This window comes from Epinephelus lanceolatus, chromosome 1 (assembly GCF_041903045.1).
Source record: "Epinephelus lanceolatus isolate andai-2023 chromosome 1, ASM4190304v1, whole genome shotgun sequence".
NCBI lineage: Eukaryota > Metazoa > Chordata > Actinopteri > Perciformes > Serranidae > Epinephelus > Epinephelus lanceolatus.
Window position 1 is genome coordinate 14,910,570 of NC_135734.1, and position 70,436 is coordinate 14,981,005.

The window sequence follows — 70,436 nt, forward strand, 5'->3', positions numbered from 1 at the left end:
ACTGTAGTAGGCTACATTTATTGATCGGTTAAAATTCCCAAACGGATTAAATTAGATTACCACATGACAATTGGCACATGTGAACTTCGCGGCTATTGTGGCCTTTTGTGTTGTTTTTTATGTATATAGATACTGTTTATACTTTTTTCTACATTTTTGTATGTGTATATACCAGTCAAATATTTATGTTTACCTTGCTTGGCTTTGTTGTCCTTGCTTTAGCTGCAGCTGGCTCTAATTCTCATGTAAAGACACTCAGGGTCTTTTAATGTAATGCAGCCATAAATAGTAATATTAGAAATTAGATATAATCCCAGTAACCAGTGTTGATCGATAGATGATTCTTCTCTAAGGCAACACTGAAGCACAGCTCATTATAAAATGTAAAACTCGTCTGACCTAATTATTTTTGGGCGGGTGATAAACTTGCCTCTCCTGTTCTGCTGACAGAGACAACGCTACATTGACTAGTGGCCTTGAACGCCACTCGGTTGGTGTTTGTGTAACGTTTCGGGACTGCCTGTGCAACGCAGAGAGTTACCGGTGCGGAGTATCTGAAGACAGGCAGCTAACTGACACAGCAGAAGTGAGTAGTTTGGTTTTGTTAACATGAACATTAAGACGCTAACATTAACGCTTTCATGTGTGTATGAATGTACCTGAATGAGTGGGCATAGTCGGACACGCTGGCTACCGGCGGTGAGCTCGCTGACTGTTAGCTAAGTTAGCCATGAGGATGATGAGGATGGTGGGGATGATACAGTGTCAGGTTTAAACGGTGCTAGCTAACTTTACATTTTAACTTTCGTTATTCGTTATGTAAGGTCGTCAGTTTGAATGTGTTTACCCGGCGCTGCCCTCACTGTGAGCTTAGCTATCATGGAGTGTGTCAGTGACAATTAATTATGAACCTACAGGGCTCCTACCCTTAGAGCACAGCGCTAAGTAGAAAATTTAAATCCTGTAACGTTACATTATATATGTGGCAGATTTTGCCATAGTATTTCCCAAAACATTACAATATAATATTAAAGGCGATATTTCTGACGTTAAAGCTGTGATAAAGGCAAGATGTTAATTGCTTTTCGACTCTTAATTTGTCTCAAATACATTCAACATGCATGTCAGGGAAAGTATGAGGTGGCAATGAAGTTGCAGTTTAGGGAGAGTCTGTAAATTTTCAGTGCCTGGAAATGTGTAGAAAAGTTTTTAACTTCACATTGAGTACATTACAGACGAGTGTTGTAACCATAGAAATTGTGTTTTCATTTTTATGGTTGTAACTATATGTGCACCAGAAACCACAGACTGTACATCGCATATTTATAAAATTCCTGATTGAATTAATTAAACAAAATTAGGGTAAATGTTACAGCATGAGTCAGATAAGGGCAGGGGTAGGCAACCTGTGGCTCTGGAACCAGATGTGGCCCTTTAGCCCCCATCCAGTGGCTCCATGTGGCTTTGACCAAAAAAAAAAAAAAAAAAAAGAAGTGGAAATGACTAACTTTTTTTTTTTTTTTTTTTTTTTTTTAACATTTTGATTTTCATTTGTCAATGTTGTGGGCCTAAAGAAATTCTTACACTCTCCAATTATAAAAATGTAAAGCCCATACACCCCCTATTAAATGTCTATGATGTAGAGTAAAAAATGTTTAAACAATTCAACAACTAAAATGTGCATAATGCATCTACTGCTTGGCACCTATTCCCTGAAATTGTGCAGAATCTCAATAGCTGTGGCTAGTCTTCAGTCTCCCTAGCTGGTTAGCTATGGCTGCCAAATCAAAAAAGTAAATGTCGTGGAATAAAAATGAGAATTTAGTTGTGCATGGACAGATTTTGAAATAAACCTGTTATCTATAGAATTAAAACTAGTCGTAGCCTATGAATGTATATTAAAAAATGCATTTTTTTCCGCAGTCAATAATCTGTTCACGTGTAACATTGATTACAGTTATGATTCACTCTATCTGGTATTTACACATTTTAAAGCCTCAAATGTAACTTTATTTCACTGTGACTTCTTTAGTAACATGTCGGTTATAGCTGCATTGTTTTGTAAGGCACATCGAGCAGCATCAGCTGTTTCTCTGACTGAAAATGTAGTTAAACCCTATGAAAACTAGGAAAACCCTTTCATGCTCTAAATTCTTGGAGCTTCAGTAGTAGTTTGCAAAGCCAAGAAGAGATAACCCCCTGTAATCTTAATGACCACCATGGACAGTGATAAGACAAGTGTAATTGATTGATAAAGCAGAGCTCCACCACATGCTATCTGTCATTTCTTGTGTGACCTAATGCTTTTGTGTTTCACCAAAAGGGTTGAGCATAAGCACCAACCAACAGCCAAATGCTGGTAATATATGATAGTGGCTGCTAGATTTGCTTGACTCACCAGCCATAAAACAATGGTAATCTGCTGAGTGGCTGGTAGATTTTGGAATCCAGCGGTCACAGTGGCAGGTAGACAAAAAAGTGAATTTCCAACCCTAATTTTTTTAAAATTATTCACTAATTTCTTTTCCAAGGAAAGTGTGTGCTTCTGTTTTTGGTCAGATGCTCCAGTGATCTGTCCATCATAGCTCCAGTTAGTCAGTCATACACTTTTACTTTCAAACAGCCCAACCCAATGATGTTTTACAAAGTATAGAGGCATTTGGTCACAGTCCATGATTCAGACTGGAGTCATTACTTTCTTCCTTTATTGTCAGAGTGTCAAGACATGGTCCTGCTGGATAAACTGTTTGTGTTTACACATCTACGTGGAGTTACACATCTACTAACATTTTGTGGTTAGAAAAAAAGGTGAACTGAAGCTCAGCCCTCCTCTCCTACTCTGTTCACTCCCCCTTAGCTGGTTGGCTCCGTTTGTATGTTGAAGTAACTGCTGGTTGGTCAGTTCAGTAGGAGGTAAAGGGTTTACAGACTCCGGTCATTTTAATAGGAACACATGTTGACTGTAAAGAAAGAGCAGGTTTGGTGAGCAGGTTTGGTGTTCTATGCTAAAAAAAACCTATCAGACTGTATTTAGCCTCAGGGAAATCATCCGACATACAACAGCATGTTTGTTTTTACCAGCTATCCAGCTATGTTACACTCACTGTGTCCTAACACTGAAGTGACAGAGCCTGTGTTCAGTAGACTGTTTCAGGTCTTTGCAAGCAGATTTACTGTATGCATTTAACACATTGGAAAGACCCACTGTCATAAGCATATGAAGCTGCTGAAAGCTGTAACAGTTATGTGCAGTAATCTGGGTGCGAAAACAAACATTAGCTGCTATCAAATGCTAGTAGATGTTTTTGCTGTGGAGGTTGGGTTTGTCTGCTCTACACCAGCACATTCCCAACATACAGTAGGGGTATGTACCCCCGAAGGGTTTAAAGATAAATCTCAGGGGCCACAAGATGTTTGACTGGTACACTAAGTGATATTTACACTAAGTGATATTTACTTAAGTAGGAGTGTGATGTAATGAAAAAAAAACATGATAACGCCAATATTCCAACTTGATGACATAATGACATCATGCCGTTATGCACAGCTCAACAAGCATGGCTGAAAGTGAAATTGCTACCAGCTGAGTTGATGTCAATATAAAATGGAGGAAGATCCCGGAGCATGTCTATCATCTGGAGGTTGTACAGTTTCAGGGGGGCAGCAACAGGAACAGACTATCCTCTGCACAAAACGATTGCTGTTTGTACCACAAATCTGCTCTGTCACTTAAAGGGGAATACCCCCTAATTTAAGAATTCCAAAATGTTATTTCCATGGACAAGGCAAGTTCAATCGATATTTGTGAGCATGAGTTACTCTTGGACAGCCGTGACTCAGAGATAGAGCAGGTTGTCCACTAATCGGAAGATCGACGCTTCAAGGCTCCTCAGTCTGTATGTTGAAGTTTCCCTGATACTGAACCTCAGATAGCTCCCAATGTTCAACCGGTGTGTGAGTGCGTGTGAATGGTTTCTGAGTAGCAGGTGGCACCATGTACGGTAGCCTTGGCCACCAGCGTGTGAATGGGTGAATGTGACATGTAGTGTAAAAGTTCTTTGAGCTGTCAAAAGACTAGAAAAGTGCTATATATGCAGTTTACCATTTACTCTCTGTCAAAGCCAGAAACCAAGGAAGTAAGTCTTAAACTTGTGATGTCATAGGTAGGGATAGACCGATATGGATTTTTTAGGGCCGATGCCGATACCGATTTTTTTTCCATCACCCTTAGCCGATGACCGATTATGGACTGCCAATTTTCTTGAGCCGATATTTGGGGCCGATACTGCTTTTGCTCCCTCAATTTACATAAAAAAAATGACACAATGATAACAAATATTACAGGTCTCAAGTTTAAAATAAGAAAAATTTATTGAACAGTAAAAAATACTAAAACAAGATGGAAAGTTGAGGTAGAACAGGTAGAATATTATTATTATTATTATTATTATTATTATTATTATTATACACTCAAATAAAAAAAAGAGTTCAGTGCTCTTAAATCTTCCAGTAATGTCTTTATAAAATAAACAAATATTTAAGCTGAAGCATAAATAAAACAGCAACTATTGTACACAGTAGGATTCGCTGCATGTGCGCTGCAGGGTCTTCCGGCAACACAGAGCTGCCCGTGGATGCCTGTCTGTAAATCATGCCAGGGAAAAATAAATCCGCGAACCCACGCGCGTATCGGCCAATGCCGATACAAGTAAAAAACTCAAATATCGGCCCGATATATCGGCTGGCCAATGTATCGGTCTATCCTTAGTCATAGGGTATAAAGTCTGGAGCTGCTCCATAGACAATGGATCAGAGTCTGATTTTGAGGACCAACAGAATGTTTGTTTTCTTTTTATATGAGTTTTATTCTGTTGTAGTGGTAAGTTGTGAGACAGAAAACAAACCCATATACTCAGAACATTCCCCTGGGTGCTCTCAGTGTCATCTGTAACATCTTTTACCATTCATTATCTGTGAAGCAGCTCCAGACTTTATACCCTATGACATCACAAGTTTGAGTTTCAGCTCTCTAGTTTTTGGATTTGGGAGTGAGTTATCCATGTTTTGTAATATTATTGGACTGTCTTAGACCAGAGGAATAACATGTATGAATTTTGAAAATGGGTGTATTTCCCCTTTAATATGGGATAAAAGGCCGACCATCCTCAGGTTGCAGCAGCTAAAAGATTAAATAGCTCCCTATGATTAGTCTGCGATCCAACCTGAGTTTAAAGGCTCTGTATGCAGCTTTCAGAGCATTAGTAAAGCAGCAAACCAGTTTGCTATGTAAATATATAGTAGAGTAATAAGCACTCTGAGCACAGAATGAAGTCACACTTACAAATTCAATTATGCCCACACTAATTCTGAATGCACATTTGCAGATTCCCGTACAAGTTCACAAATTTCGGTACGCATTTAGAGATTATTACACATCTATAAATCTGATTAGGCACACAGAGTTTACAGTTTACAGAGATACAGTTACACAACTTTCCACACAAAGTTGCAAATAGATGTGCTACAATAATGGCCTCATAAAAGCACAACACAAATATGCCGCACTTGGGATTGTCACATCTTTGACACGGGTTAATTGACGCCCATAGTACACACTGAAGCTGTCACAGACAGATATAGTACTCAAGGTGCGGTAGCTGGCATGTGCCAATCTGTGGAGATTATGAAATAAAGAGTTGATGAATGACAGTGCTGGGAAATATATATCCTGCAGCCAAGGAGCTGCCAGTATGAGAGCTTACATAGACATCAGTGGTGTTCTGAAGGGTGTTATGTGCTGCTGGTGTGTGTTGCCTTTAACTTTCCAAAGAATTATGTAAATTCACAGTCTGCTTGGCAAAAGAAAAAAAAATGAACCTCACATTGTTGTATTTCACTGTTTTGTGAGTAACTAGTTCATCGAAATTCTTTGCATGATACTCTCTGTTTGATTGACTGTGGAAGTAACTTTTTTTCTCGTCTCAATTTCTTCCCAGAACATCAGTGCAATGCTGCTTCTCAGACGCTGCCACAGCCTGACTCGATTTTGCCCTCTCAACACTCACAGGTACAGCACTGTAACAAAAAGGTGTTATACTGGGCATTTACCTGGCCTGCACTGACGGAGCAGTTTGGTCTGATCTGAGCTCTGCCCAGTCAAAGGTCTCAGTTTAATGAGGGATACTAAAACACACAACTCAAAGCAAATTGGTTTGATTTTCCAAATTTTTGTTTTTCATTTTTCGTGCACATCACAAGTGGTTTTCATTCCCTTTTTAGCCTTTTTTTTTACATTTTGTGAGTACACCAGAGTTGTATAGTTATTCTTGAACTTACAGTTTACTCAAGACCTGATGAGCTCAGCTTGATCTGCATACATTTTTTTTTCGTTTCATAGGCATCAAGTGGCACCTGCTGTGGCACCGTGTGTAGCTCGTCTTTGGAGCAGCAGCAGCAGTGAGGACCAAAGATCGTACCAGCGTGTCCACCGCCCCAGCTGGAGACATGCCCTGGCAGGACTGCTGGCTGGTACTGGGGCCGTCATGGCTTATGGCCTCCATCATCACAAGGTGAGGATGAGATAAGATCTGTAAAGACAGTCAATGTTTAATTTGCTTTTGTGGAGCCAAGGTTGAATTATCCCTATTAAACATGTTTTTTTAACTGTTGTCCTACTAAGCAATACTATGAGGACATGACTTTGATTGTGACAAGTTGTGATAAGCATTTGACTTTGTGTTTTACATCTTCTAGACTAAACAAGTAAGAAAACGATAATCAATAGATTAATTTAGATTAGAGTTGCAGTCTGCTCGACAGGTGGCTGAACTTCTTCACCAGATGATTTGTGTGAAAGGTCTGTTTCTCAAAATGCAGCACAGTGTAAATGTGCAGTGTTTTGTCAAAGCACTATTTGGTAAATTTAAACACTTCAATAACATGAAATAAACTTTTCAGTCACACTTTATGGTGTTACTCTGTTCACAGTGAGGGCAGTAACCTGTCTCATCTGTTGATTCACTATGTCAGCTAATTTGTCATTTTTACCCCCACATTTTACGTGATTAAACATGTTTACACATGTTGGGCTCAGTGGCAGATTTCTTTATCTCCTCAGAGCAAAGAAAAGGGTTCAGACTAGAGGAGATGATGACATCTACTCCACCAAACTACAGACTTCAGATGCAGAAATGTCTTTTTTTTTCTTTTTTGTTGTGTATTATAAACTTAAATACATAACTTTCACTGTGGAGTTAAATTTAAAAATGTTCTTCATCCACTCAAACAGTGACAGGAATGAGTTATGTTCCAGATCCATCCTGTTCTCACATGTACAGTGAGAAAACATTAACCACTCCCAGCAGCAGTGCAGCTCTCCTGTATAAGTTGAGTTGATAATTAACACAGGGGTGCTGCAAAATGTCTGTTTCAAGACTTTGTAGCTGCTTTTATAAGCAGTTGTAGTACAGAATCAGTAGTGGTAATACTAGCTGTACATTTCAATCATAAATCAATGTATATGCTTTAGTCAGGAGCTCTTACTTTCTGTTCTACTGTGATCTGTCTCAGTGCGCCACAAGTAATGGGAAATTCAAAGAATTTAAACAGCTCAGGAACTTGTTGCTGCTGCTGCTGCTTCTTGACAAACAAAAGCCACATGGTTGACCAACATGTGTTGTTTGCACAATTAAGACTAAGGCCTGACGCAGCAGTCTGGTATAACAGTATGGGCGGAAAGGCTGGAACTTTTATTTTAAATGGAGAGGGTTTTTTGTGTTATATTTTTCTACCTAAAAGCATCAGGGAATGTGTTGTATAACAGGACTTCATTAAAAATGTAGGCAGTATGAAGGCTATCAATGAGCTTACTTTAAATAAACACCTCTATAGTAACAGTTGCCTTTATATACCTTCTGAATTAATCCACATTTATCTTAATTTTAATTTAAATTCTGCTCCGTTGTAGCTGCTCAACAGTGAGTTTGTTATATTGTTCTCTTTCATGCTGTGTGTCCTATCCAGAGGCTGTTCAAAAAAAGGGGAGAACCATGAAAGATATTTAAAGCATTTCCATATCAGGGTCAGCACTCCAAGCCCAGTGCTGTCAGCATGTGCAAACAAGAGAATACACACTGCCACTGCTTTTACAGCCACTGTACCACTAAAACCTGAGGCCTGATAATGACAAATACTTGCAGTTACAAAGTGATCACAGAAGAACACAAGTGACTTGTCAGTCACAGCTGTACAAAAAATGTAAAATGCAAAATGTATTCTTTAAATGTATTTTTGGAACATACTATTTTCAAGGTAAATAATTGTCCTCCAGACTGGATTCCTGGTTTCCCGGTCCTCCGTCTTCTAAATGTCTTTGTTGATGGAGCACAGAGCTGATGTGTCCTCTCTTGTCTCCGGTGCAGGCTGAGCAGGAAGACACCAGTAGAGCGCAGACCATAGAGAAGACCTCAGCTTTTCCAATCTTCAGCCAGGAAGAGGTCACCAGTCACCGCTCCCTGGAAGATGGCGTGTGGGTCACTTACAAAGGCAGCGTGTATGACATCACTGACTTTGTGGCCATGCATCCTGGTGGGGATAAAATCTTGCTGGCAGCAGGTGGAGCCCTTGAACCCTTCTGGGCGCTGTATGCTGTACACAACCAGGAACATGTGCTGGAAATGCTCTCAGAGTATAAGGTGGGCTGATTCATAGTTAACTAACACTCTAAAATCATGGGTAAGATTAAACAAATAAATAAATAAAATGTCTAGTTACTTTAAGTAGAAGACAGATTATTTACTGTGAAATCAGTGAACTATAGGTGGAATAATAACAATAGAGTACCTCAGGGGAAAAGTGGTTTCAGCAGATTTTTTTCCAGGTGGAACAAGTTTCATCAAGCAGGGCGTTTAACACAAAGCAGAGACAAGACTTGGCCTTCAGCAGCAAACACTGTAGCAAATAAGTCGGCCTATGTGAAGACAGTTGTAGCTAAAATATACTGCAGACCTTTAAGGATAAAGTCAGTATTTTTCAACCTGGACTCTATTTCCCCACACTTGTGTGTCTAAGTGACTAATGGGGTGCAACAATTTTTTGAATTGGTCCAGTATTGAGCAAGAGTGCTGCAGCCAGCAGCCACAATACAGGCTGCAGCGTAAAAGCTTGGGGCCAGTGTTGGGTGAATTACATACATTTTAGTACATATTACTAGTTACCTTCATTTGAAAGTAATAAGTTACCGTACAATATTACACCACTTTTGTGTTACTTTCACCAAAATGATCTTAGACGGATATTATAAATGGGTGAGGCTCATGTTTCACAGCAGGTGATCAAAGCACAGAAGCTTCAGTTTATTTATTACAGACAAATGTTGAGGTTAGCACAACAAATGGTTTGGTGATTGTGATTTCGGGGCTATTTCTGGTTAAAAAGAAAAAGATCTTACTCTGTAAAGAGTAACTGAACCCAAGATTTTTTGGTCAGATGCCAGTACCCAGGAAATTCAAAAATATGCTTCTGTGTGAAAAAATTTCAAGAAAGTGTCATCATGGGCAGGGCTGGGAGGGGGAGCTGAGACATGCTTACTCACTCCTTCCTGCTGCCTGGTGGCAAGGACACAGAGGTTGAAAAGAACAGAGGTCGTGGCACCATATTGCCTCATATCGCTTGGGTACATCAAATGCACAGTAAAACCTGGTCTGCACTTTCCAAAAGGTTCTATAGCTGGTGCACCAATACAGAACATGAGGATGACTGATTTGTTTCACTAAGGCGCCCGAAATTCGAAATATATTTAGAAAAAGATATAGGTGAGAATTACAAGTCTGCAATTATTGAAAAGATCCTTAATAAAAGACCAAAAACAGATCTTCTGCTGCATATTGGCTGCTATTCATTGGAGGGTATCCTAAAAGTGCTGTCTGGTAGAGTTCGCCCATAGGAAGCAAAAAAATAGTGCACTAAAAGAGCACCTGAACCGACTCCATCACTTTATTTCTAGCGCCATCTCCTGTAACCCTTTCAACATTGCAGCTTCAGGTACACTGCGCATGTATCATACCCCATATCTCGCATGGGGTCAGAGAGTCTGTCCCAGCCTCTTTTCAATAGCCGTGGACATGGAGTGGGTAGGAGGAGCGGCTGAATGCAATGAAAAGCTGTCACCAAGTCAGCCAATAGGAAAATTCAAATGCAGGAGCTGGGTTTCAACCAGTAGGTGGCAGTCGCTATGCATATTTAAAACAGAATATAGTTTCAAATACTTTGCACTATGATGTCAAGATTTGGACTGGAACCTATCAGTGACATTACTAAATACCCATGGACATTAGGTGAGCTGAAAATAATTGGTCTTGGGGTTTAGTTACACTGTAGCAAAAAGGTCTCTGTAGGGATCTTCTTCATAATGTTGTCTGACGCTTAGAGTAACAATCTGAGCCTGTCAGTGGCAAAAACTTTGATTGGACAAGGGTGCTCGTGCCTAGAGTGGTTACATTGCAGCCAGTAATGTGGCTGCCAGCTGCAGCCTTCTTGCTCATTACTGGACCAGTTTCAGATACTGTTGAGCCTGTTAGTCACTTAAAACATAAAACATGGGAAGATAGGTTCCAGGTTTAAAAATACCAAAGTTACACTTTAAGTTAAAGTGTCAACCATCCCCTACTTCAATTTGAATTTTATCACTGTAACATTTCAATGTGCAGCTCCACCCTGCAAAGCTCTGAAGCTTTGAGTTACACCTCTGGCTGGAAAATAGAACAGAAATAATAGATCTGAAAACCTCTTAACTTAATTGCAATAGAAAAAAAGCTGAATTGTAAAATGATTGCCCAGTCAGTCGCTTGTTAACATCCATCACAGTTTATAGACAGAGTTTCTGGCTCAAGTTTGATCTACCATATTTGCTGCAGCGCTTTAACACAAGTGCTTAACACAAGTGCTTTCAGTGCAGTTCAGTCACAATACACTTTACAACAACATCCCCTTAAGTCTATCTATTCAGTGTAGAAGTCCATTAAAAATGTTGCTCTATCTTTGAGAAACTGAATAATGTCAGAATGTCAGTTCAATTTCTCCTTAAATGAACTTGTCATTTATTATGTCTGTCTTGCACTTCATCTCTGAAGACAAATGTGAAAAGGTCTGGTGCGTACTGTACACTAAGGAGCAGCTGTAGGCTAAATACTGGCACTCCCTCAAGTGGTCAGTGAGAAAAACACTTTGCTGATGTTTCTCCTGTTGAGTTAGGTTGTAAGTCTTTTCTGCCTTTGATTTGCATTTTAGGCTGTTTGAGATTAACAGAGAAGTTAAGCTGAAAATATGTGATAGCTTGTAACATTGAGTCCCGTGTTGTCTAATAAAACATGTGCTTGTGTTAAATACAAGATTGGTGAGCTGAGCGCAGAAGACCGGAAGAAGCAGCAGACTGTTGAGTCATCTGACCCCTACTCCTCTGACCCCGAGCGTCACCCGGTCCTGCGTATCAACAACCTCAAGCCCTTCAATGCTGAGCCACCTCCTGAAATCCTCACTGACAGCTACATCACCCCGTCTGCTATCTTCTTCAAAAGAAACCACCTGCCAGTTCCTCAGGTGGACCCGGCTACGTATCAGCTGCATGTGGAGGGACTGCCTGGAGGAGTGCTGACGCTCTCCTTAGAGGAGTTAAAGACTCGATTCCCCAAACACACAGTCACCGCCACCCTGCAGTGTGCCGGCAACCGCCGCTCTGAGATGAATAAGGTCAAGCAGGTGAAAGGTCTGAACTGGGGCATTGCTGCAATCAGTAACGCTACGTGGAGCGGTGCAAGGCTCAGGGATGTGCTGCTAGCCGCTGGTTATGGGCCAGATGTTGCCAAGCAGGCTCGCCATGTTCAGTTTGAAGGGCTGGACAAAGACGTGACTGGGACTACCTACGGTGCTTCCATCCCTCTAAACAAGGCAGTTAGCGAGGAAGGTGATGTGCTGCTGGCTTATGAAATGAATGGCGAGGATCTCCCTGCCGACCATGGCTACCCCGTCCGTGTTGTGGTACCAGGCATAGTGGGCGCACGAAATGTTAAATGGCTGGGGAAGATCGTAGTGAGTGCAGAGGAAAGCAGCAGCCACTGGCAGCAGAACGACTACAAGGGCTTCTCCCCAGCGACAGACTGGGACACGGTGGACTTCAAGTCTGCTCCCGCCATCCAAGAGCTGCCCATTCAGTCAGCCATCACCACACCGGCAGAAGGTGCTGTGGTCGATCGCAGTATGGAAGAGGTGACGGTGAAAGGTTACGCCTGGAGTGGTGGGGGCAGAGAGGTGGTGCGTGTAGATGTTTCTCTGGATGGAGGGAAGACCTGGCAGGTGGCCCAGCTGAGGAGCAGCGACAAGGAAAAACCACCCGAACCCTCGCCCCCACTGGGACGAGCCTGGGCCTGGAAGCTGTGGGAAGTAACGGCTCCTCTTCCTCCAGAGGTTCAGGAGCTGGAGATAGTTTGCAAGGCGGTTGACAACAGTTACAACATGCAGCCGGACACAGTTCCTCCCATCTGGAACCTGAGGGGCGTGCTGAGTAACGCCTGGCACAGAGTGAAGGTGAAGATCAGACAGGATGAGAGCGAGGAATAGACTCAGTGGTTTGATCCACATTCAAAATCCAAAAGGTTTTATGCTTGAAAGAGTCATCAGAGAGTTGCCATTGTTTTTAATCTGTCACTAAGACTGCAAAAAAAACTGTTTCATAGAAAATACACCAGGATTCTTTGACGCACAGCTTTGAAGTATTTATGCCAATATGTTGCCTGTGAGATTTGAAGGATTTTCAGCACAGCATACTCAGAACAAAACTAAAGACTGGAAATGACCAAAACACTTACACTTTGGTCTTAAGTGAATATGTGATTCTATTAATTTTGAGTCTGGTTTGTAGAAAAGATTTATTTTTGTAATAAGTACTGACACGCACATATACGCACAGTAAAAGGGTTGAATTAATTGTGTGATTAACATGCATCATAATGTAAAACCCTGATTTAAAATAATATTCTTAAACCTAATTTAATGTAGAGGAGTTTTCAGTATATTGTCTTTACTTTACATGAAGGGTTTACTACAGTTGCATTGAGTGTTCACTTTACTTTAGAGAGAACAAATGCAGTTGACCGAGACTTTAATTAACTTTTAAGTGTTATCTGTTTATCTGCAGCTCTGACATTGCTCATTAATAATCTTTTAAAGTTTGAAAATGTTTAACTTTTATTGGAAAAGTTTGAGCAGCTTTAAGGTCCAGTGGGAAAGATTTAGGGGGATTTAGTGGCATCTACTGGTGAGGAGTGCGGATTGCAACCACCTTAAACCTCTCCCTGCTAGAATTCCTTCAGTGTCACATTATCCACAGAGGTCTGTTCCTTTACAAAATAAACAGACTAGGTGATTAACCGGTAAAAACACTGAATACAGCACTTTTACTTTACAAATCAGTCTCTCAGATGCTGCTCAGCACGTTGGAAATGAGCAGCTCACTCAGGGCCTGCTAATGTGTTTCACCTTATTTCTGATCCAGATGTTCAAGAGGTGTTAAAGGGAGCCAAATTATCTGCAGAGGTCTTTTCCTCTCCAGAACAGACAGACCGAGTGATTTAAACCGTTAAAAACACTGAATAAAGCAGTTTCACGTTAAAAAAAAAAAATCAGTATTTTTCCAATGCTCTCATCGTAGAGGGGTTGCTATGTCGATGTAAACGGCTCATTCTGGAAATGAAAATTATTCCTTTTTACCAGTCATTATAAACTAAGAAAATATACTTGTTTTTCATGTTCCTTTTCTGCCAGTCTATTCCTCTACATCCTACACACTGGACCTTTAAATGATAATGACCAGGAGCACCTTTCAGTGGCTTAGCTCATCAATGCTTGGTTTGAGTCTGCATATCAGAGGTACACTGTGACCCTTTGTCTGCCGTTCAGTTTGTGGAGCTGCCTTCCACTGTTTCAAAGTTGCTATGAAGAACCTAGCTAAAGTACAGCTGTGTTTAAACCACAACACTGCAGCACCCTGCAGATGGTAGGGCAATTCATCACTACTGTTTGGACGATACTGCAGATACTGTGTTTTGCGTAATATGTACATTATTGTTGAGGATGACAAATAAAGAGCTCTAATTTTACACTGACTTACTTCTGCTGAGTCTGCTTAGTGCTAAAAAAAAAGTCTCAGTACCCAACTTTTTAGATTAGAGGAAATGAAAAGTAAATTCTATTTTTATATTCAAAGACATTTGCTAAAAATAATATCACATGAGATGTGTTACTCAACAGTGCGTACATTTTCCCACTCACTGTGATTAAATATTTCAGTTTCAACCACAGTTTTTATATTTAACAAAGGATAATTTCCATGCATTTTGATTAGGAAAAAAATAGTTGAAGGATATTTCTAATTGTGAAAATTCAATGTATTTCAATTTCAGTAGTATTTTCTACAGTTGCATCAATGACTATACAAAAGTAAAGCCAAAATATCCTGGATACAGCCATATTGCGCTGGTGACGTCATTGGCAGCCAGAGCCTGTGCAGTAGAGAGCCCCTCTGTATTGAGTTTCTGCCATCTAACCCAATCACGACTAGAACTATTATTGCCGAGCACACCAATTGGTAATCAATTATGACGTCAAACCCCCCTTTTGCAGCATAAAATAATTACACAGTAGTTATAATAATCAGTTAAAACAATACGTATCCTCTTGAACATACGGGGGGGGGGGGGGGGGGGGGGGGGGGGGGATGCTATCATGTCGTCCATCTTTATCAAACAGTCTATGGTATGCACACATTGAGGGAGCTGCTTAAGATTGTTTCCTAATTTTTCGTCTTCAGTGTTTGTTGTTTGCTCACTGTGAACTCTAGAAAGTGTCACTTAAAGTAATACGTAATCCCTCAAATAACTGTATCCATATCTTACTTACTCATTTCATATTATGTTGAACTCATGAAGAAAAGTTTGTTTCTCCCACGTGCCTCTGCAGTGTCCGAAGAATCCAAAAAAAAGAAAAAATAGTTCTTAATGAATTGAAGTAATAGGATAGCAACAGCAAAACTGTATCAAAATACCTAGCAGTAGTAGTAGCTCGCCTGGGTAAGCACGTGCACTTAGACTGCTCAGTGGAATGCTGTTTTAAAAGTCAAGAGCCGTCAAAATCAGGATGCATTTATTTACTGAGGAAAACTCTAAATCTCAGTTTGATGCAAAATAAAACATTTTCCATTATACTTGATTATTTTTGCTGAAATGAAGTTGTTGTACATGTTGGTAACAGAATCATGTGTCCTCTCCTGGACTTTTGTTGTTTTGGCTTCAACACCAAAGTTAATGCAAAGCTGTAAAACTTGTCTGTATGTTTCCGTATATCTTCTCCTGCTGCTTTTAGTGAATCAGTGAATCCTAAATGTGGTAACAGAGGAAACAGGATATGAAGTGACTCAGAAAAGTTTTCTGAAAAATGATATTGCAGCTGGCAGGAAGGTGAACAGGAGGAAGGAAGGAAGGGGGGACAAGTCAGTGTAAAAGATGAGGTGTCGTGTCAGGACCATCGACGACTGTGTCCAAAACTACATGTAATTATCATGTATGCAAGTCACAGTCATAAGTTTGTGGGGTTTTGAAGTGAACATATGAACTAGGAGTCATTATAATGTCACGGTGATGAGTGTTGTGGCCTTTTGTGCTGAATAGGATTAAGCGGATGAAGATGTTTTCCTACACGTTGTTTTCTCTGACTGTAACAGACCTGATTTTATGTGACAAAACCGGGAGTTTTCCATTCATGATAAAAGCCGTGAGACTCATTTGTTTATTAGTATCCCAGGGCTATTGACCCAGTGGGGGACTTGTTTGGAAATCATGTTTGTTATAAACTTTTAATTCTGATCTGTCTCTGAGTCATAAATGACTAAAATTGCGGTGCGCAGAATTCATAGAACAGATAAAGAAAACACATTTATATGATTGTGCAGCCGGCCCAGACTGAACTGATGCACTCTGTTGGCTTCAGACTCTTTGATACTGCTATGAGTGTGTGTGCGGAGGAATGCAACTGTGCAGTACTCACAAAGTCTGAGTCAAAGAAGTGACAGGAAAAAAAGTCAGCCAAAAAAAAGACAAACATCCACCCACTTCAGTAGAGGACTATTTGGACTCTTGCTTCTTCCTTTTTTCTGTTCCTTTATTTTCGCTGTCCGTAATCAGGATTATGTCACAGCAATGTCATATACTGTAGATAGGAAACAGGTGTAGCTGACTCTTAGTTTTATTCCTCTCTAGGTCAGCAAATACAGAGACTTCTGTCACATTAGTGGTAAATGCTAACCGGAGCACTAAAGTGTTGTGTGGTATGTTGTGATACAGTGAGGAATGTGAAGCTTGTAGAATGTGAAAACTATCAAAGGAATATACAAGAATAACCCAAACTTAATTGTCTGTATGAGTTATTCTTAGTGTAATGCAACTTAATAGGGCCTAATAACATCTACTGTAATGTGGAATTGATCTACAGCCCGTCAGGAGCTGGGTTCATGTATTATAGACAGAATATGTAATGTTATTTCTCTTCTCTGTTGGAAAGTTTTGATTAAGGTTCTGCTGTAAGCACACAGAGACAGACCCTTGGTGTTTCCTTCAGGTTCAAGTCTGAGGCCATGCGATGCCAGCCGTCCACATGCACTCACATCTTGACACCAGCTGCTTTGTCGGCTCTGTAACATTTATACTACTTCACACACGACAGTCTGCTGTCGTCCTATGCCAAGTTTGTAAAGATGTCGTACAAATGTCACAGTAAAGTTTCAAGTCTTCAAGTGGGGGAATTTCATAGGACAATATCGACCTTCAGTCATCCACAACTTTATAGTTATATATTCTGCAGGCATTAACAGTGCTTTGGGTTTTAAGCAAGGTTTTTATAAAATCTACACAACTGCCAACTGATCAGAATTTATCAGACATATGACACTGCTACAAGCAGGAATTAATCACTGAATCGACCACAACAGAAATAGCAACAAAATTTCCTCAAAAATTTGTCATGACTAAAGTTCCTCATAAGGTAACTGGCTTACTTCCTCTGTGACTTCATTATTTTAAATAAAAGCTGATAAAAAACACGGACACCCAAATTAAAAGCATGGACCCATTAGCATCGGCGCTGCATTAACCAATATAGATTAACAATGTCGCACATCACTATGTGTAATAATAAAAAATGTCACAGGAAACTAACAGAGAATCATAACCCAGCTCTTTGGCCTCTTTTAGCTCATTGTTTTGGTTTCAACAGTCAACAAACCCACTATAGATTCAGCTAACAATTATGTTTCCAGCTCCCAACTAGCACTAGCACTCCTAAATAATGTTGGGGAGTAACTACTGAGATTTAACGGAGTTGTGATTAAATTACAAAATAAATTTACCTGTAATCAGTTACAGTTAATGAGGAAAAAAATGTGTTAGTAAATTACAATTGCTAATTAAAATGTTGGTGATTACAAAGGGGTTACATATAAAGATATTATTTTCGTTAATGTTTGTTTATGTGTAGAATATAACATTCATTCTGTTGCTTTTCATCTTTTCACTGTACAGGAATGTGTTCTTTTGGTTCAGGGTCAGCAGAGCTGTTGGGACAAATTTGAGTGCAACATTTAAGCAGTTGCACATTTAGGACTATTTAGCCTTATTGCCCAGTTTAGACTATTGTTAGAGAAATAATTGAAAAGTAATCAAATGAAATAAGTTGCATTACTTGCTGCCCAGCACCAGTCAAACAACTGGCTTGTGAAAGTCAAGTGTCTGGTGAGCAAAACACACAGATATTTTTCTTAGGACTTGATTAAGACCAGAAGTGAGTGAATATGGGACATAAATTTGTCAGGTAGTCAGAAACACAACGCCAGTGCGAAGGTAATGCTCTTTGTCTGAATGGCATCAGTGTTTGTCAGCTAGTTGCCCCCTAGTGACCAAAACTTCTCAAATAGAGCTTTAAAGTGAAAATGGGCAACTCCCCCTGCCAGTGTTTCCAGTTGGTGTTATTGTTGGTAATGCTGTTGCAGAGACAAGAGGATTGCATTCCGTCTTCCTCAGAGCCTAGCAACTACACACTGCAGTTTGTTTACCCCAGCTACTTCATTTGTTCCACTGACCGCCATTTCTGCTAGATAGCTAGCGATAGCTACCGGGGAAAACAAAAGAGCTATCGTCTTCATGTTTTGGTTGCACTATGGTTGACACGCTTCCTTTGTGCCATAAATCAAGCCTTCATTTTCCTGGGAGATTGTATCTAGTGGCAGATAGAATTGTACATCCAAAGCGAGGCTTATGGGGAACCAATGTCTTATGGTGACTTTTTTTTTAAAAGGCAACAATTTGTGCATTCAACATTTACATAATAATAAGTTAACAATGAAAAGCAGGCATTTTGTTTGTCAAAGGAATACTCAGCTCGTGTTGCGGTGAACTTGTAAAGAAAAGTCTGTTTTTTCTCAAATGCCTCAGAGGTGAACGTAGAATCCAAAAACAGAAAAATTCTTGATGAATCTAGTAAAAAGCCGTCGCATATAACAACAGCAAAACTATATCAAAATATCCAATTACAAACTCTCACACAACTCCACTACTTCCCAAACACATGTATTTTTATTAAAACCTTACTTAAAACACTTGCTCTGCATAAACAGTCTCTTAAACGGATGAGTGGCTCGCCTGGGAAACACAATGGAATGCACAAGCAGAGTTCAAACGCACGCACTCGCTTAGGCGTGCTACTCCTATGTGGAGTGTTTTAAATAATAAGGTACAGTACTATAGTAAGGAAAGCATTCATAGCTCAGATTTAGTTGTCTTCTGATGTTAGTCTATTGAAATATCCGTTAATCAATTTAGAAGTGACATCACAAACCATTGTTTTGTATTTGGGGTTAGGGTGACAATTTGCATTTGAAACCTGGATTTGTTCCTTAAAACCAGATCATATTTGTTTTACACAAACATGTAATAGCACGCCACACCTGTATCTGATCTATTGTTTGTTACCTGTCAGTATGGATGGGTCCAATGATGGGTCAATCTGTGTTTGAGTAATAAACATAATGTTTGTCTCAGTTGGGATAGGTGTGGGGACAACAGGAATGTGGAAATGGAGGGCAAGGCACTTTATGTGGTTTAGGTCCATAATTAAGTGGTAATACGTGGGCCTACCTGTAGGACACACGGTGCTGTATTAACCAGGGACTCAACTGACAGACATTGACCCTGAGGGAGTAATATGGGAGTGTTATAGTGAGAGCTCTGTTCAGGGTGATAGACCTGTTTTCATAGAGTTAAAAGGTAGCTTGACCCTATAAAATGTTTGAGTGTGCAGACCGCTGCTGCTGCTGCTGCTGCAGCTCTGCGTCCTCTCCCAACAGCTGTACAATTTAACAGCAGACACATTGGCTGAGGGTCAACTGGCTGCTCTTGTAATCCTCATTCTTCAGAGATGGATCATCGTAGCCACACAGGGCTGACTCATGCGCTGGGCTGAGTTTAAAACTGCTGGAGCGCTCAGAGAACAAACACAGTCTGCTGTGGGACTCTGTTGAGCACTTCTCAGACTCTGAGCCTCTGCCCTGGATTATTTGGGACAGAAGGAAACTTGAATATGGACTACACATGGCTGCTGCTGCTCCTGCTTGACCTCGGTGGAACTCTTTGTGCTGTGGTGCAATGGAAAGAATTAGATGAAGCAAAGGTAAGATGATAGTTTGGGCTGTAAGTTTTTAAAATATTATTCACAATTTGACTTTTCTCAATAGCAAATATATATCATATTATAGATTTAGAAATGCTAAATAAGTTTGCAGTAAAATTTTAAGTGTTGAGAGCTTTATTTTTTACCTCTGCATTCACAGGCCTATTTGAAGCAGTATGGTTACCTGAATGAACCCACTGATCCACAGGACCCTCATTACCTGGAGGAGGTCATTGAAGCTCTCAGGTAACGAAGATTAGCGCCCTTTTAAAGGGAAAACATAGGTAGCTACTGACTATAAGTTAATGTCACAGCACATTAGATCTATATGAGGGTCCGTCTGAACGATACTCCCAGTGGAGGAGGATGTGAGCAGCCTTCAGTTTGCAGATGTTTGATCTTGTCTTCAGGGTCTTCCAAAAGGCGAATGATCTGCTACCTACTGGAGAAATAGATGACGCTACTCTGGATGTGATGAGACAGCCGCGCTGTGGCATGGAGGACCCCTTCAACAAGAAACACCACAAATACAGAGTGATGGGTGAGTCAAGGAAGGATCTTGATTTTCTCCTCTACAAGACTGTCAGCAAGTAGTTTATCTCTACTTTGCTTTGTGCATGCTTTGACACTAGACTATAGATATGTTAACTTTGTAAACAGCACAGGTTGCCTACACTGACCACATGTTCTGTAGTGTGTGTGTGTACAACATCAAAAATCTTTGGGAGTTTTGAATTTGACAACTGTGAGGCATTTTGTTCCAAAGTGGCAAAGTCTGGGTCAGCAACCAGATTCAGATTTATTGAAACCTTTAAGGCTTTGGGGGGGGAAAAAATCGTTGAATCGCTAAAGGCAGCAGCGTTCTTCTTTTCAGGCACCTCAATGCTAACCTGTATAAGACAGACTGCTGAAACTTTCTTAACCAGAAAGAAAAGAAAGAAAAGAAAGAAATACTTAACCCCAAATGTCTATTTGTATATCAAATACTCACCCCGTGTTATGTTGAATTTCGTGAAGAAAACTTTTTTTTCTAGCATGACTCCATGGTCAGCGAAGAATCCTAAAATTAAGAAAATTCTTGATGAATTGAAGTAATAGGGATCTGCATTTTACAACAACAAAACTATAACACTAAACATCAGTTTACAAACTCTCACAAAACTCATGCATAATGTCTGTCCAAACAGACAGCCATTTCCGACAGCAATCTGTAGTTTGTTCGGGTTATTGTTTAGAACAACTTTAGTTCAGTTCCCCATCGGAATGGCCTGTCTCTTTGGAAAGTACTGAGCATATGTCTGGATAAATGAGACTTGGATTAGGCTGCATGAGTTGAGTGAGAGTATTTAAACAAATGTTTTGATATAGTTTTGCTGTTGTTAAACGTGGACCCCTATGACTTCAATTCATCAAGAGTTTTCTCAGATTTTGGATTCTTCGTTCACAGTGGGGGCATACATGAAAAACAAAGTTCTCTTCCCCGATTCATGTAACATAGGGTGACTAATTGTTTGACAAGAGTTCAATTGAGGGGTGAAGTGTTCCTTTAAAATGCACTCAAAAATATTATGAGTCATTAAACGTGATCCTTGCAGTGTGATGATAAAATGATTACGAAACAAGGAACCAGAAAATGAATTGACAAAGTTCAATATTACTTCTCTCTTCATTTGTGATTTCACTGACCAATGCAGAAAATTTAACTTTTTAGGGAGGCAGACAGTTTTGTTGTGGTGACTGAGAAAAAAAGGAATCTTCTCTTGCAGGTCGTTGGAGAAAGAGGAGTCTGACTTACCGCATCTACAGCTACACACCTGACATGAAGAGGGCAGAGGTGAAGGCGGCCATCCGTGCTGCCTTCAAGTACTGGAGTGACGTGGCTGCTTTGACCTTCAGAGAGGTCGACTATGGCAGAGCAGACATTAAGATCTCCTTCCATAAAAAAGATGACTCCTGCTCCAACCCATTCGATGGCCGTGGTTGGTTTTTTATTCAGATACATAAACGTAACTACTACTGGGCCTACTGTCCCCTGAAACACTAACTCATATTGTTTATTTGTACCATGTGCAGGTCATGTACTCGCTCATGCTGAGTTGCCAGAATCTGGTATTGTCCATTTTGATGAGGATGAGTTCTGGACAGAGGGAACATATTATGGCGCTAATCTCCGCATTGTGGCTGCCCATGAAATTGGCCATGCCCTCGGCCTGGGCCACTCTCAGTACAGAAGCGCTCTGATGGCTCCAGTCTACTCTGGTTACCGTTCCAACTTCAGACTGTATTCAGATGATATCAGAGGCATCCAGGCGTTATATGGTGAGTGCATCAAGAAGGCCTCTCAGAACTGTCAGTTTGACTTTATTGCATCAGTATTTGTAAATGTGCATGAATAAGTACCTGTGATTTCACCATCTTTTGATCCACTGGGTATCTGACTCATGTAAAAGTCTGACTTTTTAAACCGTACCTGCATGGAATCAAAAACATTATTCAAGTAGTTTTCAAATGTCAAAATAAAGCATACATTCATCCTAAAACTTCTCTGTTACATAGGCAAGCGCATCACCAGCACTTTAGCCAGTCCAACAACACCAGACGGTCTGTTTCCAACAAAAAGCAGCCATGATCCTGAGAGCGTCCCTGACCCCTGCACTGCCACACTCGATGCTATCATGTTAGGTAAGACAAGCTGTTGCCAGGGTAATCATTACAGGAGAAGCCCCAACTGTGTGCATTGTGGCCTGACTTTACATTAGACCACAACTTGTATGATTTACAGGGAATAGATGAAATCATTTAAACTCAAGTTAGCAATATTTGTGAGCTCCAATAAAGGTCCGATCATTTTGTATATTTTTAAGTTTTCAAAGGAATATGAGACAGCAACAAAGACTTTTAATAGAGGATCACAAAATGTGTCACAAAGACTTGAGTACCTCACTGTGTGTTTAATCAGGTCCATGGAGGAAAACCTTTGCATTCAGTGGTGATTACGTCTGGACCATCTCTGACCTGGGGCACAACACACCATTAAGGACTGACAGGTTCTGGCGCGCCCTCCCTGGAAACCTGAATGCTGCCGTGCACTCTCCAAGAACCAACAAGACATACTTTTTTAAGGGTACAGTTGTCCAACACTTCTGTCATGTGTTTTCTCTTCTGTTCTCCAGCTGTAAGTCCAGAATCTAAATGTGTGAATGTGAACACTGTCTCTGGTCACAGGCAAAAAAGTTTGGAGGTACACCATGTTCTCGCTGGACTCCGGCTACCCCAAGGACGTTAAACGGATCCCTGCCAATATTGATGCAGCCCTGTACCTGGAAAGGCCCAAGAGGCTGATGTTTATCAAGGTATCAAAACATGAGCAGCATTTAAAGGGACAGTTCACCCTAAATCAAAAATACATGTTTCCTCTTACCTGTGGTGCTATTTATCAATCTAGATTGTTTTGGTGTTAGTTGCCAAGTGTTTAAAGATATCTGTTGAAGAGATGTCTGCCTTCTCTCCAAAACAGTAGAATTAGATAGCACTTGGCTTGTGGTGCTCAAAGAAAAAAAAAAAGCACATTTGAAAAACTCAACTGCAGTGTGTCCCGAAATCATGACCGGGTTACTCAAGATAATCCACAGACCTTGTTGTGAGCAGTTTCATGTAGGAACTATCTTATCTCTAACAAGCTACATCCGTCAACCATATCACGACACAAGGAAGCGTGCATCTACTGCTAGCTCACCTAGCACCACTGAGCTAGCTAACGTTACAGCTCAGCAGAGGAGGAGGATGCCAGAGACGGCAGACATCTCTATGGCTGATATCTCCAACACTTGGCAAGTCACATCAAAACAATCTAGATTGATAGGTAGGAGGTGAAATATGTATTTTTAATGTTTGGGTGAATTGTCCTTTATTTATTATTCCTCTGACTGAAATGCTCAGTTTTTCTCTCTTTGCTGTCGGCCGGTGTAGGGTTCGGAGTTCTGGCAGTGGGATGAGCTGGGCCACAATGGCTTAACTCGCTACCCCAAACCGCTCTCTTTGCTCTTCACCGGACTGCCGCCCAGTCCGGATGCAGTCTTCACCTGGACCAATGGCAAGGTCTTCTACTTTAAGGGGGATGATTACTGGCGCCTGAGTGACACGCTGATTGTAGACAGAGGCTACCCCCTGAGCAAGAAGGAGCGCTGGATGCAATGCTAGGGGTCGACCATCAGGGGGCAGCATGTATTAAGGGGTCTACAGCAGCGGTGCTGGTTCTTCTACTCCAGAGGCATTGACAACCATGCAACCTCAACAGCAGTGATTGATTGTGAATTATCATCCATAAAAAAAATGTATAGAAATTGATTTTATGTCACTGGATCTGAATTCAATCCAATCTACTCCTCTCTGCAGCGGGCTGATTTTTGTGGGGCTTACTTCTTGAGCACAAACGTGTGTTTTTGTGAGTGTGAGAATTATGTAAGCTTTTGTATGATCTCAGGGAGAAATCAAGGGAGGCCTTCTGTTTTTCTCTCAAACATATGTGTTGGATTATGTGTCTTAATACTTTCAGTAAGATGTAATATGATGATGGGAGTGTGCACTTTCTGTTCAGACATTTTGTTAAAGCAATTACGCAACGCTTTGAAAGTACGTTCAGTGCTCTTAAATGGTACTAACACTTCCATTATCTAAAAAAATCACACTGGTCTGTGAGAAATCATGTGGCACTGATTTGTGTCCTGATTTTTTTTAAGTGAAAATGTAAACATTTCTACAAATAAACGAGACAAAATGTCTGCTGTAAAATTGTCTCTCTAATTGCAGTTCACTGTCACCAGAAGAGTGACTCAACATTCCCACAAAAAAGGATAGAAAAATATTGAACGTTCATTATGATGAAAGGCCAGTCTGTCCCGCATTGTGTTGTCTGCAAAAAAACGTCTGGGACGCCATGGCAACCCCAACCAGTTGCAGAGTAGGAAATCCTCCCCATGACCTCTTTATAGTCCATGAAAAATCTGGTGAGTAATGCTGCCAGTGTTGCTAAGAGCCCAAAGAGACAAACAGTGAAATTTATCTGAGTCAATCAATGAGTAAAAAATGGTTTTGTATCAAACACATTTATTTATCTTCAAAATTTCTATCAACAGGTATGTACAGATTCAGGTAACAAGTGCATTGTCCCTGCAAAATTCAAACAACAAAATGGATAATTATTTTAAAAAAATCTACAAATTAACAACAAACATGCTTTGTTTTTTGTCCTTTTTTCAACCCTACTGTGTACTTGGTCATTATATAAATTAAATTATGAAAGGTTGACTCCACAAGCATACAAAACACTCTAAATTCTTCACCTATTCTGACAGGAAACAGGTTTTTTTATTTGCATTTATTCATTTTGCTTCACTTTGTCATACTCCATATATCCACCTGCATGTTGTATTTTACTCACTCACCAAACTCCATCTGAAAAAATACACAAAGTCACTTTAATGAGAAAATCACAAATCCTACGAACACACAGTTAAACAGGTAAGACAGGTAATAACACAACACTTAATGGCAATGGCTAATTCTTTAAGTACAGTACATGTAATGTCAAACAAATTGCTTCGTCATGATTCACTACCAAAACAGAAACACATCCGTTTTTGAGGCTCGTACTTGCTGTTTATGTATTTAATACATGATAAAAGGAAATGGAGGACCTTAACTTTGTTAGTATCTGTTTTTAAGTGTTTCTCTGAGAAACACAGTGGTTATATTATAGCTGTCACCAAACAGGTGACACCTCTTACGTTTCTCCAGGAAGCAGCATTCTCTTTCACTGAACACACAGGACTGACACACATACTCGCTCCACATCACTTTAAGGGCAGAATAAGCCCTTAGCTGAGGGGAGCAGGGTGTTGGTTCTACTCTATATTACTAAGACACAGTTGGAGAACCAGAGAGCATTAAGTAGTCCCTTCTTATCTCTGTTTTGCTCAGACCCTGACGACGGGGGTCGTAGCTGTAAGTGGCACGGTGGAGCCGGTGTCATAGTCCAAGTCAATCATGGTGTGGTTGGCGGTGCCCAGGCTGCTAAGGGAAGTGCCTGTGCCCATCTGTCTGTCCCGCAGACTTTGCAGGTAGCTCTGAGAAGAACAACATAGGAAGAGATGAGCGAGGCACACAAAAATAGTGGTGTCAACTTGACAAGGATTTTATGGCATCAGTTAGGCTCACTGGTAAGATATAACTGATGCCATAAAAACACAGTAATCAGTATCTACAGCACACGCCATGTTGGGTGACACTGACCGGTGCCAGTAGATCCCCAGCGTAACGTTTCACTGGGGTGGGTTTACGGCGGTACGTGCCTTCCTGCCCACCTGCCTGCTGTCGCTTTTTGGCGTCCTTCTCTCGAATCCGCATCAGCTGGACGCGCTTCTGTCTCCGACTGATAACCACTACAAAGAGAATGAGAAATTCAATGGCAGCTTTTAAACATCACATCACATTAAACAATTAAGTAATTCTAGACAGACAATGAGATACATTAGTAGTGGGAATTAAGTATGTATGTTTGTAAAATACAAACTTGAAACATCCGGGCCCTTATTTATCAATCTAAAAGTAAAAATCCCTCACTTTTAGTCCTACTTATGGAAGCCGAGAACTGCCGTGCTTGCAATTATCTTTTTAATACCGTTATCTCGCGAGTATCTCTCACAAGTTAATTATTTCAGGATCTTAAGATAACAGAGCTTGTTTTCCTATGATAATGCACCAAATTATGTCTATTTTCATGAACACAAAAAGCTGATTTCTAAAGATAATTTATTACATGACAACAACTTTTGTTTTCTTGAGATCACAGGATAATTATGGAGAACTTGAAAATTAGTGTCTGGTTCATTTGATCACACCTGCTTTCAGCCTTCATGGTCACTGTCATTACTGTCAGGGATGATTCATAACTGTTAAGCCTTGACTGAAATACAGTCTGATGCATTGATCAGTAATGGATAGTCCTTGATGTGACATTCTCAGCCTAAATCAGTTGCTATAGTTGTTAAGACGGCATCTATTCATGTTGGCATGGCAATCCTGATCTCTGATAAACATTATAAGTTGCCTAATAAGAGGAAACAAAATTTCTTCTCTCATTATGACAGGTTCATTATCTTGTTATTTACAGATAAGAAAGTTTGTTTGTTTTGAGATAATGAATTCAGTAACTCACAATCTCAAGATAATGGCATTAACTCGATTCAATTCAATTTTATTTATATAGCCCAGTATCTTAAACCACGGTTTGCCTTGGAGGGCTTCACAGCACATGACACCCCCTGTCCTTGGATCCTCACAGCAGATAAGGGCAAACTTCCCACATTAATACAATAACTGCAAGCACAGCAGTTCTCGGCTTCCAAAGAATAATCCCTGAGAAGATTTAGGGATTTTTTAAACAAGAACAAACAAAGGGTCAGATGTAGGATAAATCCTTGTCTCTGATTGTCTGTTCCTGCTCTCAGCACACATGTAATAGCTTGTTACTTCTATACTTTACACAGTAGGAATATGTTGCTTGATAACTCTGAAGACAACTTTTTTTACTCCTCCATTCTTGAATGAATATAGGCCTTGATTCAACCCTTCAACAGAACTCAAAGGGTCATGATATTTTCTCCTTACCTTCAGTGTGTGAGAAGCTGTCATCCGTCAGTTTCCACTGGACCAGTACTCCTATGAGGCTGAGGGCGGGCCAGATGCCCAGAATGACCCAGCTGTACCAGCAGAGAGGTTGCCCGGGTGTGAGGCGCAAGCAGTCATACACATACGTGGCCAAAACCAGCATCTCTACGAAGTAATCAGCACACACTGTCATGATAGCTGCCCCAAACACAGCCGTGGAGATCATGGTGAAGAGCTTTTGCCACTGCAGTGTCAGCACAGCAAACAGCATGCCCGTTCCCAATAGTGTACCCAGTGGCACCCAGACTGTGGTTGGAGTGTAGAACTGGTGAGTGACCAGCAGGGCTGCAAGAGCGAGGAGGAGGCCCAGCAGGAGGCCAGTCATGAAGAGGCCGACGCTTCGCACCAGCATAGTGACCAAGCCGCATAGCAGGCCTATACCGAGGCCAATACCCGCGCTGGCCTCCACGCTCAGCTGGGTGTCCAGCACGTGCTCTTTGTGACACAGCAGGAAAATGATGACAGAGCCAAACATCAGACCGGACAGGAACATGACAGCCTTGAAACAGCGGTAACCTAAAGGAGGAGAGACAGGAGAGAGCTACAATGAGGAATCAGGAGGTGGGAGGATTGCTGAATAAGCAATTAGCTTTTTATATTAACATAAAGTACACAAGGTACAAGCTCAACAAATGAACTCTGGACTATGGCTGCTCCCTTGTAGTCGACCAAACGTTAGTCGACCAGAAAGGTTATTAGTCGGCAAGATTTCATTGGTCATTTAGTTGCAGAAAAAGAAAAATAGTCCAAATAAATCAAAACCTATATGACTGGACCATGTGGGAATTTAATTTGAAAGGACAGACACAGGAAGTCTCCACGCTCAGCAGTCAGACAGGGGTCATGTTAATTTCCAGGGCTGGTACCTGCGGTTATCACACAGGCTGGTTAATAACATGTCGGGCAGGAAATCCAAAGTGTGGGATCATTTTGAGAAGGTGAAGGACGAACCCAAGGTGATATTTAAACTCATCTTCATTGGTCGACTACAAACATGACGCATCATCTGAAACCCGTAAGTAGCTACATGCCCATTAGCCACTTAGCACAATCATTACTGCTTTGCCAACAGCGTCATTAACAGACGGCTTGCTCAGTGTGTGACGTGCACTTGTAGATAAAATATAGGCCTATATTAATGAAGGTTCATTAGTACGGTTTTGTCTTTTTCTGTAATGTAGCACAGTGTTAACAATGTTACTGATACTATTCTTTCTCACACCTTGAACTCAAACCATTGTGTTGCTCTGCTCAAAATATATAGTAATAAGTCATTATTTTGACAAAGATTCTCATAATAATGAATCACAGGATCTTTTTTCATCACACTGGTGGAAATGAGCTTCCATAGCAATGGATTTCCATAGCATCCAAATTGATCTGACGTGTTTACAGGCTGCACTATGAAGTTTTCAGTTATGAGTGGCATTTTGATGGTGTGTTATGTCATTCAAAATCACTTAGTTTCAGCTTCCTTGATGTCAAGGTCTGTGAGCCAGCAGGGATCCTCACCAAAGAAGCAGTAGATGATGCCAAACAGGCAACACATGGAGCAGATGACGGCAGGGATGATATCATACTTCCTGTCTATCTCCAAACTACAGGCGTCGACCTCGGCTATGCCTGCCCCGGCCACTTCAGCGCTCAGCCCGGTGGGATCTGCCATTCTGGGTGAATGTGGAAGGCTGGAGTTCGGGACAAGGGTGGAACTTCTGGGGGTGTTATCTCAAGTCCATCTGAGCAGGTCTGGTGACTGTGAGAGGAGAGGAAACGTTGATAAATTATGAAGAATAAAAAAAATGTCTTGTATCATGATCAACACAGAAAACTTAAGCACTCTGGGGGTAAATGTGAGGTGTGAAATCTTCAGGTCAACTGTGACTTCTTCCTAGCTTCTCTGTGTGTGCAGCTGTCATAGACTCAGCACACGAAGCTATGCAACTCTGTGCAATCCTGCATACTCGGGCATGCACACAGGCAGCTCATTCACTCACTATAGTCCATGTGCCAGGATCCCCGTTGATCTCTGTTCCCCCAGAATCATTTGGGTCATGATGAAATCTGACAGTCCTAAGTGCTCGGTCATTTGAGGAGAGTAATTGGATTTATTTTATCAGATTTAAACACTATTAACATAATCTAGTTTTTAGAATTACACAGGAAGGAGCAAAGTTTTTTTATCAGGAATTTGGCGACTTTGGTTTCAGGTTAAATTAACCTTTAAGATTTGAAGATTTTTCCCCTTGGCGCCATTGCTTATTACACATACAGTTAACTGATAGCTTTATTATGGGAACAACTATTGGACACAGTATCTATGTTCAAAGTTACTGCGGAGCAACAGATGACACCATCCTGGGAAAATCATGTATCTTCAAATTGTTGACTTTTCATTAGCTTAGAACAGCAACTCTGTTTTCAACTCTGTGAAATGGTTTAGTTAACATCAAAGTAGGAATGTTTTTTTTGAATCATAAAAGAACATAATCCTTCACTTCAATGAAAAAATTCCCAGAATTTGGAAATATAGGGTTTTCACTGGACAACAAGCTTTTATAGTAAAGTACAATCTAAAATGGCATGAAACCCACCTTTTAATCAATTTTTATGCAAAACGATGCTTTAAAAACATTTTTTTTCTTGTAGTTCTTTCTCATTTTACCTCCACTGACTTATAATTTCTAGGACCAACTAGTACTCTTGAAAAATTATATATGATATTTAAGCTGGCAAGCCTGCAGAGAGCCACAGACGGCTGCATTAGGGCTAAAGGCTTATGGGTGGACTGCTCTTTCTGAGGCTGCTGGCAGGCCTCCTGTATGATCTCACCACAGCTGAGATCCGATTACAGCTCAGTCACGTTTTCTACTTGAGACAAACAGTCAGGAACAGTCGCCCCTGCCTTTATTCTTCACTACTTGCCAGATCTTTCTTTTTCCGCCCTGTCTGTCCACTACCTCTCCTCCTTTAGCTGGAACTTTCCCCCACCTTAAATCTAATTCCTCTTTTACACTGAAATGTGCCTCGTCTGTTTCGTCCTTTTCTGAGACACAGGACTGTGTAATTTGTATGTCCTGCCTATGAATTACTTTACATGGAAAAAATGAGAGTCCGTTGGAAAGTTTTCTTTTCTTCTTTAGTCACTCGCAGCTTTACAGTACCTATCCTTCTCTCCCTCTTTCTGCTTTTCATCAGTGACAACTGCAACTTCTCATTTCTCGCTAAAAGGGAAGACACAAAAAAATTCCAATATGTAGGTGTATGTGGCCAGTTAAAGTCTGCGGTTTGCTGAAGGTTACATTATACAGTGTATTAAAACTTTGAGGGTATGCATCAATAGCTAAACTTGAGATCATATGTACATCATATATGTAAAATTATTTGATGTAGGTGCAGTAATGTAATATAAACAAATCTAATTAACATGCCACAAACTGCAATGGCTATCTCTTAATCATATTCACCATTCTGAAACAAGCCTAAATGAGTTGTACATGACTTTCAGCATACCTATGATTCAGAGTCTGGGCCTGGATAGTCTGTATAAAGTTCTCAACATAGGCTGACTGAGTCAGTAGCTAGGAACTTGTGATGCTAACAGTGCTAATAATGGCAACAGTGCTGACAGAGCTAATGGTGTTAATGTTGGGGGAACAAAAAAAGGGTGGGCATTACCCTTCCTTGATAACATCGTCCAGCCACCGTTGATTGGGATGGCATCATAAGTGGTAAGGTGGCGATTAGCTAACCAGTGAGATGAACAATTGTTTTTTCAAAAGCATGTTTTGGACTAAGCTGAACATGCTTGGGAAAAAATAAACCAGTGGGAAACACACAGAGACTCACATGCATAAACATGTACGCTAGGCCGGACTGGCTACCACAACAAAGAACAAAGATTACAACACGCACACAGAGGGAGTGTGACTTTAATCTCTGCTAAGGACGCCAATACTCCACTATATCTTTACATAGCAACATTTTGTTGACTATAACAAGACAAAAACTAAACTGGACAGAATGAGAAAATCTAACTTTTCAAACAAAATGAGCCCTGCTGGAGAGATCTCTGTATACGATCAAGACTATAATTTGCACGTCAACCCGAGCAGACTTAAAATGAAGAACTAAACTCCACTGGGGGATAATATGAATCTACACACAGGGGTCGGGGCAGCACGACGGCTCAGTGGTTAGGACTGTCGACTTGCAGCGAGAAGGGTCTGGATATGAGGGCAGGCTGGGGGATTTTCTGTGTGGAGTTCTCATATTCTCTGAATATCTAAAAGGGTTTCCTCTACATCTTGAGACTCTCAGGTTAAACTCTAGGAATCCGTAGTAGCCTAGATGTTTTGTGATGGATTGGCTTCCCTTGATCAATTAACAAGGACTCCAACCCTCTGAGACACTGAGCAAGATAAGAGGTTTAGAAAATGGATTGACAGACACAGGAAGTTCATTGTTACGGGCTTTTGTCTCGCTCTTTGGTCCTGTTACTGTGATCTGCTTGATTCTGTCATATGAGAGGAAGATGAGCTACAAAGTGGAACAGTTAAAATGTTAACGTGTACTTCCAAAAAAGGTATCTATGTTTTAAAAATGAGCCAAAAAGCTTTAGTAGATATAGTTTAGTTCTGACTTTTAGTACAAGATACACTTGTTGATGTTGTTGATTGCCGTTGGTTTGCACCAGAGCATTTTACCCCAGTCGGCACTGGTCCAATATGATGTGTAAGGCTACCTGGCTGCTTTGCATATAAAACACCTGAACCAGCCAGCTTTGTGTGAATTACTCTGTGCTAAAGCCTTTCCCCTTTTTACCTGCTCTGTGACCTTTTGCCATTTGCTTTTTTTTTCTCGTGAGAAATGTGAAACTTGAGTGACCAAGGTCATCTTGTGCTGCACATTCCTCTGACAAACTACAGCATGTATTTCTGTAGAAGACACTGTGTATGGGTATATAAAGATAATTAACTTAATCTACACTACTAAAGTATAAAAGGTCTATTTCAAGCTAATCTAATTCTTCTGTAGTTTTATCTTTCAAAGAAACAAGACCAACAAGTGATTTGATGTCTCTCCTACTTATCACATTGTGTCGAATTGGAATACAGCTTTGTACAAAACGTCGTAGGCAGATCAAATAATAACACATCACATCACATATAGCTTATTTTTACAGTAATTGCAGTAATTGGATACTAACAAGATTTTCCCCCAGCTTCGTCTGTTGCCTCTAGGGAGCCAGGACTTTAAATGAATGTTTTGTGGTGGGCTCAGCTCACTGAATTTAGTTTAACCATGATAAGTCATATGCGCTAATGGAAAATAATAAGCCCAGTGTCCTCCTTTCCACCACATATCTTATTTGGTTGCAGTTCAATCTTCTCTTGCAGTGGGTAAAGCAACTATTTTTGGTTTGTCAGTAACACTAGCAAAGGGGAACTTGTTAATATTTCAACACCATTTAAACAGTAATTTACTTAACTCTACACGCACACCCATGTCTCTGTGCGTCTGCCTCATGTTACCCCTCCGTGAGTCACAATGGTGTCCTATGTCTAGCAGGCTTGGAAGTCCTTGCTGCCGAGGGAGAATAGAGCCATTATGGGGCAAAACAAAGACTCTGAGGCCCATGCTGTGACCTCTAGTGGCACTCAGAGGAAACCATGCGGACGAAAGAGGAGACCACATAAAGATAGCCGAGAGCACCAAGGAGACTGGTAGATCCCGAATGTTTGCTTTAAGATGGATGCCAAGTATTTGCCTTCAGAGGGGTGGTGAGTGATGGAGGGAGGGGGTCCTAACTAGAAACAGAACTATCTATCTTAATGACTGAGGTCCCTGGAGGCCCCCAAACCTCCCAGGGCTTCCTCCTAGCTGAATTTCCTACAAGCTAAAGTCACCTGGCAACTAAATCCGCATTTCCACTGCATGGCTCTACTCAACTTGACTCGATCTTTTTGGTTTTCCATTAGCAAAAGTTGTGGATAACACCTGGTAATTTTTCTGATATTTCGGTCCAGGTCCCATGTGAGGTGAGCCAATAATAGATGATTAAGTTAACAATGCAGGCCACTGACTGCTCAGTAGTGATGCACAGGTTGACCAGCTGGTTGGGCGGTTCTGGTAGGCTTGTTATTGAACAATGGAAATTAAAATAATGGAAATTACATACTATATAGCCAACAGCAAGTAGGTCATTACTAGAAACTTACACTACGTTATACAATTGACAAAATGCAGATGTTCTTCTTTTTGGTTCCCGATCCAGATTCGGTGAGTGTTGCTTTGAGTTTGATGTTGGGGCAGTTTAATGCAGCGTTGCTATGGTGATCACATGAGAATCCAACTTACACTGAAGGGAAAGTGAGTTGAGTTGAGCAAAACGATGTATTGTAAATGCGGCATGAGAATCTACAGCCATGCTAGCAATTCTGTGAGGCTGTACTTAGTGGTAGCTAGATGCTAACATCAGCATGCTAACATACTCACAGTGACAACACTGACATGCTGATGTTTCTCAAGGGATATTTACCTAGTTTAGCCTCTCTTAGCATACTAAAATCTGCTAATTAGCACTAAACACAAAGTACAGATGAGTTAGTTGGGAATGTCATTAGTTTTTCAGGTTCAGTCATAAAGCAAAGTACTGGACAAATTCAGATTTAGTCTTAATAATAGTGCTAGATGAAAAGTCAGCGGATCACCAAAGTTAGTAAGATTCCTCGAGGGACCATAAATGTCCGTACAAAACTCTATGGAGACCCATCCAATAGATGTTGTGACATTTCAGTTCAGACCAAAGTGGTGGACCAACCAACCAATCCTTTCCAGCACCAACTAGTTTGACCAGTAGAATCTTGAAAAGTGTCAAACCCCTTAACTTGGACTCCAATGGTAAGAAATGAAAAAGAAAACACTCATGGCCTCCAGAAGTATCACTTACATTTACTTAAGAGGCAGTAGGTGGGAATTGTACATCAGCATACAATGAGCATCAGCTGCAGATGAGATATTGGAATATTATGTTTCCCTTAAAACAAAAACTTGCCCAGGAGTATACTCCCCCTGAACTAACACTGTGGGGGGCTGAGTAGAGCAGATTTGAGTGCTCAGCTGCTGAGGAACAGGCAGGGCTGACTACAAGTTCCCCACATAGCTAATTTGGGTGTGTTTAATGAAAGGGTGGGCGTGCGTGATCATAGCCAGGGATTTTGCAAGTACTCCTCTGACTTGACTGCCTTGGCCAGCTGAGAAGTTGAAAACCTGCAGTGTTAGGGCCTGGCTGTCTGACAACTTGAGTTGGAAGACTCTACCAAGAATGTGAGATGCACCGAGGTCTGCGCTCTGCAGTTGCAGCCATTAATCATGCCACCTTCAGTTGGACACCCAGACCAGCTGACAGACTGATCGAGTCTGGACAAGGAACCATGGTAATAAAGCCAAATATCACAGTGGGGTTATTAAAATTGATGCCATATTGTGCTAAGCATAAAACTGGATAAAGATGGATACATACATGCCCATCACCATAACATGTGCTTTCACTCTGGAACATATTGAGCAAGAAATCATATGGGCCGCTATTGACCTTCCTGTCTCTCCATAGCAGGAAGCCCAGGACCAGATGAGGAAGTGGAACATCAGGTTTCAGCAGGAACTGACCCTTGTGTTTGTGACACGGAGCAGACAGGAACTAAAAGCTGGGTCATCAACACTGACACATCATTTCACCTCAACAACACCACCACCGCCTAGATTTCAAAAGAGAATCTGAGACTGGGAAACACGATGCAGCTCTCCAGCACGCTGCACTGTTTGGAACATAAGCACCGTGTGAGTGATTTGGTCGTTGTAAGGAAAAAGCAGGAAAGGCAAACTTGCAATATGATGAAAACAAGCTTGTAATCTGTCTGGCTCGCAGGCTAATCTACATATAACGCTTGCCATTGTGTCTCTGCTTACGTGATTGAGACGATTTCAGCAGCACCAAGTTTGTGCTTGGTGTGCTGTAACGACTTGCATAATGAACAAAGCGCCACATGACAGTCAGTTTACACTTCTTCCCAGACTTTGCATGCTCAAGAGGTTTTGTAATTCTTATCCATATACTCTTGGTCTGAGCTCCACACAGCCATATTCAAACTACAATGGCGCACAGATCATAAATGTGATAAAAATGTACAAATTTATGCAGATATTTTATAACAAATCAAGACACACATGTCTCTACTGACACATAAACAGACATAATAACATAGCAAAATGCGACGAATATGTGGTATCTCAACTTGAGCCTTAGCTTCAAAGCCTGACTGAAATGTGTCTGTGTGACCCATGGGATACTTTGCATGCCCATGTGTCTCTGACAACCTTTGCATGTGGCTTGAGCAACTGCATCCACGAGCATGCTTGTTGCATTGTGGGTGCATTCGCAACTGTATAAACAGCTTTATATTTCTTATTACATCACTCAGGTGACATTTTAGGGCCATATGTGATCAAGAATAATATCAACAGGGTTTATTTTCCCCTGCGCAGATCTAGGATGTAACTAATCCCTTATTCATTTTCTTCTGAAGCGGCCATGTTTCTCATGAGCTCTTTTCCTTGTCATCAGCTACTTAACCCAAAGCCATCCAAATCAGACATTAACCAAAACATGGCTTTCGTGCCACTCTATGACAAGATGTGACACAAGAATGTGCACTTGGATGCTATAAGTCTTTCTTGAACCAAAAAACCTTAAGAAAAAAATATGTCCTCCAAATCCACATATTTGTGACCACAGATTCCCCAAAACTGTGAATTTTATGCAAAACTATTTGCCTCCTAAAGCTGACTCAATCCATCCAGCCAAATTCATTTTGCACACAGCATAGTCAGAGTTCCAACAACTTGATTGCGACTATGAGTTATAGAGTGCCCCAGGAACGAATCCTTAAACCCAGAAAAGAGTTAGCATTTTAGCACTCCTGGCTCCCTCGTCTCTAAGTCAATGGGTGTTTTGGTTAGATGCCTGAAATAAGGTCTGTGATTAACCAAAGTTCAAAACACAAGCTCAAAATAAAAATATGTTCAGCTTAAAATCCATCAGTAAATACTCCACTTGTGAATTTTTAAGATTTTAATAAAGGCGGTTGCTAACAAGTGGCTAAATGAGACTACAGAACGTCATCACACCGAACACGACTTTACAGCCTCATTGTGGTGGCAACATTAAATCATGGGGCCATGGTGTAGTCCGTTTATTGTCTAACATTAGCTTTTTACTTCTGGTGATTGAATTTAGGCTTCAAAAATCTAAAAAGTGGTGTTAATTTGTGAGGATTATCTTGCTGAACAAAAGGTGAACGTATCATAAAAGTTTGTTTGCCATATAGCTTATTCCTGCAATAATCCAAAATCCAATGGAAAAATCCTTTTGGCTTTTTGACAAGGGAACCAGGGCGACGCTAACTTCTCTATCGGCCTACAGAACAACGTCATCCCTAGAGTACTCTATAAAGACTCCCGTGATTTTGCAATACTTGATTGCACGAAATAGCTTATTTAGAGATACAATTAGCAGCTGTTCAAGCGACATCATGGCAGCTGAAATCTCACTGACAGTTGTAGGACTTAAACTAAAGTCTCCTATTTCCTATGGGTCTTACTGCCAAATAATTTGCCCTCTGGTCATGAACCCCAATAACAGTGACTTGTAGCAATATCTCAATAGTAGTATCTCACTTCTCTTCCCTCATAATCTCTCCATCTCATTCCAGACTTTAGTTGAAACAATAGAGGCCTTTCAACTTAAAAATGCAGAGAGCTACTTATAGAGAGGCATGAAAGAAGATCAGAAACACAATGAGGAGCCTTTTAAAGGGAGTCACATGTTGATGGTGCATGCCTGACATGGTACATCAGAAATACACATGGTCATTAACATAGTAAGGACTAATAATCATCCACCAAGTAAACACTCTTTATGCTGCAATATGTTGGTGATCCAGCTGCAAAGGAAGGATCGTACAGTGTGTGCAGAAAGGAGGGGCACTTCCACAACGCTCTATTAGGGTTTGTGGTGAAGAGCAGCATTTAGTAGGCGGTGTGGTGGAGTCTGATGTCCATATGTTAGTGAGAGCATGACAATATGGCACTGTGTGTGAAATAATGTATGCTGCTGATGAACACTAGGCTGGTACAGAGCAGGAGTGTCCTTGACACCAATGTCCGACTATTTCCAGGAGTGTTCTGTATAAAGTTGAGCTGGGGACATGTCAGGGGGTAACATGATATTATTATAAAGTATAATTAACATTCAGTGTGTAGGATTTAGGGGGACATATTGGCAGAAATGGAATAAAATATGTTTTCTTTTGTGTATAATCACCTGAAAATAAGAACGGTTTCGTTACCATAGAATGAGCCATTTGTATCTACATAGGGAGCGGGTCCAAGGAGATCGTCATGTTGCACCACCATGTTTCTACAGTACCCCAGAATGGACAAACCAAACACTGGCTCTGGATAGAATCATTAGCATTTTTGCTAACTGTAGTTAGCAGCCATTCTGCAAAAAAAACAGCAGTGCCGGAAAAACACAGATTATTTTGAACAGAAATTGTTTATTCAGTGTATTTACTAGTTGAAATCACTGGGTCTGTTTGTTTTGGAGAGGAAGATACCTCTGCTGATAATTCAGCTCCTGGTAAAAACCTCCTTAACATCTGGATCTTAAGTAATAAGAGAAAAAAAGGTGAGCACACATTAGCAGGTGCTGGGTTAGCAACCTGTCTGCGACATGCCAAACAGCGTTGCAGAAACACTGATCTGTAATGTCAAACTGCTTTATTCAGTGTTTTTACTGGTTTAAATCACTGGGTCTGTTTGTTTTGGAGAGGAAGAGACTTCTGAGGATTATTTAGCTCCCAGTAAAAACCTCCTGAACAATAAAGGCTGAAGAAGTTCTAACCAGGAGTTCACGCTCGGCACACAGGAGAAGTTTCAGCTGGTTGCAATCTGCAACCCTCACCGCAAAGTGCCACAAAACCCTACAAACCATTCCTTTCAAACTTTAGTGCTTAAAAAAATTATTTTTTCAATTCTTATCACAGGGAGTTGGTGTACAAGAAACAAAACTGCTTATGCAGACTGCTAAAGTAAGACCAAGTAGCAGCAGAAGTAAGATCAAATAGTAAGATCAAATAGGCCACTGACTGAATTATGATCAATTGTAGATAGGTTTGCTATTGTGGCAACGCAGTGGCGTTTCAGACCTCCACGCAGGGCCTATATACAGTATGTCTGCAGCACTTCCCCTGCAGCTCTGTCATTTAAAGCAGCCATTTAACCCTCTTTGTCAAATTCCAGTCAACAATAATTGTACCTCCTACAGCGATCTCATGAGTCTAAAATATCTCGTGTGCCCTTCTTTTTCCAAGCCAACTCAACACCCCTCTCATGTCATAACTATAACCAGTGTTTAAAGTTCCAAAAGTAGCATATGGATGGATGTTTTAAAATGACTGGTATCAGTTTTTATGTGGTTTCCATGTGACAATAGGGTTTTTCTTGCACCCAGGAGTCTCCAAATCCTTCCATCTCTCAGTCTAACTACAGGTTGCTGCTCAGCCAGCCATGTCAGTTCTTCTTCGGTCAGTCATTTCATAGTAACGCAGAAAGGCAGGATCAGCAGTAGTTGGTGATGAAAGCAATGGTTGGGTAATTTAAAATGTATCGAGTTTACTACACTGAAAAAACAAAGACATAAAACATTAAATGATGCACTTTCCTAGAAGAGGGGAAAGTGACAGTAGAGAGCACAGCAGTCTCCACATTAGATTATCCACAGCAATGAGTCTTGTACAGATTATACAGCACAGCTCTTCCTTGACACTGCTCTTATTCATCATGACAAACCTTAGAGTCACTCCTCAGTATAGACTTTCCATGTGCAAGGCATATGGGCAGATGCAGGAGGACTGAGCATGTGGTAGCAGGAGTGCTAACTCAATCATTCTGCAGACTGAGGTAAACTCACCGAAATAATCATTTCTCAACAGTGTCACTGTGAAACCGCATTTTGCATTTGTAATGGCTTTGATATTAAACCAATACTTCACCCCTCAAATAACTGTTAATTAATTACTCACCACGTGTTACGTTGACTTTGTGAAAAAAACTTTTTCTCGCATGCTTTCACATTGATCGAACAATCAAAAAACAGGAAACTCTTGATGAATTTAAGTCATAGGGGACTGTGTTTAACAACAGCAAAACTATATCGAAACATCTGTTCTGTTAGTTTGTTTGTGTTGTTGTGTGACTTTGGTGTTTTAAAGGGTTAGTTCGAATTCACCTAAGATACAGAGTTACACAAACGTACTAAATGATCGAGGCAGTGATAGATCAGCAGCTCCTGTGTTCAGCGAGGTAAAATTATTGTTTTAGTCAGTTGAGTCTGGCTTTAAAGAGAGTATAGATAAATTTCACTTTTAGTTAAGTTCCCCATCAGAATGGGCTGTCTCATGTCAAGATAAAGCAGTGAAAATATTCTAAATATAGCATACACTTAAACTGATTGACGGCTAAAATATGTTTTGTAGTCATGGACGACTACTGCACTTGTGCTACTTATAAAGGAAGTTTTTTGTTTTTTTTTTAAAAAGTGAGGTTTTACCAAAAATGCATGTGTTAGGGAAGTATTGAAGATACTGCATAAAGAGACATAGGATTATACTGCATTAGTTGTGTGAGAGTTTGTAAAGGGATGTTTTTATATAGGTTTGTTGTTGTTAAACGTAGCCACCCATTAATTCATCAAGATTTTTTTTTTCCATTTTTGGATTCTTCATCCACTGTGGAGGCATGTAAGAATAACATTTTCTTCACAAATTCAGCATAACATGAGGTGAGAAACTGATATACAGATGGTAATTTGGGAGTTGAAGTTTTCCTTTTAAATGATGTATATGTGTCCCGACACAAGACAACAACTAACAGCAGAGGAGAAGCTGAGTATATATGATTCTGTCGTTTGATTTTTATTGAATACTCATGTACACACTATAGAATACTACAGATGTAACTACTATACTGCGTTTTAAAGTAACCATAGAAAGCACTGACGTTCATCTTTTCAGCTGATACAACAGCTGGCCAATACCTTAATTAGAGGAATAAACCTTAGCCCATGGCCCTGTTGTCTAAAGGGGAAAAAAGGCTGCTTATGTTTAAAGAAGAAAGCAGATCCGAACACAGTAATTACCCAAACTTCACATTAAAGCTTGTCCTCATAAAATGGGAATTCCTCCTTTGCTGTGCGGGTCAGCTGCTCTTACTGTGCTCTCTTTCTCCACAGTATCACTCTCCTAAAAGCTACTTACAACATTTTCAATAAAGTTTATGTGCATTTAATCAGTGAAGATAAGAGAAGACAGCATGGTGTTGAAATATTACAATAACAAAGACATGACAGGAACGAGACCCTTGTGTCTCCTCTAATTAAAAGGCACCATGCAAAACAACATGTGCAACCTAACTTTCATCAGCCCCTGCTCTTCATGCCTCCTTTCCTGCCTTCTCTCTTTCCCCAAAGCAGGGACGGGCTTCCTCTCTGCTTTTTCAAAGGGGGCAAAACCATCTGGTGCAGGCTGACAGAGTAGGTCAAGTAGATGGGGGGGTGCACTACTGAGGGGGTGTAACTACAGAGTGCACTCCCCAGTAAAGACAGGACCTGTAGGCTGTCACCACACTGCCCAAAAACCCAAGAGGCACTCCCACCATGGATCACACAGCAGAACCACAGGGCTGGGACTTCTTGCACGCTAAGTGGGCCAAAAAGGGACATGAAATGTTTGCCTTACAAAATGAAGGTTTCCATATACCTATGCACTATGGGTGGATATAATAAATAAAGAAACAAGTTCTGTAAATGTTCAGATTTGTCAAACAATCTGTATTAAACATAACATATAACTGGATTTAAATCAATAAAATCAGTATTGTTTTTCCTGTTAAGAGCTGCAGGCCACTTCCCATCTTCCCCTAGCACAACTTCCACATAATTATCTTAAATAGCCTAGTGCTGATTGAAGCAAAGTACTGTGGGATCTTGGTCTAAATGTGTTGTTCAGTGCACACCAATAAAGCCTTTATTATCCTGGATCATTATGTCTGTGTCCTCAAAGGCTGAAGGATGAATTGCATTATGTGCCTCAAGTGTAAAAGCCACTAAAAGGGGAGCAGCCATGGAGGCAGCCAGGCTTGCTACGTGTTATTACAAACATTTCCAGCTGCAGAGTTTGGCACTGATCAGTCAGTATCTGAGGTGGAATCGCTCAGCTATAATCAATTATCATCGGTAACGTTAATGAAGTATGCGCCTATTGTTTTCAAGCACAGAGCCGGAGTTAACTTAATTCAAATGTACACTGGCAGAGAATAACAAGCAGGCAACCACACATCAGGGTTTAAAGGAGGAGTAGAGGGATGTAGATGTGCAACAAAGATTAATTTTTCCTGAAGTGAAAGAGAGTTTATAAACTTACCGATGAGCCTGTGTTGGGCGGTTGTAACGCTAACTTCTACTTGACAATCGGCCCTGTCAAACAGGAAAACACCCCCACCATTCACTAACACAAAGCGGCGGTAGGGTACCAGGGAAAACCGGTTTTCTCCCAACTTCTCCCTCGGCTCTTCTTAAACTCACAGGCTGCTCTGAAGCGACAACAACGACATGTTTTAGCTCCTCTCCCTGCCTCATGCAAATGTGTTACAGCCCCGCGCTAGCTGAGACCACAGGAGTGAGGAAGGTTAGCTAGTTTCCATTCTCCGCCGAGCCGAGTCTCACTCACTCTCACAACTTTGGCTCTGGATTAACCGTTATAGTTCCCGTCTGTGACTCCTCACCAAACTACTCCAAGTCCTCCTCCTGCTCCTCCTCTGTGGAAAATCTGAACGGTCCTCCCTCACACACCTCCCCTCTACTTTGCTCTGCGCTGAAATAAACGGCACTTTAAAACACAAAGGAGGAAAGTTTTCCCTCCGAGGTAATCCCCCTCTGTATCTCCATCCAGCGTCGGCAGTTGGGCCGTTGGAGCCCGGAGCGAGGGGCGGGGTGAGGGTGAGGGGTGAGGGGGCACAGCAACAGATGAGGCCCTGGAGTTAATCAGCTAGCTTCCTATACCTGAGCTCCTGTGATAAACTCATTTAATAACCGGGGGTTACTTTATGTTTTTGCACTCAGTTTGATATAGAAGAAATAATAATTAACCGACAGGGGTGCACAGCTGTCCATTTACACCTAACCTTGTAACTTTGGGACTGTACTCTAGTTATTAGAGGAGGGGGTGGCTGGGGTGTGACTTTATTTATTTATGTATTTATTTTTATCCTGACCCTCCCTTGAGCCACAGATATTCTTCCTTGAGCCTCCCTGAGTAACTGCGGGAAAATGCATGACCCTCTTCTCAACGTAAATAACCATATTTTCGTATATCCACAGGTGTGGGGCCAATGTAAATAGCAAACAGCACAGAAAGAGTTATCACCAAAACAAACAGCTAACTTCTTACGCAAAATGCAAATCCTCCTTAAAAACCTGCATCATCACACAATCTGTGTGTGCACTTAGGTAGAATATGGGTGCATGACAGCAGCACACAAAACCAACAAAATTTAAAAAGTCCACACTCATACGCATCACAGCATGAATACAGCAGCATTAGCAACATATGCATATTAAGATGACCATTTTCACCAAAAAACGTAACATACATACATAGCCTGAATAACATGAACTTGGCACAGTGGCAATCATTAGATTTAAAAAACATACGCTTTGATGTTTGAAAGTTAAAAGTAGAAAAACATTTCAGTTAAAAAGTTGAAAATCCTGGGGCTGAAAAAAGCCTTTTGTCATGTGTGCAGGAGTGCAGAATATGATGGATTCTTTTGCAACATGTTTCTTTTTAATAAGACAAAGAATGAGGTCATTTTGATCAAAGCTGAAGATAATTTGTGTTTCCACCTTCTCTTTCTGTGATAAATGGTGTAATTTGTTGATTTTTTTTTTTTTTTAAGAAAACATGCTTTTTAAACCCACTTGCAAGTTTTGGGATTCCAGTGGTAGTTAACATAAATACAGCATATGAGCATTTTAAGTGAAATGTCCCTCTCCTATGCCAAATCAAAAACTCCCTCCTCAGTGCTTAAAAAGTAATTTGAACTGACTCTTCCATTTTGCAGCACCCACTCCCCTATCATAAATAACGAACAGTCCCTTACTTTTGTAACAGTTGTGTTGGTTTTTTCATGAGAGAACACAGTACACTAACTAAACAACAGCTGTTTATCAATTAAGTACTAGCGTAAGTACAAGCTAACTAGCTATAATAGTACTACTTATAAATGATTTGTAAGTTATAAATAATAATATCAATAACAAATAAATTATTTACTAATGTTTTCAAGAGAATTTAAACCAATAAGAACACATTTTGCTTTGCCAGGTTGTCTCTGGTTGGTGTTTATCCTCCTCCAGTAATAGCTCTTTGTTTATCAAGTAAAAACCACCCACAAGGACCGATGACCTCTGACCATCTGGAGAAGTGCTGCAGACAGAGCGTCTGAACCAGAGTCCATTTATTAACAAGTTATTAAAAGATACCTTGACACTTTAACTATGAAGTGATTTAATTTACTTTATTTCACCAGGATAGTTCACTGAATATCAATACTGCTGTCCAGGGAGTCACAGACAATTAAAACTCATCATTATTAACTTAATAATACTTGTAACTGACCTCCTCACTTTTGGCTTATTGAAAAGTGAGAACCTGATAACCTAAAAGTTGTCATAATTAACGGCTTGTAACTGATCAATAATGCAGTAACTTTGCCACTAACAACCTATAATTTTTAAAGCCATTTTAAAGGGTGTATTCTTAGAGAGTGAAAGCCTACAGACATGAAACAGACGAGTTGTATATATCACAGGCTGACTCATTCTCTTCCCCTTTTCATATTCATACTATGACACACTGAGCCGGGCGAGGAGTTTGCTGTGTTTACAGAGTAACAACTGGTGACAAAGGACCCTGTGGATTGTGTTGGTATGCTCAGAGGGAATGAGCTGCAGCTGTGAGTGCTGAGATAGGAGAAGCACTTCATTTGCAGCACAGGGTCTACCGGTGGAGGAGGTGGTTGGTGTTTGTGCGCCAGGGGCAGGGTCCTCTTTATTTATAGCCACGACCATAGACTGCATGGTAACCACACCGACAGTTCAACAACCACACAGACAGGTGTTTATCATTTACCATGTTCAGGATGTTCACAGTCTACATTAAAATATTTTTATGACCTGTTCAGTCAGGTTTGACCTGATCATTATTGACAGATCATCACTTTGTCGTGGCTTGTTGTTGGTTCCCAGGAATTTCCCATATGACCTACATGACAGACATGGAAACTGATAGTAGTAACGTAAAGTTGTGTGTTTCTTGCTGTGTTGTGACATGCTCAGGTCAAGCCAGGCGAGTTCTGAGGAAAACAAATTACATGACAAACAAATCAGGTAGTTTTCCCTCCATCTGTAACAACTAAGCAGACACGTGTGTTTCCCTGAGCATTTACGTAAAGGTGACCTACAGCAGGAAAACACTGCATTTACAACCGTAACAGGATTTAACATTAGAGGTTTTAAATATGCTTGAAATACCTTCTCTGATGCACACTGTGACCCAGGTAATCTATCTGAAGTGTTAAACACTGAACATGCATTTGCTGAGGAAAATGTGTCACCTCAAACACTCAAAGGTGATTTCTGTAGCTTTTAAATAAAAAGTCAGGTCTTCACTAACAAAAGCATGGCTTCTATTTACTGAAAGTTTGCCTGATTTAATGACTGTATTATACATCTGTTTTTTAACATTTACACAGTACAGCCTCCAGGCCTTCAAGTTCTGGGTACAAAACAATGAATCATCCCTTTATATCTAATATACAGACTGTACAGGTCTGCTTTAAGTTAACACATGGAGACATATTGGGACAGTTCTGTGTGAAGAGGAAGCGATATACCTTTAACCTCTTAGTTTCACAAACTACACCCACCCACCACTGTGCTCACGTGCTTAACTCGCAGCAGTGTCTGAGGATTGTCAGGTCTGTGCTTGGCTCTGTGGGATGGGGGCAGAGCAGATGCTGTGACAGGAAGTTACTAACATGGTCCAGATGTGGGGACAAGAGACCACCTCTGACACAGCTGCAAAATGTGCACGACTACAGGCAGAGCCTTCAGACATACACATGATACAGGATCCCTGTGTTGAAGAAAGCTCAATCAAAAGACGTTGGTTCATGTCGTCTTTGCCGAAGTATAAGACAAATATGGACAGACTGAGATTTTAATCTGACCCCATTTACATTGAGTACATCCTCACTCAATTCAGAGCTACAATACTAACTGAAGTTTGTACAAATGCTGTATTTTAAGGGATACACCATATAGCCAAGGGTTCAAATTAGATATACTACAGATTCAAATAATTCTTTTAACAATTTACAAAGGTAGTTCATTATTCAAGTGCCCTCTAGTGTTTAAATGATGCAGTGCAACAAAGTGACAAAACAAAAGCTGCCAGTGAGCCACTATTTTGACAACAGTGCTTCTTTATTAATAAGTAGGCATGAATTATACTCTTAAATCCAAAGTTAACATTGGAAATGACCTAAAAGTACAAATGTAAGATTCATTTTATCAATACAATGAGCCTGAAGCTTTCAAATCAAAAAAGGCATTACTGGATTATACACAAAATCCTGTGATGTAAAACTTTCCCAGACAGCAATATCTCTGTGGTGCCCATGCAGAGTATCCAAAGAGAACCATAACCATAACATACCATGACAGAAAGGCACCACTGAGGCTTGCCAGAGAGATGACAAACTGAAGCTGTATAAGAGGATCTATGGCAAGCCTCAGTGGTGCCATAGATCCTCTTATACAGCTTCAGTTTGCCAGAGAGATGACAAACTGAAGCTGTATAAGAGGATCTATGTATCCACAGGGGCCGGTCTAAGGGCCTGTTTCTTTGGGGTTGTTTGGGATTCCATTAATAGAGTTTCTGCTGTCTGGACTGCAGACCTCCAGAGGGCTGTATTCACCTCTGAGCAAAGCAAGGGCCTTTTATGTCTCCCCTGTCTGCAGTTTTTACGGTCCATTAAAGAAAGTGACTAATCCTCATCCTCCTCTTCATCAATTAAGACCATCTTCCGTCTACGCTTCACGGGAGCAGAGATATCCTCCCTGTCTGAATCTGCATCGCCGTTGGTCTCCACATCCATCGCAGTGGTGGACTCATCCTCTGTAAAGACAGTAATGTGAGTCAAAACGCTGCAGTTCAGCTCTGATTAAACACCACTAAAGTGGGAGGCTCGTAACTTATCCTGGACTGCTGCAGCACAGATGTTAAGTTAAAATAAGGAGTGACAACATACTACTGACCTTTAGTTTTACAAGTTATCTAAGTGCTCAGTTCATTATCATTAAAGTAACACATGAGAACTTTCATTTGGGAAATACCATCATCCTCGTCATCGTCCAGCACTCTGCTCCTGCTTCTTTTATTTGAGGTCCTCTCATGGGACCTGATGTGAACAGGATTAGATTAAGTAGTGTTCAGAATTAAAAATAGACATTTCTCAGCTGTGGTTTGGCTTAACTGATTAACAACACAGGGCGATGCCTCACCTCTCAAGTGTGCTGTCCGTATCCTCAGTAGGAGTGACATCTGACACAGGAACTAAAAACAACAAAAGAATTTATTATGTACAGAGTCATCTTGATCCTTGACTCATCTTTGATTAACAGTGGACTTAAGAGACAAAGCTCCCTTCCCTTCTGGTGTCCCCCATGGGACACTTATTTATGGAAAAAAATTGTACGGTATTCAGTGGCAAGAGACAAATAATTTTTTGATCCTCTCTAAGTTGAGCCATGAATCACACACGTGTTTGTCAATATAGATGCAGGTTGAACTACATCTCTCATCCCACACGATATACCATATGTCGCTAACACCAGCTAGCTAGCTAAGTAGCTTCAGCAATAGGGAAAGTTGACATCATTTATGCAACTTTTGTAGTCTTTCCAATTCTTTTCACAGTCTCATACTTCAATGTTTTTATGACAAACTGCAACCTTGTTGACTTGCCAAATTATCTTTTAAATTGGAACACATCGGGGTGTCGGTAGCGTAGTGGATAGTGCTGGCGCCCCATGTACAGAGGTGATGCCTCGCTGCAGCGGTCGCAGGTTCGACTCCGGCTCGCAACCATTTGCTGCCTGTCAACCCCTCACTCTCTCTCACTCCCCCATTTCACTCTCTCCTGTCAATTAAAGGCAAAAGCCTGAGAAAACAATCTTAAAAAAATTTTGGAACACACCATGTGTGTAATTTGCGGCACAATTCAAACTGGATCAATAATTATTTGTGTCTTGGCGTTAACTACCATACATATCTTTTTCTGAAATAAGGTCACGTGGTGGTTCTGTGGAAGAGGAGGATTTCACTTCTCTAGTTTTTTGAGATGTAAAACAAGGGTGACAGGTTCTTTACAGTCATAATTACATTGCTGCTTCTCCAGTTTGAAGCTAAAACACTTGATTGTGATTACTTTGCTACTGCAGTAGACTACTATCATATTCTCAGGAAGCTAAAACGTTGACATTGACCTCTCCCACCATTCCTTGCTGCTAGATTACCCAAAGCAGGCTGTTCTAGTAGCCGTGTAACTTAACACTTACCTGCCTGAGAGAGCTGTAATTAACTGCTGCCACCTGAGACAAGGCTCAGAATCTGAAGCTCCCACACATACCTGTATTTTCTGAGGTGCATTGTTTCTTCTTGCGTGTGAGCAGTAGAGCTCTCAGAGCCTCAGCTCTCTTTTCATCCGAGGCCTCTTCCTCCTCCTCCTCTTCTTCCTCCTCCTCCTTCTGGGATTCTGCAGTTGGACTCATGGAGCCGTTTGGCTCCTCACTTCCGTTAGCTTCCTCCTCTCTTGGACTAAGAGCTGCAGCTGTGCTCCGGAGCTCGGACACACTGATCTTTGCTGAGATCCTCCAAAACCTTTCCTAGTTACAGAACAGTAAAAAAAAAACCTTTTAGATATTGTTTTGCAGTCAAAATCAAATCAACAGAGAGCACAACAACAAACAATACAGAGTAAAAGAAAACCCCACACACAAAAGACACACAATACAAAGCTATACACAAAAGCACATCACAACTTAATGTCTGTCAAATTAGAACAAGTCCTGAAGACCATAAGGTTGACCATAAAGACCATAAAATAAGACCAATGAAAGCACAAAGAGCAGATCAAAGGCCCATGATTAAAATGAGGTGAACCGACTGCGTTGGAGGTGAAATACCACACACACAAACCACACCTGTTCATTTGCAGGTGCTCGAATTCCCAGTTTGCGCAACAGCCTCTGAAAGCTCTTGTTGTCCATGGCTTCTTCACATGCCTCTGTCAGAGGTACCAGTGGCACATCGTGGGACACACCTGGTGAATGACCACAACAATTTCTTTAACAGACCAAAAAGCACAAATTTCTTTTTTTTTCACGCATACCACAACCTTCCTGAGTGCTAAAACCACTTGCAATAGTGTAAAGAAATTACATTACTGACAGTTGCACTCACCATCTTGTTTACGATCCTCTGCTGTTCTGTTTAGACGGGTCTGTAGCCACAACAAGGGTTCAGACATGCCTGTTATTAAAAGAAAGAAAGAAAAAAACAGCATGAAACTAATCATAAGAGTACCTTATGTTTTATTCTTGTAGTCTTAAAGATACATTTTTTCAAACAAGGTCTTAACACACACACCACCTGTGTCTTTTAACATAAACACAAATGTTTCTTTGACCTCATGTAATGAAAAGAGACCCTGGTATAACTTTGAAAATTACATTAAATCCGTATGTAGCATTTAAAGCAGTAGTTGGTGATTTTCATTTGCTGAAACTGTCACTATATTCACAAAAATAATGCTCCTCTGCTTACTTTGTTGCCTCATACCATTTCTGATGGCCTTACCGCACATGAAGAAAAATAACCATTGCAGATTCTGTGACTAGTTGCCTATTTTTCACCTCAGATGTTTTCAGAAACATATTTTAGTGTACTGTTTATCTGTAAAATGAGGAAGTTGGTTCAGCAGGTGGGTGGTGCTTGGTACGTTGGTCAACTGTATCCAACATGGCTGCCAGGTCACAAACCTTAGAGGCTCCTCAGCTCTGACTGGCTGTTCTCAGTGCACCGTGGTATACTCTAGCTAATGACAGTTTCAGCAAATATGACAAAATTCATTCTCATAAAACCAACTGTAGCTTTAAAGTTATTGCATTAAATGATCCACCTAACTAAAGTGCCTTTTGTCTCACCTTCCTGTTGCAGAGCATACACCATGCTGCCTACATCAGGTCTCCTCTCCCCTGTGGAGTGCAGGCTTTGCCTCCTCCTTCCTCCATTTTGTGATGTTTCCCCTTTTTGTTGTTCATCTTCCTCTTCCTCACTCTCCTCAGACTCATCCTCTCCCTCATCTTCATCATCTCTGTCATCAGGATCATCTGGTAACCCCTGTGTTAGTCCCTCTAAGAACTCTTCTTCAGTCTGTGGCAGAGAAAAAGTGACTTTACTGTAGAAACACCATTTCTTAAACTATAACTGTTTTTTGGTGATATATATTTTGTATTACATACATTAGTGTCTTCATCTTACCATTCTTAATGTGGTCCAAAATGTTACTCAAAAAGAAGTACATTTAATAAAACTTTACCATTCCCTTTCCAGAGCTCTTTCCAGAGCTCTTTCCATGAGCGCTGTGACTCCTCTTCTTATAAAGTTCTCGTCTCTCAGACACCAGGCCCATACTGAGCAGCTTGTCCACCACACGCGCACGGGACCGCTTGGCTGTGACCTTCTTCATGATATTACCCAACACGTCTGTGAAAGTACAGTTTTATCACTGAAGAGAGTCATCACAGTACTCCTGCGACTGATGTCGTACAAGGAATGAAACTGGCGATAGGCGTACACTAAAAGACCTCTCATGCACTACACAATAAGAATATGATGACCAGTACCATCAGAGTCCTTGTACTCCTCGTAGAGCATCTGCAGCTCCTCCTCCTGTTCCTCAGTCCAGAGAACAATTCTGGTACCTTTCCTTTTGGTAGAGAAAAATGGCAGTGTATAGAGACATTCTGCAACATCTTCCTCACTTCATAAATGTAAAATACAACTCATTCTGTCAGTCCATACTTCTGTTTCTTCAGTTCTTTAGCGTTGGCCACCAGACCCATATGCACCAGCTGTGTCACTACCTGGCGCCGAGTGCGGTTGCTGTTGCTGAGTAACGGCAGCAGAGTCTCCACTATATCTGGCACTGAACACAAGAATCAACAGTCAGTGAAAGAAGCTGGATCGAAGTACATAGTGTGCAATGCATCGTGTAATGTGTAACAGACAAAAAGAAAGCAGACCTTCAGAGTGAAGGTGCTCCTCATAGAGTTTCCGCAGCTCCTCTTCCTCCTCTTCAGTCCATGATGGTTTTTTCCCCTCTCTGACATATTTAGGAAGAGATGCAACATTTCAAATTTAAGAACCCAAGATTTTGCTATTTTGTAGTAAGTGTAAATGCCATGTGTTTGAATAAATCTTATATAATCCTACACAAGTGAATGTTTTATGTGTAACTTGTTAACAAAAGTCTGCGCCATCCACAAAATGACCATTTGTGTATCAATTACTCATCCAGCATTACGTTAAATTTGTAAAGAAAGCTTTGTTTTTCTGGCATGCCTACATGGTGAACGAAGAATCCAAAAAACGTATTCTTGATGAATCAAAGTAAAACTGGGCTGTGTTCAACAACAGCAAAACTACATGAAAACATTAGTTTGTAAACTCTCATACAACACATGCAGTATAATCCAAGTCATATGCTCAGTACTTTCTAAATACATGCATTTTTGCTAAAACAGTAATGTTTAAAATACTTTCGCATACAGTAGCGCACCTGGCCAAGCACATAGTGTGAGCTCTGCCTGTGCATTTCATTGAGCAGAGTTCAACTGCTCTCACTTGGCCAGGCATTATACTCTTCTGTGTGTGACACTTTTTATGTGGGAGTATTTTTTTATAGTAAGGTCCTGGGGAAAATGCATGTTTGGGAAGTTCTGAGCATACAGCTGGATAAATGAGACTTGGACTATACTGCATGAGCTGTGTGAGAGTTTGTAAACTGATGTTTTGATATAGTTTTGCTGCTGTTTATCTCAGACCCCTTTTACACCAATTCATAAAGGATTTTCTCAGTTTTTGGATTCTTCATTCACCATGGATTAGAGCTGCAACAATTAATTGACTAATCTGATGATCGATTAATTGGTTTGAGTAATTTTTCTTAGGAGAAAAAAGTAAAAATGCTCTGATCCCAGCTTCTTAAATGTGAACATTTTCTAGGTTTTTTTTTTTTTTTACTCCTCTATGAAAATAAACTGAATATCTTTGGGTTGCAGAAAAAACAAGACATTTCAGGGCTTAATCTTGGCTTTGGGAAACACTGATTAACATTTTTCATAATTTTCTGACATTTTATAGACCAAACAAACTTGTTGATTAATACAGAAATAATCGACAGATTAATACCCAATGGAAATAACTGTTAGTTGCAGCCCTACTATGGAGGTATAAAAGAAAAACAAAGTTTTCTTCATAAATTTAATGTAGCACAGGCTGAGTAATTGATATACAAACGGTCATTTTTATGGGTGAAGTATTTCTATAACATGACACAATAGTAGACAAGCAAAAACAAGCACTAACCCGTCTTTGCTGTAGCCTTCAGTCATCTCACGTACAGCTCCCACATTTTTCCAGAACAGTAGCTCAACATACGCCTTGTTGTTTTGTGCAGCCACCGAAAAGAAACGGTTCAGCACAAACTTGGCAAAGGTCACCAGTTCCTGTGAAGCAGAAAATAAAAGTAAGCTCCTGTGTCTAATCTGCACTTGACCTTATATCACACATAGCTTGCTTGGCAACACTGAAGAAATGTTTTCTCATGTCGGTATGGTACCTTGTAAGCAGCTGCTGCAGGGTCACTCAAGATCTTGTTGAAAAGGTTGAAGACTGACAGCTGGAAAAGCTGGGCGTCCATTTTGAGGTCGACAGCCAAACGGTGCAGCATTCGAGTGATGCAGTGGTTTGTGTGAGGTGTGTTTTTGGAGTACGATTTTAGTAAGAGGAGGTATGGACGCACAATACTGGGGTTGCAAAACCTGTGAGGGGGAAGAGAAGGGTAACATGCCCCATCAGAAGGGTCACAACAGTACTATTTGGCATGCTGTGGCAGGTTATTGTTTTCATCACCTCTTAACAAAGTCTAGAAAGTTGAACTCTTTTTCAGAAATCTGGACAGACTCCAACTCTTCCTCTTCTAACTCTGCTGCATCGTCCTCATCCTCTGCCACAGGCTCAGGGAGAGATGACCCTGAAACCCAGAGGCAACGTCTGAGTGCTGCATAGAGCCTGTGATGCAAAGGGTCACAAATAAATAAATTTAAAAAACTTACTTGGCAGGTTGGCATGCAGGATCTGTTTAAGGAGTTCAAGTTCCTCCTCTGGTTCCACATCAGCTGACCCAAACACATCTCCCTCTGGCCACACCTCCCTGAGAAGAAAAAGAAGACGGTAAATACTAAGATAACTCATAACTTAATTTGTGTGATTAGTCTGAGGGGTCAGTGGCACGTTGAGTCTCACTGACCTGGCAGCACGCAGCAGCCCCAGTGCTTCTGGTCCCAGGCGAGCCAGCAGGGCATCCTGCACCCGCACCATGGCCTCAGTGCGCTGCTCCTCAAGTGGAGTTTCAGATGTGGCATCAAACGGCACAATGCTTTCACTTAAAGACTCTGACAACTGCACACAGAGGACAGAAAGGTGAAATGCAGTAAACTTTTCACTTTGGACCAGACAAGATTTTAGTTCAGTTTCAGCCTCTCAGTTCATCGCATCGGACTAATGTGTTTCTGAAAGCACTTAGCTCCCCCTTGAGTTTCATCCTCACACTGACCTGAAACCCAGAAGCCCTCAGCTCTTCCTCCAGCACCTTCCAGGTCTCCTCCAGAGCCTCTGGACTAGTTTCTGCAGCAGGAGACTTTTTCTGACCGTGAGACTTTTTCCGCCTCACCTTCTTCTTCTGCAGGGTTAACAGAGCTAGATGTTAACATTTTGACCAGGTACAAATGGCAAGGATTTACAAACACACACTGCAAAGTTAGCACAAGAACTTACCTGAACCATTAAGTTTCTGCGACCTTTGCAGAATCGCTCCAACATGCGCAAGAAGAGATGAGTTGACTCCACCAAGTCTTTGAGATAGGATTGAGGCTGTTTGGTTTCATCGTACTTCCTCAGCAGGGTCAGGAAGATCTCCCTGTATTCCATCAGGTAAAATATGTTGCCTATAAAGTGAAGGTAAACAAATGAGAAAACTAGGACTGCAATTACATGCAAACTCTTTTTTATATTTCAGACTTAAAACTAAATTTAAAGTGAATATTGTCTTAGCAGAATATCTGTTTAATTGAAGCATTATGCAATGATGAGAACACACGCACACTTGTGTTCTAGTTGTGCTTTGTTACCCAGAAAAAGGGCTATAATTCAAATTTTAAAAATTGAAAAGAGTATTCTATAGCAACTTAAACATAGCCTGTTGAAGTCACACCTCAATCACACATTGGAGCAGCATCATGTCAGTGTTGTTTGGTTATGTGTAAAAAAGCAAAGCTGGCATAATGAAGCATCTTTCCTGCGGCCCTATTGCGGGATCTCTGTGTAAAAAGAGCTTATGTGAACAAAAGCTGTTAGCATCTTACTTTTAATGACGCTGGAACTCTGGCGGATGGTTTCATCCTGTGAGCGGTCCATCTCGTTCACAGTCAGCAGCAGCTCCTGATATGCCTTTAGCGCCAGGTGCATCCTAGAAACAACAAGTGATAACAGTCCGGGACCAACGCACAGATTTGACATTTTTCTGTTAACCTGATACCAAAAATCTTCTTACCTGCGTGACCACGACGTGGCCTCTTTGCGGTCTGTGAGAATCATCTCATAGTAGTTGGTGATGTTGCGCTCAATATAATGGAAAGCACGGACGGACATGGTCTCAGAGACTAAGTCAGCACGGAAACCGTTGCCACGGTTGAAGGCCATGAAAAAGCTGAGCGCCCAGAGGTAGTATGTCTCGTCGTGCTCCTGAGTTTGCTCTCGGATTAGACTTTCCTGTGGGGGAGATGAGGAAATGCAAAGTGTTAAGAGTATTCTACTTACAATGAACAATAAGCTGTGAGTAACTTAAAGATTTAATTATGAGTCACCTATTTGACATAAGCATATCCGACATTTTCTTTGAAAGGTTTTCTCACAGCATAGTTTCATAAAAGGTATTAAAATATTATCTTTTTCAGTCCTATTTTCCATTTGTATACTAAGTATGGATGCACCGATTGTGAAATTCTGGGCCAATACCAATACTTAAAATAGTAATAGGTCAATAGTGATACCAGTGTTTTTGTTGTAGTTGTTTATTTGTCATATTCCTGTCCTCATATTTAAAATATCTACATGGTTTTTCATTATTGGTCATTGATGTTTTGGACTGTGAGAAAATAAATGATTATTATTACAGCAACTGACCTTGACAAGGTACATGAGGCGATTGTAGCAGTTCTCCAAGAAGTCCACACAAAACTCTCGCAGGAAGAGTCGAACATTTAAGGCTGAGCGCCGTTTGTCCTTACATTCCTGAGCCTGACGATTCCTCTTGGGAACCCGCCTCACTGCTTTGCCTACGTCATGAGTATAATTTTTGAACTTAAAAAAATAAAATAAAATTAAATTAAAAAAGGAAGAAAAAACAGAGACTCATATTAAAATAATTTTTGCAAGCATCACAGCGCCACAATTGTTTGGTATCACAGATGAGCTACAAGAGTTCAAAACTCACATTATGAATATTTCTGTGATAAATCACATCTTTGTCCCCAATCGCCTTGAGGCCTTGAACCACGAAAGACCCTCCGAAGCGAGAGTGTCTGAAAGAACAACACACACACACACACACACACACACACAAACACACACAAACACAAACAGATAGAACATATTACATTTATTTTTTAAGCTCCAGTACTTCAAACGAGCTGCTTGTACATTTCATGACACAGACCAAAGCTTTCTGTAGATAACATTAAGCAGTTCTGTGACATTTTTCAGACCAAGTTGGAAAATAAAAACACATTTAGGCTCTGGAGTAAAGAACTTGGTGACTGTACATGCGCTTAATTGTACCTGGTTCCTCTCTGTAATGTGCGAGAGCGTTTCGCCGCATGCTCCTTCTGCCTCAGTGCCTCCAGCTCCTGAGAGTCTCGCTGCTTCTCTTCTGTTGAACGAGCCTGACCGGCGCTCACCAAAGCTTCTGGTGTCTGTGAGGAAAGAAGAAGAGCTCAAACACAGATCAGCTGCAAACCTATTATGTGAGCCTCCAAGGGGTTCTTCTGTCTCACCTGGTCTCTGAACATGAGGGAGATTATTTCCAACACGTGCATACTCCACTGCTGCTCACTCTGGGCCGACGCCAAGAACTTGATCAGGTCATCAAAACCGCTCATGTGAATGGCCCACAGCAGCCTGTCATGGACACTGGCATCATCATCCACTTTCTACAACAGAGGCAGAGTTTAGGGAATGTGGAGAGGTGAGATGAAGTGTAATATTAAATAAACTGTTGGACAAATTTAGCTCTGCCTCTTATATGACAATATTGGTTTAAGTCAGACCTTCTCTTCACAAGGGTCCGCAGGTACATGAAGCACATTTCTGACCAGCAGCAGGATCCTTTCAATCAGCAGGTTATCCTCCTCCTGTCTCTGCTCCCAGTCCTGAAGGAGAAGAGGTTAAATCGGGTAAGACATGGATAAACAGAACCATTTTACTGATATCATCTATGAAACAGGTGAGGGTTTTGTTGGTTTTTCTTTCCCCAGGAAAACACTCACCAGCTGTAGAAGCGTGTATAATGTCTCACTTAAAATACCAAACACCGCTTCACTGGCAAAAGCCTAAAAATAAAGGCAGAAGACACAATACGTTAAGTATTATTATTCAATTTTAAACATAAATTATGGTTGTTATTACAGTGATGGCATCACTTATTACTGTTATACTGAGATCACAGTACCTCTTTGTAGGCTTGTAAATGAGACATAACTTGCAAGAAGTGATGTCTAAACACTGGGTCATCAGGGACTTTACCAAAGCAAAGCATGGCAGGCTGAGTGAGGTTGACCATGAGCCTGAAGAAAAACAGAGAAGAGTCATACGAGCATCAGTCAGTAAATCTAATGAGGATACATTTAAATAAACAATACTTGGTACCAGTAGGGCAATATGTATTACAATATCGGCATTGGTGTGTCAATGATACATATTATGAAGACTGTAATATGATATATTACCAGACTGATTATTTGTTCACCTCATAAATATTTAATATTTGATAGAAAAGTGTCATGTTAGAGTTTATACCTGATGCAGGCATCAAATAAGGCCTTTTCTTTTCCATGCTGGATGATAATAGGTAAAAGGTCATTCTGTATGATCTGGCCTGCACCCAGCTGCTGGCGGACGTCACGGGTGTCATCTTCGTGGCGTAAATACCTGATCAAGTCTTTCACGCCCTCTGCAACACAGAGACGGGACAGTTAGAAGAGGACAGGAGCTTTTCCTGTTTTAAATCCATGTCATCAATATCGCCTATTCTACTTCCCTCTGATGATGCAGGAAATGTATTGTATATTTGTAATATTTTTCATAAAAACCACTCACCTAAGCAATCAGCCTCTTTGTGATAAGTGTCTCCCTCCAGATAGCCGAGAGCACTGCATGTTGCCAAAAGCTCACAGTCCATCTTGAATAAGTCCTTACACCATCAGACAGCTTAAAGGTGGAGGTTCAGTCTGATCAGCTACACAGTAGGATACAGAGAGACCAACAGAACAAAGTCAACAGAGCATCTCAAAAAGCGTGTTTACTGTGTGTCAATCTTTTGAGCCAGATCAGTCAAGTCATTATTTGCTACTGGGCATGATCCTGCACATAATAATAAACTCTACACAGCACGTTTCAAATGTAAACTTAAGTGCATCTTGACCTGGTTCATCTGCTACTTGTAGAGGAGATTTCAGACTTTGAACACTTTTAAGTAGTTTCTCTTAGGTATAACGTTAGTTATCAACAGCCTACCAGCATTGTTTCTGGCATTAAACTATTGACACCCACTTGAGAGCAGACTAACCAGGGGACTAACCCTTACCTTAAAGTTTGAGTAACATGATAAGCATCGCTGACTGTTGTTATAAAATAAACTATTCAGGGGGTTATATTAGCCACGGTATCTAGCTAGCTGAGCCCCCACAGGATGGTTATTCTCTACGTGTTGCTAATGTTATGTAGCCGCCGCAGCAGTTAGCTTCAGTTTACAGACTTTTTTAATCGTTGTTCAGACAAAGAAAATATCACACGTTACTTTACCGGGTCGTTTGAACGCCGCTACTCGACAGGTTCCGTGTTTAATAGCCGGTGGTGACTAAAGTGAAGACCTTTTCCATCAGTTATAACGCTGGTTTCAGCCTGCTGTTGCACCAATATTTGACAGTAGGACAAGTCTCGCGCCAAGACTGCGAGCGAAAACTCAGGGAGCGGATGTAGAATGTCGTCACGGAGAGAAAGCTTTTTGCCCTAAGTTTGGCATTTCAGGCAGCGCCTTTCTGTATTTATCACCCAAAAACCCCAGGTTACCCAAAATCAGTGAATTGAGGGTGTCACGTTGAGGCACAAAAGGTAAGATTAGGACCCCGTTGACGTCTGTGTGCGCCAAACTATGAGAATTTAGTGGAATATACGTGCAGGTTGAACGAAGGTGTCGCCTGAGAGGGGAAATGTAGGGAATAAACTGTCAGGAAAAAATGACTTCCCCCTTCTACTGTACCATAAAACTTCATGTTGTTTTTGTGTAAAAAGAACTTAGATTTTTTATTTTATTTTATTTTTCAACACAAAAAGGTGTATCCGTGTCATCTCACCATACTGGAGCCACCAAATACCGCCATTCACACTGTAAGAAAAATAACCAAAAACACTTGTAGAGATGAAGAACTTTGGGCAATCTGTTGGATGACCAGTTTTAATAGCAGCTCATGCAAAGGTAAGAGAAGCCTACTCTAAATTTTCTAATCAAGCAGCACACAATTTTAGAAATTAACCATGCTGTGTTGACAAATCTGATCTGTGTACAGACAACCAGAATATAATATGAGGCAAACACAAACAAAATAGTACTTTAAATACCTGCTTTAAATATGTTTGAGAAATGGTATGTGTGGTAAAGGTTCTCACCCTTGGGTTTAAAATGGCTTGACAAATTGACAGTGTTTTTTTTATGAAACAGCAACAACCATCAACCAAATATGTAATGCATTCACAATGAGTTACATGGACAGACAAGACAGATTTGCTCCAATTGAGTTTATTTGCACTTACATATTCATTCATCAATCGTGCCAGATACACACAGCATTGCAAAGCACATTCAGCATAAGTCTTTTAAGTTGGTGATTTTAGTTGGTCAAATTTTCAGTGTCAACATTTCCTATGTGTTACATGTTTGTGATTGGTTGGTTTGCGCTACAAGAGGATTGCAAAGCTTCTGAAACAAATGCAAATAGGTTAAGTTATTCTTAATCTGTCATTTAAGGTATGTTGACCAAAGGGTAGTTTGTAAAGTTTTTATAGTAAGTCCTATCTACGACACCATTTAAAGTCTCTAATTCAGCCTGTACTGTAGTTTAATACTCTGCTACAAACATGTGGTAGTCTAAGGATTCCACGGGATTGCACTGTAAATGAAGGCCTCAAGTGGTATGGTAATAAAGTGGCTTTGTTTAGCCCTACAGATGACACAAGTGTTTAGCAAAAGTTGGGTGGCTTAAATAGCACCAAAGTGACACTCTCTAAAAAGAATTCATTCAACATTGCACCAACACTGAGAGACTCTCTGCGAGACAATTTAACACATAACTAGTGGGAATGGGGACTATATGGATCAGAGTTTGGCTTTTTCTATTTATTCCTCGTTTTGTTGGGGTTTTTTCTCTTTCTCTCATGGCTCTGGCCTTCACATTTTCTTAGCAGTATTTTTTTTTTCTACTCGTCATTGTCATCCTTGTCAGTGCGGGCTGACTCTCTCTCCTTCTCCCTCCTTGACTCCTTCACCACCTGATGGAAAAGAAAGAGATTAAAATTGAAAAATATAAATAAATCATCAATATGTCAAGCTAGTTTGTATTTTATATTAATCATTGTACCTCTCCATCTCTAGTCTCAACTGTCTTGATCACCACAGTCCTCTTGGTTGAGGTGGAGTCTGTGTGTTCATAGTCTGTGAAAAGTCAAAATAAATGAAGCTCTCTGCTGAGATTTTTAGATTAAGAAACATTTGTAATCACAAAACAAAAGTGTTGCTTCTCTGCACTCCTTTTTAAAAGATTTTCTCTTCAAAGATTAAATTCAGACACCCTGGTTTTAGAAATAAGAATACCTCCTGGCTGAATCGATACTACAAAAGATCAACAACTGCATCAAAAAATATCAGGTTCATTGACTGAAAAAAAATCAAAGGTACAACTTTGTCTACATTTATTTATGACTCCCAGTATGCAATTCGCAAAATGACATCCAATCACTGAGCTTAAAATGCATTTATCTGCACTGCTAAGGGGCAGAAGTTAAAGAGTATGCTGCTGTGATAATTAATAATACAACTGGCTTCTTATATCCATTTACTTTTACATCCTGGGTGAATTTTCAATGAATTCAGCAACTGTGCCAAGGTGTTTTGTTCCTAACTGTCGCTACAATACATTTTGAATTTGCAACTCTGATTTGCATTTCCGACTTGCCTCTTGAGCCATGCCTCATTCCATACTGTCAGGCGACACATAATTCCCGAGTTAAAATAATTAAAAATGAAGGATTTAACATATATCTACAGGGTTCTTTCATTATCCAAGAAAGTATTTCTATGTTCAGTAATACTGAAGATATTGCTTAAAGAAAATTGGAAATGAAATGGGATTGCAGAATGGGGAAAACCACCTCCAGAACCGTGTGGCTCTTCATGACTCACAACTCTATAATTTAAAGGTAAAGGGACTCCTGAGACCTTACATGTGGTATTTTACTTTGGAAAACGAAAACTTAAAGCTTACCTCGGTCACCAAGGTGATTGCTCATCCCAATATTGAGGATGGGAACAGTAATCCTGAACAGGGAATATAAAAGTTGGATGTTACAATCTAATCTGTAATGATAAGTTGTTTGTTTGGTTGTTTTTTAATTGACATAGAGTTAAGACTAGACCATGTAAGAAACAAATTAGTAACATTTTATGTCAAAAAAGTCAATTCAGTTTTATTTGTGAGAAGACTGGAGTATCTGGAGGATCCTGACAATAGCAGCACAAGGATTTAGGATTTAATTTAGGTCCTTTTAGCTGTGAGGTACCACTGAGCATGGGGAAATCTACAGCAATTAAAGGGAAAAATCCTGTAAAAACAACAAAAACTTGGACCTGAGACACAGTATGTCCCAACTCACCTGCTCTCCTCCCCCTCCAGCAGTTTACGATAGGTAGCAATCTCAATGTCCAGAGCCATCTTCACATTGAGGAGGTCCTGGTACTCCCGAAGGTGGCGAGCCATCTCCTCCTTGAGGTGGCGGATCTCATCCTCCAGTCTGCCTACGTTGTCCTGGTAGTTGCCGATCTCAATGCCAAACTGATCCTCCATTTCACGCATCTGCCTCAGCAGAGCTTCATTCTGAAACACACAGTAGTGCATACAGTGCAATAAGAGGCTGTAACATGTATAATGATAGATTATAGATTAATGAGACAAATGACGGGTGGTGTTTGGCCTCACTGTGTTCTTCAGTGCTTCAATTTCACAGTTGAGAGACTGAATCTGCCTCCTGGACTCGTTGGCCTCCTGCTTGGCCTGCCTCAGAGCATCAGTATTGCGCTTTGCAGACTCAGTCAGATCATTAAACTGTAGAAACAAAAGATGAAGCACACAAGAATAAATACATGCTTGTATGTTCATGTGTGACTGTCAGTGTGTTTGTCTGCCTACCTTGGACTTGTACCACTCCTCAGATTCCTGCATGTTCTTCAAGGCAATGGTCTCATACTGAGCCCTGATGTCCCTCAGAGCACCAGTTAGGTCAGGCCTGGCAGTGCTATCCACCTCCATCTTCAGCTGCTGGGTCTGGACACTCACTTGCACATCCTGAATTTCCTGATAACACCAAGATATGGGCAAAATATTGTCAGAAATACAACTGTTATATCGCAAGCTTGCCAACAATTTTTTTAAAAAATTCTTCCATTAGGTGTAGGGAGCCAATTTAGCTCTGTACACCTCACCCTGGTATCCTCCAGGGTTTAGTTTTGGGACACCTACTATTTTCACAAGGATCTCTTGATGTAATCACTTAACACCACGTTTCATTGCACCTCTATGTAGATGACATTCAAATATATTTCAGTATATATATTATTGGTTCTTTTCCTTCTTCTATAATTCAGCAACTGCTTGCCTTTCAGATACTGCTGTTTTTTTCTTGCAGACAAGCTCCAGGCACAGATATTCACATCAGATTTAGCTAGGCTTTAAATGCAAACTAAAATCACACATTTTCAAAAATAAATCAGACTGACACCTTTTTAGTGTTTAGTGTACCCTCTAAACACACTTTGCTCTTTTGTCTAAAGTTGTCAAAGTTCCATAGTATCCACCCTCTCCTTGTTCAACATGAAATAAAATGAAATAATAAACTCATATTACAAAAACTAATGCTTATTAAGGACAATAAATGTTGCATTTAACAGAGAATAAGTTAAAGCTTGTTAGTCCAGCATATAAAATTATGCTCTGTGATAGGCGATTCTTGTAAGAAAGGACTTTTCCATGTATACAAGCTGGAAAAGTGCAGAGCAGGTAGCATCACTTACTTCATCATGGAGCTTCTTGAGGAATTCAATCTCATCCACCAGAGACTCGATCTTCCTCTCCAGCTCCAGACGGGACAATGTGGCATCATCCACATCCTAATTTTTATATGAGACAAACATAGTTTATGCTTCCATAACTGCAATATGTTCTCCATGGCTGAAACACCTCATCATTATAAATATACTTCCATCTATTCTGAGATTATAAAAATGTCATCGCAAGTATCCTTTAGTGCATGGAAATATTTGGAAATATGAAAAACATTTAAAGGACAAAAAGTCAAGCCACTCAACAACAGTTAAAATACATATGATTGTTGTTTAATTCGTATAAATTACTTGCAGGCTTATGCCTGGTTCACACTACATGACACTTCTGTCCGTTCCAACAGTCACTATGTCAGATTATACGATTGTGGAGTCATAAAATCGTGCTGTGACTTGGCTGACAGATATGCCAGACTACACGATGGTCTACACCCATTATCCCTGAGATGAGATGAGATGTTATTGTAGTTAAGTAAAAAGTGCCACCAGATGGCAGGAGCTACATTTGAAGTACCGTGTGCAAACATGCAAGTCACTGAATCTTCCACAAGTTCCTGCAAATGTTTCACAATAAAAGCCTATTTAGAAAATGAAGGGATTCTCTCGACCGAAGTTATAAGGGGCTTTTAATTTGAAACAGATACAGGAAGTGTTGACTTTGAAATTATGGCCCAATGCATTAACTTTATCAAGGCAACGGGAGCGGATTAAAAGTAAAAATATAAAAATGCAGAAGGAATAATTAATAACGGCGCGTTTATAATTAAGTCTGTTTCAAATGAAGCTGGCAGCCTCTGCAGTTGTGGTGAGTAAAAGCCACTATTTTTGTATTCTTACTTTTTGTCCATCTCCATTATGAAGAAGTAACATTCTTTGCTAGCTTGATGCTAATGGCAGTACTCACCGGGTTGCTAACGTGTCTCTGCTGTTTCACACCATCATTTTTCCCTTTTTACTCTGTGTGGTTGTCCCTGGAGGGAATATCTAAAAAGCTGGGATCTTGTTGATGTACAGTTGTCTAGAGCAGCAGGTCACTCTGTGTTCCTATTGGTCAAAGTGACGGCTGTGACGGGAGAAGTCGTGAAAGACAAAAAGAAAATACAACATGCTGGACTTTCTGTTGGAACGTTGTGAGGCGTCCCAGATGTGGTGCGGTTGCTGTCTACTATGACACACTACATGAGATGAAACGATGGATTATCACGTACAACATTTGTTGTCGTTCACCATCCAAGCCGTCACTTTACAAGGCTGTGTTGGGCTAGAATCGGGCTATCGTATAGTGTGAACCGGGCAACAAGTGCAGAAAGAAAAAAAATCAGATCAGGGATACTCAACTTGCTTTGCACACGGGCCTCTTTTGCAAAATGACAGGAGACCAAAGGCCAATTAATAAACAAACATTAATAACTGATATATCAAAGATTAGCCTGGACCTATTTTGGGAGGTTGCGGGATCCTGTCCAGTCATATTATTTACTTTCAAGTACCAAAAAAAATTCCAATGTAAATCAATTTATTTTCACTGTGAATAAGAAAATAGTCGGTGGGCCACCCAGTACCTTATCATTGGCCAGATGTCGCCCAAGGGCCACAGGTTAAGTATCACTGGTCTAGATCAATGATATTTCAGAAACCTGCCCTGTCATATTACTGTGCAACTATTTTGTGTTGGGGATGGAGCAGAGCTGTCCATTTTGACCTGTTATCTGAGCCAGAGGACACTGTAATCAATAAGGTTATCATGGTCGAGTGAGCTGAGTGTTTACCTTGCGGAAGGCAACCAGGTTGTTCTCAGCATCTGCCCTCTTCTGGGTTTCCTCGTCCAACCTTAAGGACAAAAGAGACAAAATGTTTCAAACAGTGTACAGATTTCCTCCAGGCTCCAATAATGTCCTTTTCACGAAAAGGTTGAGAGTGAAGAACATGTCGAACTTGTCCAAAAACACTCTTTCTGTCTAAGGTTACACTGGGGCATCAGCTGGCAAAAAGCTTTCTGGATCAATTTGTTAATTCACTGTCCTGTAAAAAGGGGTTTGGAGTGCGCCCAGTGGGATCAGCAGCTGCTGCTTTCAGCTAATGTGATTTCCCCACAGTTCAATGAGTTCATCTGCACACACTCAATAAGATTACGTACACACACTTCTGATCTTTTTAAAGATTTTAAATGGCCATTTTTAACATTGGCTAGTGTACAGAGACAGGCCATTTTCAGGGCAGCGATATGAAATCTGCATCATGTGGGATATGCATACAAAGTGAGACATTTGTGGATTGTCGTCAGTCAAAATGTCTGTCGATGCTCCTGCAAAAAGGAATAAAATGAAATGAAAAAATATGTTTCACAATGCAAACTCATTTATAGTCATTGCAAATGATATCAAATGTACAATACCAATGTTTACTTGTTCTCTGCTCACACTTTCTGACTGATGAGCTCCATCTGTCCTGTCAGACAGAAGTCATGTCCACACTGGACATAAAGTAGATTAGTGGGGAAAGCATCACACAGTCGGCCGTGCTTCCTCATCTTTAATTCATGTTGTGTTACAGGGGTCCTTTTGTCCTAATGGGGTCTCTGGCACCATCCCATCAGCACAGAGGGACACTGAAAACACACCTAATGGAGTCATTGAGTCACATTGATTTTTCCTGACGCTGTTCTCACCACGCCTGATATCCAACCTCTCCTTCTCTGGTCCTATTTCCTCTCTCCCCTCCCCGCTCCTCAGTCGACCCCACCCTGTATCTGGTCCATCCATCCATCCTCCTCCTTTCTTCTCTCCTCTCAGTGTGTGCATACATTACCATGTGTGTCAATAAATTTGCATTATTTAAAGGGGTATCACGAAACACATCCTTATGTAATGTGGCATCCAAAACTGTGTCATAGTTTATTGTGGGTCACTTTGCTGTCATAGACTGAGGCTCTTCTCCTTGTTTTCTGTTGAATCCTGCTAGTGCACAAGACATTCAGTAAACATATACACTCATACATGAACAAGATGCAGCGCAGTGTCCTGCATCATGCTGATGCTCTGTTGTGTCCAGTTTGCTCATGTGCCACGCCCTACTCCACCATCATTAGGGGACTCAAGTTGCAAACGCCTAGGGACTCTCCACCTTCTCTGTGCTTTAAGTGGACTATGGGCAATAAATTATAACAGTGTCAATGAATAATGCAAGGGTGGCACTGGTGGTAAGTACAGTAGCCCACCCCAACAGCTCAACGTACAATTGACAGGCACAACACAGGGAAAGACTGGAGGAAAGAGGGTTTGACCTTTGCCTTCGTTGGATGCAACTTCATCAGTGGCTCTATCTATCTATCTATCTATCTATCTATCTATCTATCTGTCTGTCTGTCTATCTATCTATCTATCGATCTATCTATGCATAGGGGCAGATTTCTGGGGGGACGCAGAAGGCACATCCTCCTCAATATATAAAACAAAGTAGCAGAGGATTTTAATCTTATCAAACTAAAGATATTTGCACCATGACTTGATACAGAAAAGGCACAAAGTGGTGCATAAAAATTCACCAGAATGCAGGAAATTAAGTGTTTGATGCTCAAATTTTTCTATCTGTCTGTTTGTCTGTCTGTCTTGTGTTGTCATGCATCATACATTTTTTGTTTCTTATCATCTTGTTACCAACCTCTGCTTGAGCAGGGACAGGTCCTCAGCCAGGTTGTCCCTCTCCAGTAGGTACTGGTCCCTCTCCTTTCCACAGGCATCCAGTTGGCGGCGCAGGTCCCTCACCTCCTCCTGAAAGAGCTCAGAGGCGCGGTTGGGCTGACCTTGCTGCTGCTGGCCCTTGAACTGGTTCAGCTCCTGCTGCATCGCACCATTCTGCTGCTCCAGGTAACGCACCTTCTCGATGAAGCTGGCGAAGCGGTCATTGAGCTCCTGCAGCTCAGCCTTCTCATTGCTGCGGGTGGTCAGGAACTCCTGGTTAATGGCTTCAGACAGGGTGAAGTCCACCTTGTCGTAGGAGAGGCGAGGGGGCTGGGCACCGCCGCGAGAACGCTGTTGGTGGTAGGTGGTGGAACGGGATGAAACCACAGGTGACATTGAACGCACGTAGCGCCCCCCTGAAGAGACAGGCATACGGGAGGATACAGGGGAGTAAGAGGACATGGAGATGAGGTGTGGGCCCCCGAAGGTGCGCCTGTAGGAAGTTGAGGTATGCATTGAAGAGTGGCTCATGGTTGTTATCTTTCTGTTCTCTGTCGCTGTGGAGAAAAGGTAGAGCTTGAGGCTTGGAGATGCTCGTGAAGCAACAGGACATCAGACTGAAGAGTGCCCGGGGTTTTTATGCACACAGGCTAGCTATCCCATCATCCTCATGCCGGCCCCTCCCTCATTTTTCCTCATCCCACCCACATGAACCCTTCCTTTCTCAATCACTCATCAGCATACAAGCTTCGGCCACTCCCTACCCTTCAGAGATAGACCTTGCCTCTCTCTGTCTTTCTCTCTGTCTCGACAGCTCCACCCTTTTTACCAGAGCTCTTGGCAGGAGGCCAGACCGGCATCCATAGTACTGCTTCGATATCTAAAGATGTCTCCTCACGCCCCACCCCTCCTCACCTCTCTGATGCATGTCCCCATTGACACTTGTCCACTGGTTCTTCCTCAGTCAGTCACTTTCGATTCTTATTTCTCCACATGATTTCTATATATGATTTCGCTCCCACTTGGACACTTAATGTTCTTAAATTTACTATCCAATGTATGTGTCAAGGATTCTGTTACCTGGTTCTCAGTAAGAAACTGTGAAATTGTAGCCTAAATTGAATCACGTGGATACATTGATTTAATTCTTTTTCCCCCTCCATCTGTCTCCCTTCCTCTCTCCTCTCTGTCTATCTCTCCTTTTACAGTAATGGAACACTTTATTGATATTCTGGCGTCTGGGGCAGAGCCATGACTCTGCAGTAATTCTATCCTTTTGAAATGCACTACATCCAGTAATCCCTGTTCAAGTAAGAGTTGTCAAATAACTGTCAGTATTTCTTGTGAAAAAAGGCTTTCTGGCAAAGTCTGAATCAAGAGTTAAAGGTTCAATATATGAAATTTTGAACATCAATACAGTCAGCAAACTGCTATTTGCTTTTCAAAGATACAGCAGAGTGATGGTGTTCTGAGCAGAGAATGAAGGCACGCTCCCTCTGTGTGTGTTGTAATCCAAGCTTCTCTGTTCTTTGTTGTAGTAGCTGGGCGAGTCAAGCATGCATGTTAGTACTATGAGTCCCTCACTTCATGTTCCACTGGATAGCTAGTTTCCGCCACTCTGCATTGCGCTCATACGGCAGTTAATGCTGATAACCCACAGTGGCGGGACAGTGGCATCCAAAGGTCTACCCTATGTTTGCCCATACATTAACACTGTTGGCTCTGTTATCCTTGTTGCTGTTGTTAGCACCATTAGCGCTGTTTGCACAGTTCATGTGTCTAGCACTCCGAATTTCTGCCATTTCATCTCAACCGTGTGCAGGTAATCCTGGCCCAGGTTTTGGAATGTTGTATAGACCAAATCGTCATGCTGTTGCGCTAACAACAACAATCACTTCCGGTCAGAGAACTGGCAATTGATTTGACTCGTGGAGATTTATGAAATCCGCAGACCTGCTTATGTCTGTTGTCATTTTCAGCTGTAACTGAAACATTTCAATTTACCTGCTTGACAGTTTCGACTGTGAGTCCAGTCTTCCTCAGAAGTGTCATCAGACGTGTTGCTGACGTGTCATTTAAGAATAACTAATAAGAATAACTTTATTCATCCCCAAGGGGAAATTCAATAATCAATAATTCATTTATCAGCTGGCCGGCCCAACACACCTATCAGAATCTGCTGGGCCGGCCAGCTGATAAATGACACGTCAGCAACACGTCGGATGACACTTCAATCAATATTAGCATATGTGTACACTACTTTGGAATATTGTCTCAGCTTTACCTTCACACACTAACTGGTGGAGGCAGCAGTAGACTAGCAACTCCTGTTCTGCTGAGTAAAAGTATTGTTTTAGTCTGGTAGCTTTGAGATAGCGGCTTCAATTTCCTGTCCGATATCGCTGTCTGACAGCAAGATAAAGTGGTGAAAATATTCTAAATATAGCACACACTTAAACTGATATTGATTTATCTAGATGAGCTATTTTTAGGCGGCTAAAAACTAACCAATTGAGGCAGTTTGCTGTTTGATTTAATGTATGTGATGCAGGGGTTTTCTACCCTAGTCTACATTGCACCTTTAAGGGTGACAAAGGTCAAAGAAAAGTGGCTGTTTTTTTTTTAGCAACAATCACAATTATTTAGCACAAATGAGTTTAGCAGATATTATCTTTTTTTATTGTTTTGAGTTTAATATAACTTTGAAAGCAATCATTTAATTAGCCAACCGAGCAGAGTCAATGCTTGAGAATGATGCTCCTTTGTCTAGTCAGTATTCACAATGTCAAACTTACAACCCTATAGCACCTTATGCTCAGAAAATAATATATTTTTCTCTTGACAGATGGTGTTATAATTGATCTTTAGGGACAAAAAATGCTGTGATGCAATCAATAGTGTATCTGTTAGTTTCTCTGTAGAGATGTGTGAGTCCTAGTTGCAGGGCTGATAAAACAACAAAGTGCAAGGACTCAAGGCTTTACTGTAAGTTATGATATGTGGTTAAACATTTTAACTTGACTAAATCAACCACTGAGCCGGACTTTAAGCCCCAACTCAAAATGACAAGGCAGGCAGCAAGATCGATAAGCACTTTTCCATATATTACTGTGGTTTCCACTGTCCATGTTCTGGTAGGCTTCAAATGTTGGATAAAAATGTAACATTAGTGTTGGTGATAATCTGTGAGGCAGTGTGTGTGTGTGTGTGTGTGTGTGTGTGTGTGTGTGTGTAGTCATTTTAATTGAGGACCGTAGACAGGCTACCACTTTCATATAAAGTTGACGTAATGCTGAGCATGCTCTGTGTCAACTGGGTGTGGCACTGTCTTCCCTTTGTGTCCTCTGTGATGCTTGAAACCTTTAATCCCGTCCATTTATTCCTTCTTGTATGAAACATAATACCCAACAAATATAACACATAATGTAATATTTGCTTCTCTGTCAGACACACACAGTTTCACATCAACCAGTGGCCTTTATTTTGAACTGTTCTAATTCAGTTTTGGGTCTCCATGATATTTGGGTTTCCTCTTCCTGATGGAGCATCTGGAGCACACTGTAGTGATGGGTATAGTTATCTCTTCAACAGTCTGCCATTCACAAACGCACACTTACACATTTGATTTTCCTCCCTGTGGGTCTGCATGGCTGCTCCTGCAGAGCTCTGACTCTCTGTGTAATAAATGGCCCATGTTAGTCTTAGCTCTGTAATCTAATCAACCTGCTTTATGGTCAGTAACTCTCTCCTCTCTCTCCCTCCCCCCTCTGTCTCACCCCCTGTCTCACGCTCTCTACTCAGAGCACATCTCATTTCTATTCTTTCCCCAGATCCTGCTCCAGTCTGCCCAAGGTTTCTTATCAGCGTTTAGACTATATTTTCATTTCTACACTGTAATTTACAGCATGTATGTCAGGCAAACACACACATGCAAAAACATACAGGTCAAGGATTTTGAACTGGACTGTATCAGTAATCCTAACCATCAGCCAGATGTTACCATTAGCGATTGAT

The 70,436-nt window shown here is 40.9% G+C and overlaps 5 protein-coding genes across 8 annotated transcripts; 2 read left to right on the forward strand and 3 right to left on the reverse strand.

Moving 5' to 3' along the window:
- The first annotated feature begins 462 nt into the window (after positions 1-462).
- Positions 463-14,154, forward strand: suox (sulfite oxidase). The gene is made up of 5 exons (XM_033627707.2): positions 463-586; positions 5,997-6,067; positions 6,398-6,569; positions 8,421-8,693; positions 11,389-14,154. The coding sequence occupies exons 2-5, from the start codon at positions 6,009-6,011 to the stop codon at positions 12,610-12,612; spliced, it is 1,728 nt and encodes a 575-aa protein (XP_033483598.2). The 5' UTR covers positions 463-586; positions 5,997-6,008; the 3' UTR covers positions 12,613-14,154.
- Positions 14,155-19,556: 5,402 nt separating this feature from the next.
- Positions 19,557-24,555, forward strand: mmp19 (matrix metallopeptidase 19). The gene is made up of 9 exons (XM_033627182.2): positions 19,557-19,764; positions 19,925-20,010; positions 20,175-20,305; positions 21,531-21,743; positions 21,838-22,083; positions 22,321-22,446; positions 22,724-22,888; positions 22,990-23,117; positions 23,734-24,555. Exons 1-9 carry the CDS (start codon positions 19,675-19,677, stop codon positions 23,962-23,964), a joined length of 1,416 nt encoding a protein of 471 aa, XP_033483073.1. The 5' UTR covers positions 19,557-19,674; the 3' UTR covers positions 23,965-24,555.
- Positions 24,556-24,853: 298 nt separating this feature from the next.
- Positions 24,854-42,533, reverse strand: LOC117257193 (transmembrane protein 198-like). 4 transcript variants are annotated; one of them, XM_033627184.2, is made up of 5 exons: positions 42,394-42,533; positions 29,005-29,245; positions 27,433-28,008; positions 26,056-26,204; positions 24,854-25,889 (listed from the first exon to the last, which is right to left on the reverse strand). In XM_033627184.2, the coding sequence occupies exons 2-5, from the start codon at positions 29,156-29,158 to the stop codon at positions 25,740-25,742; spliced, it is 1,029 nt and encodes a 342-aa protein (XP_033483075.1). In that variant the 5' UTR covers positions 29,159-29,245; positions 42,394-42,533; the 3' UTR covers positions 24,854-25,739. The 4 variants fall into 4 exon arrangements, with proteins under 4 accessions (XP_033483075.1, XP_033483074.1, XP_033483077.1 ...); XM_033627183.2 differs by having other exon boundaries at positions 42,033-42,465; XM_033627186.2 differs by lacking the exon at positions 42,394-42,533 and adding an exon at positions 42,033-42,173 and having other exon boundaries at positions 25,687-25,889; positions 26,127-26,204.
- A 3,604-nt stretch (positions 42,534-46,137) lies between these two features.
- Positions 46,138-58,298, reverse strand: timeless (timeless circadian clock). Its single transcript, XM_033625532.2, has 30 exons — positions 58,158-58,298; positions 57,453-57,591; positions 57,153-57,306; positions 56,806-56,920; positions 56,624-56,686; positions 56,405-56,506; positions 56,132-56,287; positions 55,917-56,050; positions 55,573-55,660; positions 55,263-55,439; positions 54,631-54,848; positions 54,443-54,546; positions 53,856-54,025; positions 53,635-53,760; positions 53,329-53,480; positions 53,135-53,232; positions 52,932-53,052; positions 52,639-52,840; positions 52,386-52,525; positions 51,041-51,120; positions 50,820-50,943; positions 50,642-50,724; positions 50,335-50,501; positions 49,940-50,168; positions 49,197-49,265; positions 48,938-49,056; positions 48,364-48,619; positions 47,237-47,288; positions 47,069-47,133; positions 46,138-46,850 (listed from the first exon to the last, which is right to left on the reverse strand). Exons 2-30 carry the CDS (start codon positions 57,532-57,534, stop codon positions 46,720-46,722), a joined length of 3,777 nt encoding a protein of 1,258 aa, XP_033481423.1. The 5' UTR covers positions 57,535-57,591; positions 58,158-58,298; the 3' UTR covers positions 46,138-46,719.
- An 837-nt stretch (positions 58,299-59,135) lies between these two features.
- Positions 59,136-67,057, reverse strand: prph (peripherin). Its single transcript, XM_033627641.2, has 9 exons — positions 66,403-67,057; positions 64,512-64,572; positions 62,695-62,790; positions 61,814-61,978; positions 61,604-61,729; positions 61,281-61,501; positions 60,893-60,945; positions 59,990-60,063; positions 59,136-59,900 (listed from the first exon to the last, which is right to left on the reverse strand). Exons 1-9 carry the CDS (start codon positions 66,951-66,953, stop codon positions 59,829-59,831), a joined length of 1,419 nt encoding a protein of 472 aa, XP_033483532.1. The 5' UTR covers positions 66,954-67,057; the 3' UTR covers positions 59,136-59,828.
- Between the last annotated feature and the right edge of the window lie 3,379 nt (positions 67,058-70,436).

What these genes read in the sequence shown, in the direction of transcription:
- suox (XM_033627707.2), top strand. Translation starts at nt 6,009, where the DNA reads ATGCTGCTTCTCAGACGCTGCCACAGCCTGACTCGATTTTGCCCTCTC. An exon ending in TGCCCTCTCAACACTCACAG is followed by an intron (nt 6,068 to 6,397) that starts GTACAGCACTGT and finishes TTCGTTTCATAG; the next exon opens with GCATCAAGTGGCACCTGCTG. An exon ending in AAATGCTCTCAGAGTATAAG is followed by an intron (nt 8,694 to 11,388) that starts GTGGGCTGATTC and finishes GTTAAATACAAG; the next exon opens with ATTGGTGAGCTGAGCGCAGA.
- mmp19 (XM_033627182.2), top strand. Translation starts at nt 19,675, where the DNA reads ATGGACTACACATGGCTGCTGCTGCTCCTGCTTGACCTCGGTGGAACT. An exon ending in CCACAAATACAGAGTGATGG is followed by an intron (nt 20,306 to 21,530) that starts GTGAGTCAAGGA and finishes CTTCTCTTGCAG; the next exon opens with GTCGTTGGAGAAAGAGGAGT. An exon ending in ACTCGATGCTATCATGTTAG is followed by an intron (nt 22,447 to 22,723) that starts GTAAGACAAGCT and finishes GTGTTTAATCAG; the next exon opens with GTCCATGGAGGAAAACCTTT.
- LOC117257193 (XM_033627184.2), bottom strand. Translation starts at nt 29,158, where the DNA reads ATGGCAGATCCCACCGGGCTGAGCGCTGAAGTGGCCGGGGCAGGCATA. An exon ending in CATCATCTACTGCTTCTTTG is followed by an intron (nt 28,009 to 29,004) that starts GTGAGGATCCCT and finishes CTCCTCCTTTAG; the next exon opens with GTTACCGCTGTTTCAAGGCT. An exon ending in CTGGGGATCTACTGGCACCG is followed by an intron (nt 25,890 to 26,055) that starts GTCAGTGTCACC and finishes TGTTCTTCTCAG; the next exon opens with AGCTACCTGCAAAGTCTGCG.
- timeless (XM_033625532.2), bottom strand. Translation starts at nt 57,534, where the DNA reads ATGGACTGTGAGCTTTTGGCAACATGCAGTGCTCTCGGCTATCTGGAG. An exon ending in CAAAGAGGCTGATTGCTTAG is followed by an intron (nt 57,307 to 57,452) that starts GTGAGTGGTTTT and finishes TCTGTGTTGCAG; the next exon opens with AGGGCGTGAAAGACTTGATC. An exon ending in CCCTCATGTTCAGAGACCAG is followed by an intron (nt 56,051 to 56,131) that starts GTGAGACAGAAG and finishes CTTTCCTCACAG; the next exon opens with ACACCAGAAGCTTTGGTGAG.
- prph (XM_033627641.2), bottom strand. Translation starts at nt 66,953, where the DNA reads ATGAGCCACTCTTCAATGCATACCTCAACTTCCTACAGGCGCACCTTC. An exon ending in ACCTGGTTGCCTTCCGCAAG is followed by an intron (nt 62,791 to 64,511) that starts GTAAACACTCAG and finishes TATAAAAATTAG; the next exon opens with GATGTGGATGATGCCACATT. An exon ending in CAATCACCTTGGTGACCGAG is followed by an intron (nt 60,064 to 60,892) that starts GTAAGCTTTAAG and finishes GACTTTTCACAG; the next exon opens with ACTATGAACACACAGACTCC.